This window comes from Falco biarmicus, chromosome 13, assembly GCF_023638135.1.
Source record: "Falco biarmicus isolate bFalBia1 chromosome 13, bFalBia1.pri, whole genome shotgun sequence".
Taxonomy (NCBI): domain Eukaryota; kingdom Metazoa; phylum Chordata; class Aves; order Falconiformes; family Falconidae; genus Falco; species Falco biarmicus.
The window spans coordinates 3,227,864-3,299,952 of record NC_079300.1 but is presented as its reverse complement, the minus strand read 5'-3'; the positions used below and the strand labels follow the sequence as shown (position 1 = coordinate 3,299,952).

Genomic DNA, 72,089 nt, shown 5'->3' with positions numbered 1-72,089 from the left:
TATACAGTGACTAGCCTGTAGAGCTTTGCAGATCACACTTAGGGGCATCTTTCTTGGTTTTAGACTATTAATATTACACTATTTCTAAAAAGTCACCATGCAACCAGTGGCTGATGTGAAACATTTTAAGGACAAATTAAACAGAATCATATAAACAGATTTAATTCAGCCATAAGCCCTGTTATGCCTGATGGCACCAGTGGAATTGCAGCTAGGCATTCTTCCCCTTCGGTGGGACACAGGTTATGTAGGTCACCAGGCACAAAATGTGCTCAGAGCTTTGCTAAGTAAAGGAATAAGCAGAATCTTAATTGGAACCCAAGAGGATTGAGCATGTCCTTACTGTTGTTTGACCAAGCTTTGCAGAGCACGCCCACGCTGCTGAAACCTGATGTTCCTTAATCAGTCCCGACCAGTCTAAGTAAATTTTCCACAATTGCTATGGAAGCCATTGAGACAACATCTGTGCTAGAACCAGTGCGGGAAATCAAACTGCAGTTTGGGGTGGGTGGTGAAAAAATCATAGGAGTACATTTCTCCTAGTACAGTGTCTCATCTTCCAATTTACATCTATGTATATATAAGATTATAAATAACTATAAAAATGTATTAGAATGGTAATAATTATGTTGTGCATTAGGAATATGTAAAGGACACAGACAAACTCTTCTAAAACACACGGCTAAAGTAGCCACATGTCTTTAAAACAGGATTATCACTCAGATTTAATTCCTGCTTTGCTTATTTTGAAACATTAGGGGTTTTTTCATTGTATGTAATATAGCAGAGACTGTGTCACCATGGTTCTTTCAATGGGGCAAATGGATGAGCTGCAGGGAGGACCGCCCGGGCAGATGCCCCGACAGGGACGCTGCACATAACCTGGCTGCAGGTGAATTGCTCAGATCTCACTGAACAAGACTGAACCATTTCTAGAGTTTGTGTTGCAGAAGCATGAATACAAGGTACACTGCTTTACACAGGCAGCTTGCCGCCTGACTGTCCCCCTGGGTTCAGCCATCCCAGTTCAACTCAGACTACATTTAAAGTCCTGTTAAACCCTTACTGTTAATTACCCCCTATACACTCAGATAACATGAAAGGAAACTACCCAAAGGGGATTTTGTTGGCCCTATTGGCACAAATCACTCCCAGGGAGCTCTCTGCCCTTCCAGCATCCCTTTGAGGAGGATAAACTCCTCCTCCTCCCCTTTTTTATCCTTCCCACTAAGATGGAGCAGCAGGTAAGAAACTAATACCTCCTCTTTCAGTATTAACTGAGGACAAGAACATTGTCCTCTTCATTTGTTTCATATTCTTATCCTTCATTTCTACTTTTTAAGAAATCCAGTATTATTTTTGCCTGACTTCTCCTTAAGCCTTTTCCTTGCAGGCTAACCAGCTTCTGCCATCACATAGATCGGCCTTGGTAGAGCTGCACTGATGCCTGTGCTTTTGCCAGTATCAGCTACATCCTAGGCAAATCTAAGTAAAAGTTAAAACTGTTAACCCCTTTTTCCCCAGCAACATGCAAGACTAAGACAATTTATTTAAAGACTTTGCTCTCTTTGTCGTTGTACTGATGGAATCTGAAGAAGTAGTAAAGTAAATACACAGGGTTGGGGGGATTCGGTTTTTGGGAGGGTTGTTGGGGTTTTTTTTGGGGGGGTGCTTTTTTTGGTTTGTTTGGTTTTGGGGTTTTGGGGGGGGGCTGGTTTTTTGGTTGTTTTGTGGGTTTTTGGTGGTTTGTTTGGGGGGGTGTTTTTGTTTGGTTTTTTGGTTTTGGGGGTTTTTTTTACAGGATGTCATTCTACATCTTACTGGGAATTTCTCACAAACTGGATCTGCAAGTTCAGTCTTTTACCACCAAATAACCCCCGTTTACAAGTCTGAACATCCAAACACTGTGTCTGTCCGTAGCCTGGATGACCAGCAGGGCACACATCCTTGCTAATCCAGACGCAATAAATCCAGTAGCTCTTAAGTAGCAAACAGAAAGACATGCTAACCAGTTGTCTAACACCAAGCCATCAAAAACTCCAAAAGCCCTGTTGCAGAGTATTTATTACCCTAGTCACAGATATAAGAGGCATAAAATAATACCAACATGGCTTACTCGAGGACAGCTTTGACTTTACGCCAGTTATTTTTATTGAAAGCTATACACAAATTGTGCAGCAGTGCCATGATACGTTCAGATAACAAGTCATGCAATGACAGTAAACTTCTTTAGCCTTTGTTTACACTATGTGGAAGATTTTTCTATGAATTACACATGGAAAAGTTGCTATGAAGTCTCAGGAAAGCACGGGTACTGTGCATTATGCAAATTAACCATAAAATGCTAGAAGAGTCAACGTTATGTCACCATCTTGATGGATAGGAATGTGTTCAGGGCTGACAGGCAATCTGAAAATTACCATTACATCTCATTTCCTCTTCTGAGAGTTTTTGTTCTTACCGAACGAGGAGGATCTTGAATATCCTGATCAAACAGCAGAAATTGGCTGCCATCTTCTGACACTTCACAGATAATGTACTGTAATTTTGCTGAAGTAATTATCCTGATTCTGTTGTAGAAAAGCCCTTTCTAACTTCCACAGGAGAATGAAATATTAGTCAGGACATGGGATGTGATTGGTAACGGCCTTAAGAAAATTACAGCACAAAAATCCTTCAGGACCCACAAAAATCACCTGAAGTTTTCAAAGTGAAGAGACCCACTAAAAACAAAGTAAAAGATGCAGGAACAGCTGTGACATTGAAATCTCAAGAGTGCAAGGAGACCAGATTAAAATTTTGTGGCATTTTGTACACTGAAAAAAATAAACTGTTAGATTTTTTTTTTATATATATCTAATACAGTCCACAATAAATGCTGTGCTGTCTTGTGTCCACTCTTCCCATATAGTTTTGAAAATAATTTAATGCCCTGGCCATGAATTTGCCCGTGTAAATGTAGATATAACGTTAGAAGGGTCTTGCTATTGTCTCAGCATCCATCTTTCATGCCTTGAAACACAGGTGCACAGCACCACAACCTGCCAACACAGCACCACAACATTGCCACACAGAACCAGAACTATAAAACTAGGATAAACTTAAGCCTAGAGTTTCTCTTTGCTTAATTCTGCATTAGGGAAAATTAAGCAGCACACATACTAATAGATTGAGCATCCCTGAGGATGAAATTAAAGAGTCACTTAAACATTAAGTAGGGAAAGATCTATATTATTGTAAAGACTAATCCTGCAGTTACAGGACAGCAGGCAGCTTAGAGTGACTTGTTCTTCTGCCGTTGACATCTATCAGTGATCGAGGAACTCGATGCCCGGCACACCTCCAGGTAGCTAGATTATTGGGTGTGCAGATACACAAGAGAGAACATTATTTGCTGATCACAGGAGAGCAAAAACAGCAGGATGAGCTGCAAGTATTTGCTATACATGGACCAGATATTTGGTCAGAATTTTATCTGTGATTTTATCCCATTGACTTAAATTTTCAGGGTGTCTTTTTTTTAAATTAAGATTATGTTACTGCGATGAGCAAGAGTGCAATTACAGCCATATGCGTGTTAAAAAGGCAGATATTTCATTGCAAATATTGCTTCAGCCACCAGTCAGGTAGGAGTGCCATTCCATATCAACACCTTTCATTCACTGTGTAAGCTCAGCTGCAATAGCAAGTATTGATAAACCCCTTAAATCTTTTTATGTATCATCCCTTTCCCTGCTGACCATAACAGAGCAAACTGTTCCACTCACCATCTTCTACTCTCACCTACACAATCTGTTGCACGTGGACTGAGAAACAGACCTTCTATTCCAGATACTAATCTAAGACAAAGAGAAACATATTGAAAAGAAAATAGTTGTTGAAATAGAAGATTTCTTATGGTATTGGAGAAATAACTTTTAGTTGTGGCAGTGGAATTTGCAGGGCGGGGGGATTAACCTTTTGGGGGAATGGGGCTTAATAGTAGAAAATAATAATTTCAAAATTAATCAAGGTTAAGGTCACATTAAGACAAGCAAATTGTGTCTGCTTATTCTGATTTTCCCTTTCTTTTTCATTAAAACAAAGTATTGAGACTATAAATTCACTGTATGCCATGTTTATTCACACATTTCAAGTCTGACACATGGGATTATTAAGCTCTTTTATTGTCTCGTGAAAAATATAATTAAAAGTATATCCTAAATACAACTTGCACTGACACAAAGTAGAAAGATCCAACATACTTTAAATAAATTAAACCCCAGGTCTTATGGAGCATTAACTTGTGTCAGGAGGTGCACACACACACACAAATAAAATAAGACAGATACCTTTATGGGGTATTAACCAGCTCCAGGAAGGTGTGAAATGAAGAGACTTGACATGAAATGATTTACATAGTTAACCCATATGAAGTAGAGACAAACAACCCACGGAGGTTAAAACCTAGAGAAATGGGGTGAGATATTTTGAGTGAATGAACCCATAACAAAGAGGACATAGGAGATGTTAACTCACACTAGAAGGTCAGGAATATTTTATTTTAAAAAAAAAAAAAAAGATTTTTAGATCTTTTAGAAGCTGTTGTTATGCTTTACAAAAAAAAAAAAAACAAAACACCACACCCCCACAAAACAATCAAAAAAAAAATCAAAGGAAAATAAACAAAAAAAGAGGAACGATCACACAACCCAGCTGCTGTTCACAACAAAATTAACTGGCCTTGCAAAATCATCTGGGTACGGGGCACACAGTTATTATCTGACTTTTATTTAAAGTTAACTGTAAGAGTTTATTCTTTTCCACATCAATAACTTGTTTTCAAGAGAAAGCAGCGCAGGAAAACCTGGATGTAAGTGTGCCCCCAGCATCGGGTGGGAAGGGGACGGAGGCTTGCCCTGCACTGCCCTGAGCGCAGGAGTCCGGGTGCTGCCGGCACCAGCAAAGCACACACGGCGGGGACAACAAACAGGGGGTACCACAACTGCCATCATCATCAACCAAAACAGCAATTCATGCAACAGAAAAGCAGCATCGGTCCTGCTTTGAAAAACAGCTGGGTGCTTTGAAACAGCAGCTCATGGATAGCACAGACCTTGGAAGAAAATCTGGGAAGTTTTGCTTCTCACCCATACTTTATCATCTTTCCCCACACACACACCAACTCATCATCTTAAAAGGTACTTTTTAAGCAGGCAGATGTGTTCCCAGCTATTTTGTATACAGTGGCCTTTCCGCAGCAGTTAATTACTTAGTTAATCTAAATCCCTCTAAGTGTCACTATGCAAATAGTTGGTGAGATAAGAGGATCACTTGTGTACTTGGAGAAGACTATTTGCAGCCTTTGTCGCCAGCACAGCCAGGCTACAGTTCTGTTTCTCACGTTTCCATGGACCCTCTAGACACCTCTCTGGCCAACTTCAAGCTTACTTCAGCCTATCAGGAAGCCAAGAGGCACTGAATAAAGACACATTCTTCAGAAACTTAAGGAATAATGTTATACTAAAGCGCTAATTCATGAAGCCAGACAGGCATCGCTGGAAAACCTTTGCTGTTTAAAAATCTTTCACAATATAATTATACATTTTTAAATACACTGATAGTATTCACAGAAAATATCTTGTTTACATCTATACCATCCACACTTCTGTAGATGTGGCAACATTAATTTAACTTGTCAGAACATTCAATATGACACTTTTTTTCTAAAGTTTACAAGTTGGATTGTTCATCCAAGTCATACATGGTTGAACAGTGTTAGCCATAACTTGACATGCAACAGTAGACAGGCCAAAAAATACTGTAGTATCATTAGCCAGCTGACTAGAACCTTCTCAAACAGTAAGACACTACTAGGACACATAGAAAATATTGTGTAGATATAGAAATAGAGATGCTGAAAACCTGTAACACACACACCCTTGACTTTGACCGTAATTTGGTGACACTGCACTGCTTAAAAAAACCTAGAAACAATACACCACCAAAAAAAAAAAAAAACCAACCACAACAACAACAAAAAAAACCAAAAACCAAAAAACACAAAAAACACGCATACCCCACAAAACCACCAAGCACTACCAAAAAAAGTCAAGATCAACAGCAAAACCAAGAACTGCCAGGCAGGCTGTCATATCGGAAAGGCTAGAAACCAAGTACTCGAACAGCATCCCCAACTATCTGTAAAACACTGAGGACTTCGCACAGTGTTATCACACATGGAAAAATTCAATTGTCTTTCGGCACATGTCAAGAATGAGAAGTTTAACTTGGAGAGCATCAACGCAAGTGTCTTTTAATCCTTCGTGAGTAATTGTTGCAAACAAAAAGACAACATGAAATACATACTTTGCAGTGAAAATTTAGATGCTGGTAAACTACCAGAGGTTAATACTGCAAGGTGGGCAAGGGTTGTTCGTTCACCCCTGCCTTTTTTCCTTTGTGGAAAGAATTATATCAAATATCGAAGGCAAAAGCCTGCTCTGATCACCACTAGAGCTCACTATCGCTCACTCTGCATGCGGAAAGCTCCCCAGCACCAGCGGGCACTGCCTGCAGGGAAGGGGGCAGAGTACGAGGCAGAGACCTGCAGCGAGGGCAGAGGAGCAGTTTGCAGCAACAGAAGACACATTTATGAAAGCTGGGAGAATCTGTCCGGTCTTGGCATGCTCTGGGGGAACAAGTGCGTATTCCCTGCGCATTTGGTGGAAGTGAGTTCACAACCACAAAAATCAAACTTTGGGGTGAGGAGGAAGGAAAAAAAAAAAATGTATTTAAGGGGCTCACATATATAAGATGGTCATCACAAGCCAAAAGCCTCCTGAGTAACTTACACCACATCTTTTTATATTTTTAGGAAAAAAAAAAAGAAAAAAAAAACCCAAAATACTACAACCATCAGGAACCTCTTCATGTGTCCAGCAACATACAACTTCTGACTCACTAGAAATGCAACTCCAGCCTTTTTTTGTCTCTATTTTTCATGGGTTTTTTTAAATAAATTAATTTTTAGGATGGTTGCCACATGGTCTGACCCTTGAACCGAAATATCTCAAAATACCTGTGAACGTCTCAAATGACTTGCAACATTTCCAAACACAGAATTATTAGACACATTTCTGGACACACCTAGATGACTTTATAAAACAGAAACCAGTTACCAGCACTGCTGGTGGTGTCCTGTTTGTTTAGAGGATTAATAGGTCACCAGGACTGTTCTTTAATTTCTTACACAGCTCTCCAGGTAGTGTCTTATTCCACTTGGATTACTCAAAGTTAATCACACTTACCTGATCAATTAAGTTGCTTTTTGGTGTTGGCTTTTTTGGGGGTTTTATGGGTTTGTGGTTTGGTGGGGTTTTTTGGGGGGTGTTTTTTTTGTGAGGTTTTGTTTGTTTGTTGGGGGGAGGGGGTTGGGGTTTTTTTGTTTTAATTTATAAAACATTCAATAAATGAAATCTGGGTTGTTTCTACATTTACCCCCACAACCAGCATTCAGATGCTGAGGAGACACAGAATGAACAGGACATCTCTTCGTGACTAGCTTGCAGCAATCTGCAAAAATACAGTCTTATAATTTATACTAAAACCTTAACATCTGGGTTTTGAGTCAAAGACAGTGCAGACTCCTTTGACTATGTAGCAAAGCCAATACCAACCAGCCAACTCAAAGTCTGAGGGGCACAAGTCTATTTCTCACAATATCGACACTACAAAACTAAAGCACCAACAAGTTCTGAAGATGACAGATCCAGTAGAGTTTCAGGCAAGATTATGTTCTCCAGAAGGTCAGAAAGCTGCAGGGAAGCCAGCCAGCAAACCTGCGTAGAAGTCTGCAGTTGTGACCACCTAATCACGTCAAATTGGTTGGGGTATTTTGGTCAGGTTTTGTATCTTGGAAGTTTTTTGGTTGGGAGTTGTTGTGGTTTTTTTGGTTTGGGTTTGGGGTTTTTTTTGTTTTTGTTTTTTGTTAGTTGGTTGGGTTTTTTTCAAGTATTCATACGGTTGAGTAAGGAGCAAGTGAGATGCTACTCCAGGGACCAAGGAGCATCCCACACTGTTCTCTGGTGTTGTAAAGTACTCTTCTCCCCAGTGCTGGCAGGAGGCTTTGAAGATGTGGTAGGGCTGCAAGGTTTGACATTGCTGAAGAGCTACCAAGGAGTGAGGGCAGCAAGAAACCTCACCCATCTATAGAGTCCTAATAACAGAAACCTGAAACCACAGTCTAATGTTACTAACACTTCTCAGAGGTATCACTTACTGCCTCACTGTTTCATTATTTAAATCTTTACTATGCTGCTGTATGGCTTTACTTACTCAAAAATTACCACTATAAAGGAGATGCTTTCAGACTCCAGATACACATTAATTTTTGAAGGCTTTATATTAGAAGCTTCAGTGCAGAACCCCACTCATGTTACCCAAGTAGTCCCAAAGGGTTCCTAACACAAGTCAAACGAGTGGGTGAGAAAGTGCCTGTTATTTTTCCTCTTTTAAGAACACAAAATTTAGGCTGATTTGGCAGGGCTAGGATTTGAGCTAAGAGAAATCTCAAGACCAGGGTCTTAGTCTTGCTATTTTCTGCTCCAAAGCTCTCCTCAGCTGAGCAGACAGCATTCAAGAATGGAGACACATTGATTTAGAATTCAACAGAATTTAATTTTAAAGATGATTTTTGCGTGTCATGCCCCCCCCTTTTTTTTTTCCCCAAAATCAGCTTACTTTGAAGGCCAATGCAAATATCCTAGATGTATGCTCATGTATCTGTCCTACTTCTGCAACCTATTTTAAGCATTAAGCAATTCTAAACAGTCTGTGATTCATCTCAGGTTACTAAGGAGAGCAAGCTGGGAACAAGAGAAAAGAAGAATTGTCTCTAACATCTGATTTAATTCTGAAAATAAATCTTTGTTTTATATATTTAATAACGAGTAGTTACAATACTGTGACAATTCCGAGAAGAATCATTCAGGTTGCAGATTCACATAATTTAAATGCTGTATGATGATTAAGACAGGTTTTCCAATTTATTTCCCCAAGTGTCTGTGTGTGTCCTTTCTTTTTATGCAAATTATTCAGGACTACTCAGTACTGTTCTTTTTACATTACCACTTTTCCCAAAATAAAACACTTCAGGTACCCACAACGGCATTCAAGTCTTACCTGCGCTTTCGCATCTGTCTAAACAGTTGGCTTTAGCTGTAGTCTAACCACCATTTTTTCACAACAATTTATTCTTCATATAAATGAAGATGAAGAAAATAGAAATTAAAGTATCCACAAAACCACAGTGGTCAATTTGTCAAGTCTGATAAATGTAGTGCCTGCATCTAAAGTAAGTGCCTCACTGCTTTGTGCCCTTGCATCAATTAACATTTAATTTGACTTTTTACAACCTCACTTATCACCAGTTTTCATTCCTTGAAAAGCTAACATTTGCTGGCTTCAAAGTCTGTCAGTTTATGATTACTTATAACCAACGCAATTTTGGTTGCACATAAGAGATTAACGTAACCCAAGCACAATGCTCCCACAGTATTTGTAAAACAAAAAGAAGAAACTCAAAGCTTAAAAAAAAGACTTTATGATCCTGCTGGCAGTTTTTTAACAAATAAATATACCTGATGACAAACTAAAGCAAAAGCAGCTGCAGAAACACATTGTGTCTTTATCGGTTTAAACATTATCTGTGCCTTTTGGGGAAAAATGGACTCTCACTTTCCTGTTGACACTGCAACAGATCACAGTAGTAGCTAATTAAATTGCAGGACAATTTTAAAGAATTGCAGTACCCATTTGCACTGCCCACCAGTCTGTAACTGTTCTGTGAAATTTTGACACCAGATCTGCGGAAATAAGCCAGTGACGCTACTGTGGTTCTATCAGAATTAGAAAAGGAGATTACATGAAAACTTGTAAAAGGGCACAAAGATAACCCCTCTCCCAGGGGGCACCAGCTAACCACCAACTGCTGGCGGCACAGAGGGGGTGTGAACACATATGGTTCCACGTTGTCCACCTTGGCGTTTCTTCTCTCTTCAGGTTCCTTGAAATGCTGCTCTTGGGAGATTCACAGCCTACCTACAAAGAGTCACCTTCTCACCTAGAGACAGGCTCGTGTAGAAGGTGCCAGTCAACAGCATTCTCAGTAAATATCAATTGCTCTATTCCATCTGGGTGGTTAAATAACCCCCCAAAAAATCCCAGGTTCCTACTACTTTAAACAAGAGGTTTCAGATGAGGAGAGCCAACATGGCACAGCTGTCCATCTCCCACATACGTGCAGATGCTCAAACAGCACTGGCTGTAAACAGAGTCCCTGTTTTCTCAGCTCAGTACCCATTCTTGCCAAAAAAATCAAGATTTTCCCTAAGGGACTGCATGCAAATAAACTCATTTACATCCACATCTTCAGAACTAAACCCCAGGAGGCCAAAACCAGGCTCCTGAGATGAATCTGGCTTAGGAGGCTCCAAGCCACTGAACTTCCTTCCACCTTAATTTTGTGTTTTAGCCAGGGGAAAGGACCAGGTGAGGCCCTACAGCGAGGGAAGGGAAGCCACATACCACATGCGATGCCATGGGAAGTAAGAGATGCAGTTATAGATCTGGGACAGATGTTTCCTAGGGACAAAGACCAAAAACACGCCCGTACCTGTGGCCCTGCATCCTCCTGCCCAGCCAGGACACGGGGATAGGAGAGCCCAGAGGGAACCGCAGCAGCACAGCATACCAGGGAAAAACACCCATTCCATGCAGTTCAGCTACTAAGTCTTTTTTTTAGATAGTAAAAAAAAAAGTCCTACTTATGGAAAACTAATGTTTCCTCATAAACAGCATCTTACTAAAAGGAATGAGCATCCTCCCAATTCTTTAATTCCTTTGATGTTACGGAAAGACCACCTGCACCCATCTTTCTTTTGCCTTCTGACATCTTAGCAGCCTCCAATGCCAAGCAAAATTGCTCCACAGATGAGAAAGCTGCAACAGAAAGAGCAAGAGATTCCACCTCCATCCTCTGCCCAGGGATTTGCTTGATAAGGTACATCAATTAAGAGAAAGAACATACAAATCTCTAGTTAGCTGTTCTGATGAAGTAAGTAAAATGATCTCAGTTAAGCAGCTGGTTCTGAACTACAAATAATTTTTTCCTCCCCCCAAGTGGTGTGTCAGGCTTCTCCCCGGGGAGCTGGCTACATCTTGGCTGCCAGCAGGACAGATGACAACTAAAACATGCAAGAGATTGCTTAGGAGGTAACCAAGTCCCAAGGGACACCCCTGACTGTGGAGTAGCGTTCCCGGAGAGTTGGTTGCCAATTAAAGATTCATTTCATCTTCAAAAACTATATCCGAATAAACAAGACCTCTCTAAACTCTCTTTCTTCTGCTTTCCTTGGGGCACTTTGCTCTTCTCTGGCTGTCTGGAGGTGTCCCTGAAGATTTCCATGAAAATCTAATGTGACAAAGAAATTTAAGCACATTAACAACTGGAAATTCAGTGAGATACTCAGAGATGCCAAAATTAAATTACCACAGCACTATAGTGCTCTTGAATCATCTTTGCTTTCCAGCCGCATTCTACATTAATTGAAATACCTGTTTTAAAGACAGCAACAGGAAGAAATGGAGGAGAATGCTTTGATCTATAAAAACATTGAAAGGAACATGTTACAGTGTCAGAAGGAAGAAAGAAAAAGAGAAAGGAGACCTAGGAGAACTGACGATAAATCAAGCATAATACAGCATTAAATGTCAGAGAAAATTGGTGAAAGGAAGCCTCAAGAATAACTTCATGTAACTCCTTTTCATCTTGGAAAATTTCAACACCTATGAGAGAAAATCTGAAGCATCAAAACTGCCACCGAGACAAAAATAAATGAATTCCCATGCTTGAAAAAAGTGGCAGGCTTGTTGTGCCAGGCAGAGTTTATCACACTCCAAGTTTTCCTGGGGAAGATGTGCATTTTCAGCAATTAAGTTACTCTAAACTTGGCCAACTCCAGCCACAGCATTCAGCTCCTACTTTTTATAATATACAATCCCTGTGTTCACTCCAAATACAGGCATTCTGCAAGTTAAAAACAAGTAGATAAATAAAAATGTCTATGACCCTCTGGACAAGAAGCATTTCCATGAACAGAATTTTCTTCCCATATTTATATTTGGTGCTTCTCACTGCAATGGCATCAGCTCTTATTTATAGCAATGTTTTCACCAGGCAGAATTATGCCCCATTCATCCATGAAAGCCCCAGTGTTTTCATGAAAACAGATTAATCTAGGGACACTTTAATACAAATCACTTACAAAGCATCCAGCAAGATGTAAAGGAGGAAGCTCTACTACTCTTTTAAGCTTCAAAAGCTGGGAAAACAATATTGCAGCAAACTCCATAACATTATGAAAACTAACTTTAGGGAAATAAATACAGGCTTCTAGCAGAGGCACGTAATAAACTATTTCAAAAGGATCTTCTCATTTTTCAGAAGTGAAATTAATAGATGAGCCAAGCCAACAATTATCATTTGGTCAGGACTCCAACCAAAAATGCACAGAAGTCAATTCAAAGCTTTTCAAGGACAGAAGATCTGATCCTTTTTGTCTGATGACCCAAATCCCACACAGAGCCAGTAAGATCGCTTTGCTGGCAAGAGACAACACAAAAGAAGAAACACTCGCTGGGATATAAAAGAGTTCTATAAACCAGGAATAAACATGTCAGTGTTTTTCTCTTCATCTACCTTTGTACCGATTTCCTGATGTCTGCACTCAGCCCAAGCACAAAGCCAGCCTCCATCTGTTCTCCCAGGCAAGGAAGTAAAACAGAGATTGCCAAGTGACCCCGCGAGCTCCCGCGGATGCTGGGCTGGCTTAAGAGAAGAAAAGAAATGTCTCAAAATTCTTGAATACAAATATACTGCTTGACCCCAGGCTGCAGTACACTAAAGGGTACCCAGTTATTGCATTTTCTTGAGTAGGTAGAATCCCTTGTGTCTCCTACCAGGGGGAGCACAAGTTTTCTCATTTCTCTGCGTTGCTCATCCCGTTTGGGCGTACGGCTCACAGGTGCCGGCAGAGCATCGCACAGCTCCCTAGCAGCCCCTAGACCAAAAAATGGGTTAATGGGTAAATAGCTAAATTAACTAAAAGTCACTGAAAACTGTTTTGCCTTCTCCTGTACAAAGAACAACATTCCTTCAGCCTGCCTCTGCAACATAAAACATCGCAACCTGCTCTTACCTCAGCTGTATCAGAGCTACCGACAGAGATTTGCGTCAGCCCTGCTTCGTGGGAGCTGTCAAGGAAGGGGACATTTGTCTAAATGGGATAAGTGACACAAGAACGGGACACAAGCCACCGGCTGGGCAACCTGGGGCCAGGACAGGCGAGGCAAGGTCAGCCCCAGGCAAGATCTTGGCAGCAGAAAAATGTATGTGTCTTTGCTTTACAGTTTAATTGCAACAGTTCCTGTAAAAGCACCAGCACAACCATATGTGAGGAAGGGGCTGTTTTGCTTCGCCAAAAATACTGGGTGGGAAAATTTGATTACTTAAACCCAAAACGGTTCACACAATATTACCATGATTAACACACACTTTATTTAGTACATTCCATGCCTCAATTCATTAAAAATTATCCCCCATGTTTCCCAAACCATAAATTATATTTAACTGAGATGTTGGGCTCTGCTGTTCAAATTACTCAGCCGGCCATCAGGCTGGGGTTGTAGATGAATTCCCACCCTAGGTAGATGTTACCAGTTCAGAGCACTTGGAAATAGGAAGCTCTTCAACGCAGTTATTCCCATTAATAAAGTTCTCCTTAAGGAAATAAGAGATGGAACAAAAGGCTTAGTTGAAGAAGCTTAAAAGTTCACACATATGCTGCTGGAGCTATCAAAAGGTGCATTAAACAACTTCCAACAGGAACGCACCCATCTGTTTTACACTGTCTTGCAGACAGTTAGTCTAATTAAGCCTCCCAGGCAGGGTACAGTTCCCCAGTGGGGTCTGAACCCTGCAGAAATTTAGAATAATCTCATAATCTTTGAGCCTTTGATTGATGTCCCAGTTACTTTGTGACCATTCAAGGGATTCCTCTGCTTGCCATTACTTTAGTCATCTGACTAATCACTGCATGGTCCGTACCAATTAAGCTCTGATGTTAGCAGTTAAAACTGTTAGTGTTAACTACTTCTGAAATGCAATCACACTTCAGGCTTGATCATAAAGGGGAGAGAAAAAAAGAAAAAGGGAAAGCTATATTAGTGTTACCTATTCCTTAACGGAAAACTATTCTGAATTTCTGCACACAAATCCTAAATAAGAAAAACAATCATATGCAGGTCTTCATATGCGTTTACGCCCAATAAATACAAGGAGGAGGTGTTGCATTTATGAAGCTCTCAGTCTTTGTTTAAAAATTTGACCCAAACATCCTGAACAGACATAAAAATACATCTAATTCTCCTGAATATAGCCTCCAAAATTTAATATGTTCTCTTTAATATACTCAGTTAAATGAACATCTGACAAAAACATATATCCTCAACAATTCCATTCCAGAAAAGCAAATGGTTTTTAAACTAGATGCAGAGTTACATCTCAAGCACAAACACGCCCGTGCCCCGCACCCCGAGGCCAGCTCACCGCTGGTACCGATTTCTGAAGGCTGTGGATCTACAGGCATTTTAGCCAAACATGGAAGTTGTTGAACTTGTCTCAATATCTATATGTGGTTCACGAGATCCACACTACACTGACCCTTTTTTACACATAGAGCTCTATCTCATGCCTTTCAGTTAAATATGCATCATTTATTTAAACAAACCTGTATTAAGAAAAAAAAATAAAAAACACCTCAACCTCTTAAAAATCAATGTGAGCACAAAGGTATTTTTCTTCCTTGCTCTGTGTTGAAATAGACAGTTGGGGACCTAAATCTAAGGAAGCAGGAAAAATGAAGCGATCAAAGAGCAAGTACATTTTTAATTCTTTAGGAAGGAATCTGCAAAGGCTTCCAGCACTGCCCTCCATCATTCCCACCAAAGGTTTCTGGTAGCCTTTGTGCTGGCTTAGGAGGCTCCGAGCTGCAATCCCCTATTTGCACCGGGGTGAGCATCACACTTAGGTGTAAAAAACCCACACGGGTATAATCTTGGCAATATATAAGTTGTTTAATAGAACTAGGGTTATCAGTCAGGTGTTCTGGTTTCAATTAAACTGATTTACAATAAAAATTCATCTTTTTATTTACAACTCTTCCACAGCAAACAAGTTGTCCACTAGGATCCACTGAGAAACAACGGTTGAGGTGAGAAGAAGTTTTTATATAAGCACTGAAGTTTTTATACCTGAAGTAATATGAACAACCCTCAACTACTGAGCCACACAGAGTCAGTATTTTCAGTACCAATACAGAAAAAGACAAAGCCAATATTTTCCCCTATGAAGATTTTGAAATGACTGTCTTGAAGTGTCAAACAGCACAACAGTATTTTCATGGACTAGATGTTACCAAGTACCAGCTTATCCTCAACAGAATATGCGCTTGCTGCAACTGCAGAAATATTCTCAGAGCCAGAAGAGTTTTCTGCTGATCAGAATGTATTTTCTTTCTGCTCTGTCCATCAAAATAAAAGGTTTTAAAGGGGATATTCTTTCCCTTAATCTGCTGGAGAGTAGACAGCAGTAACTGGGACCAGGACCGGGCTTTCCAGCTGAAGCTGTTCACTCCCCGCCACCAGACAGACCCCAAACACCCAAGAAGATCATGTCTTAAAAGCAGTATTTATTACAGTTTTTGTAATCCTCCTTGTAAGTGATCCATTATCTGTCAAACAGCATCTTTCTGTTTCACATGCACAACAGAATATTAGGATATTTGGTTAAAACTAAAGTCACATCACTTAACTCAGATGGCTAGTAAAGCAATTGACCTCCAGAAGAAAAAAATATCTCATTCCCATCTCAGAAAAGAGCAGCAGCAAAAACCACACTCCACAGGAAAATGAAGAAAATCACAGTTTCATGAGACTAAATCACATTATGGGAGAAAAAAAAAAATATTTACCATTATTAGTTGCCATATAAATAAGGAACGCACAATTATTTCTTACAGCTCTCTGCATGTTCTGAAATATTTTTTTGTCAGAAGTATAATTGAAATGACTCTCCTTGACACTTGGGTTTCATTAAATATGAATTCATAGCTTTTACTAAAGGATATCTAAAAATATTAGACACTTTGCATGCTATCATTAGGCATCCGGGAACATGTTGCTATTACAGACAAGGATGGCGGTGAGCTACGGAGATGAACAATGAAGGAATGTCATCCTACTCAGGCAGGTAGTTATGGATAACAAGATTATTTCACAATAGTTGACCTAAATTAAAGATAAAGGATTAAAAAAAGCCGTCACTCTGGATATTGGTATCCTCTAGCTTTTTCCCCCTTGCAGCTCTTCTGAAATATTGACTTTGCAAGAACAACACCAGCATTTTTTTCAAGCTAAATTGATTGGATTTGAGCCCACATAAATAAAGCAGAGACTCAAGTCGCAGACATCCCCAAGCAAATATCAATTATTTCTTTGAAAGGCAAAGCAGGACCGTGGTCATTATACCTGTTCAGAGACAGGCACCTGAGCCACAAGAAGACAGATTTACATACATTGCTACCAAGTTCTATGGCATTTTCGTGAGACTCCCAGTGCAAATTGTAGTGCTGGTTCATACTCTGTGGAGCAGGGGTGCACAAGCAGCACGCTGCGCCCCAGAGAAGAGGATGAGCAGAGCATGGGGAGCCCGAGGGAGCCCACAGCTTGGGCAAAGGAGCTGGACGAAGACGTGGCTGGGGCTCATCTACCTTCGGTTGGTCTACACGGTGCTGGTGGGACACCAGAGGGGTAAGAACACTGCAGATTGCAGAAGCAAAGGGATCAGCCCTGCCACAGCCAAGTCACTTGTTGCAGCAACTCAAAACAAAGCTTTTGGAAAGTCAGGCTGGAAGCTCTGCTGGTGACCTTCAATTCCCATCAGGTTTCTTGGCTCCTCTTTTGCAAGGGGACACTCACAACAGAAACCAGAGTTTGCTGCCTGTCCTGGCTGTAAGCTTTCATTGCTTTTGTCTTTTTACACTTTATACTTTTTTTTTTTTTTTTAAGCCTCCTACTTATAAAAGGGCCAGTAGAAATTCTTGGACAGAAAGCTAAGAAAGGGCACAAGGGGAATGTCGTGCTTCCCCGCTTTTGGACAGAGCATTGCTTGACAAAGGGATGGGAATTGCTACAGCAAAGCAGCTTCTCCAGCCTGGCCTCCAGACCAGGAGGGAAACAGAGGAGCACAGCAGGAGAGGAGGCTGACAGAAACCCCCAAGTCCGATGGGGTGTCTGCATCCAGGACAGCACATGGATGAGAACAAAAGGGCTCAAGGTGCCCAGCAGAGCCCCAGCTCTGTGCAGACGGGTGGGCTCTGCAGCCCTGTGCGGATCGGCACAAACCACGGCATCCATAAGGCAGGAGCTACTTGATATCCAGCAAGGAGAAGCTTCAGAAAAACAGCAAGAAACCATTGGTAACCGAAAACTGACAGTTTTGGTTTAGACCTTTAGTGAAAAAGAAAAGCAAACAAAAAACAACTTGCTGCTATCATATTGATTTGCACGTGGAAGCTAGTCTGTGATATGAAATACAGAGCCCAGAACCCAGGTGACACAGAAGATCTGACAGTCAGCAACAGGTCTGATGGCACATCATGGACCTGGTCCGTTGCCAAGCCCTGCATCCATCAGCACACATCCAGCAGCTCCAGGTGGGAGGAGACAAAAAATACAGTAATTTCCATTCCCTGGTTCATTGTGGGCCAGTTCAACAGGAGAAGCTCTGTTCCCTAACCTGCTAATTAGCTGAGGGATCAAAGGCGCCCATCAAGCACCTTCTTAATTGGGGCACAGAAATTTCATGAAAAAAGATGGATTAATTTCAGCAATATCATTACACTGAGTAAAGGAAAAATCAGAAGCTCTCTCATCACCAGGCTTTGATCAGACAAGTGGCCAAGGCTGAGGAACCAACAGCAGCAGAGCTCAGATTAATTCCTTTTTGAACAGGAGATAACAACAATGTTTTGCTATCAAACGCCAAGGTGAAGGGACAGTAACGGCAAAAGACCACCAAAACACTGATTGAGGTAATGGTTTCTTTAACATTTCAATGAGAAATATTTTCCCTTTTGTGACAGCAGAAGGCAGAAACAGAGATAAGGTTTTGTTACAAAAATTGCAGTTAGAATTACACTTGGGATTTTAAATACCCTGTGTTTAAGAACAGTTGATTCCTTTGGTGCAAAGTGTGTTCAGAGGGCCTGCTACACACTTTAGATTTGGTGTGAAATTTGAGTGTCCTCACAAGTTCCATGACAGAGACTCAAGCTTCCTCTCAAGGTCATGATTTAAATGTATGAAACTGTATTGGAAGCCTACATGAGGATATTTACAGTAATATAGGAATAGAACCAAAGAATCATTTTGGTTGGAAAAGACCTTTGAGATCATCCAGTCCAGTCATTAACCCAGCACTGCCCAGCGCACCACTGAACCATGTCACCACATCTATGCATTTCCTAAACACCTCCAGGGATGCTGACTCCACCACCTCCCCGGGCCGCCTGTTCCGATACTTGACCACTCTTCAGTGAAGGAATTTTTCCTAACATACAACCTAAACCTCCCCTGACGCAGTTGGAGGCTGTTGCCTCTTATCCTGTTGCTAGTCATCTGGGAAAAGAGACTGACCCCACCTTGTTTCAGTCTCCTTCCAGGTAGTTGCAAAGAGTGACCAGGTCCCCCCAAGCCCCTTTTCTCCAGGCTGAACCCCCCCAGCTGCCCCTCATCAGACCAGTGCCCCAGCCCCTGCCCCAGCTCCATCGCCCATCTCTGAACATGCTCCAGCCCCTCAGGGTCCCTCTTGTAGTGAGGGGTCCAACGCTGAATACAGTGTTCTATCATAACAAAAAATACTTCATTAGTCTAGTTTGCAAAACACCAAGAAGTTAAGAAGAGTGATAACCATAAGATCATACAGATGCAAGATTTTAATTATTTATGTTTAAATATGAAGTTATACTAGCAGAAGTTTTCAAGGGAGTTTAAAGGAAACTGGCTACAAAGTTGCTTTAAAAATCAGGATCTTTTGAAAGGCTACCCGTTATCAATATCAGTTCCTCCTGCTGGCCAGAAATACTCTGGAAATAAATATGCAGTGTGTCAAGAACAACCAAAGAGAAGTAATCAGATAAATACCTGCTTCCCACACTATGCTTCTAGCCTCCTACTCAAGAAGGAACTCAACTTTGGGGTTAATTACTAGCCAGAAGATAAGAGCATCTTCCCTGTTTGATGCACAGCGCACGTACTGTCCTTGGCAGCCATGAGCAGCAAGCGTCAGGCAGCGCGAGCACAAACGGGGGCTGTACCCACCCCCTCCGCGAACATTATCAGGTTTGCGATCGCCACACATTTTGACTCTTCTACCTTCCCCACACAGGGGAGCATAAGTTTGTTGCATTTACCAGATTTCAGTGTTTCTTGTTTTGTCTTTCACTATCAACCGTTAACTTGGTTTTCGACTGTAAAAGAAGGGATATTCTGTAAGGGTGTTCCATGGGCTATGCCATCAAAGGTAGGGGAAAAGAAAAAACTCAGTACCCTCATGAACTTGGAGGTCCACCCCCCACAGAACCTGCTGGCTATAATGCATCGGGTACAACTGCATAGCTGAGACCTTTCTAAGTCTGTGTACCATAAAGGCACACAGGAACACAACATTTTGCCTCTCGTTTGTAAATATAGTCACTATAATTTCAGAATAAACTTTAGCAGGAAGAGGTATAAACACAAAAAAAAAACGAAAAAAAAACCAAAAAACACCCACAAACAAAAGCAGCAACCTACCCTGGTTTTAAGGTTTAAGGTCAGGATCAAAGCAGCCCCATTGTTCCAGGTTACTGCCCAGCTTCCACTGTCAGCTCCTGCTCAGCCATGAAAGGCAAGTTATGACCAGAAAACAGACCCATTAAGAGAGTATTAATCCAGCCATGTCTTCTTGGCCATGACTAAATTTCACCATAAAAAAACTAAAACAAACTAAAACAGTAGACTAACCATTGAAAACAAGATGCCTGCAAACGTCATGAAAATAGGACGCAATATTGCATAACAGAAGGGCATCTTAAACCCCTTGGCAACATTTCCTGATCCTGTCCTTGAACTAAATCAGCACCCTAGATAAGTTTGCAATGTTGCACACATGTCCATATAAACACATATTCCTAACTGAAGCAAAAGCGGACCTTTACAAAAAGCAAGTTATTTCTGTTGCTGCAAAAAGTTCAGGGTCAACAGAGCTCTGCTGGTGTATAAGCAGTGACCTGACAATCCAAAGGTTGATATTTACTTTCCTTCTGGGAAGAGTTCCATGAATCATTTCCCCAGGAATACAACATCCCCTGTGTGAAAGAGCACCAGGTATGCATAATGATTCAGTTCCACTGTTTGTACCAACACAAAATACATCACGTGTGTCTCTGGGGAGGGGGGGAAACCAGCACAACCACTTTGCTGAACAGGGAAAAAAAATATCCCTTAATTGAGGAGAAAAGTTACTTTCAACACAAAAATGTAAGTGACAGTAATTTTAAGAGAACAGGGGACAGAACCAGCTGTTTGCAGCAGAGTAGGAGATTCTAATGTCCATTTGCTTAGCTATGCATACACGCACACCCCACCGCACCGGGCAAGGGAAGCTCAGATGCCCTACCCACAGGGCACAGGCTCGTTCTGTCTGCGATACCAGCTCACATCAGGGTGGACTCACAGGTCTATCGCAGCACCGGTCCTACCCAGTCCGGACCTCAGGGTGCCGAGCGCTGCCGGCTGGGAATGCTGTGGGAGCACCCAAGGAGCCGCACACACACGGGGCTGTGGCTGCCTAGGACGGGGCACTGCCCTAAGCCATGCAAAAGGAGGGAGTGTGCTGCTACTCCAGGGTAGCTTTATCACATCTCTTTCTTTGTCCATGGTTTAAAATAATAATAATAATAAAATAAAAAAAGTAAAACAAATTTAGGTAAGTTTGGCCATAGATGCTATAACATCAAAAAGTATCTCAAAGTACAATACACACATTTCTCACTGAGAGTAGCCTACATTGAAAAAGAGCGTTAGATAAATGTTATAGCAGTCTGATATGCCGAGCCAGTCCTAGGAGTAACCCCAACCTAATTGGCATGTGACAGCAGAGGATGGAGAGTCAGCAAGCAGCGGTGAAGGCTGAAGAGCAGGGCAGGCTTCAGAGGGAGGTCACCAGAAAACAGGTTCCCAGTCACGCAGCGGGGAAAGAGGTGCTTGTAATGGGAAATCAAAACAAGAGCAACATGGATCACAGAGGAAAATCCTACATGCACACACACAAAAAAAAAATAAAAGGAAGAAGTCTAAACGAGAAAGAGCATGTCCTAAAGAGCATCAAGAAAGCGCCATGAAGCGCCTGCCCATTGAAGGCGCTGCCACGGGGAGCTCTGGGAGCGATGCTGGCAGCTGGCTGCATCCAGAAGGGCCAGCTTGCTCTGCCAGGTGTCCCCAGCACAGAAACCACCTCACCAAGCAGTAGCAACTTTTTCTTTCTTGGGGCATTTTACCCTGATCTGATCCTTGCTAGTGGTGCCTTAAAGCAAGAGAAAACTTTACCCAGGTAGATAGAGCTTACCCTTCAGGGTCAGGCAGCCCAGTCCCCAGGCTCAAGCTGAGCCTTTAGCACGAGGGACATTCTGAGGCAGGTCATGTAGAGCAGACAGCTACGTGCAGCAGATCATCCTCCTCCCAACATTTAGACCCCTACACTCGGTGTTAGGTAGTAGGTTAGATTTACTGCATGGGTAAGGGAGTCAGTGCAAGCTTAATTCCTGAGCTCCCAGATTCTTCCTGTCCCACGCGCTGCTTCAGAGCAACTGCTAATTTCAAGCCCAAACGCAACCCAATACTGGGTGAGAGACCAAGAGAAGCAAAAAACACCACACTTACACCAGATTAAATTAGATATTGCAGATTAAGTTACGCATTGCAGTATTTTTTATAACATGGTTTAAAATACTTATTTTTCCTCAGAGAAGACACTGACAGATTTCATCATTTAAAGAAATTTAGCCTGTAAAATAGAATTTGTTAACAAACACTGCTGCTTTGAGTCTTGCTTTAAAAAAAAAAAAATTGTCTAGAAAGCACTTTGCTCAAAAAGTTCATGTCCATGAGCCTGAACTCACTTGTATGGAGACCCAGCACAGCTGGGAAAGAGGGATATCACTTTGCTCCTCTCTTGTACCACACAAACCTCTTACCTATGACCCTTCTCCAGGGACCACAGGATGAGAGCCGCCCCCCCCAGAACAGAAGACTGGTGTAAACAATTAATCCAAAAGTCAGGCACCTCCCCTGCTGGCAGATCAGGCTCCCCTGCTAAAATAACTCCCTGGCTCCTGCAAAGGACAGGGAGAAAAAAATGAGTTTGGGATGGAGGGATGCTGGTTCCACTGAAGCACACAGATCCGCTTCAAAGTCTTCTTGGGCTGGAGCTGAATTTCATTTTTCTGAGGAACTGCTAGAGACTTCCAAGGCCCTGCAGCCTAGCTGCAGTACTGCAGGGTGCAATAGTGAACACTAGATCCATGTCTCAGGTTTCCAGCCATTTTTCAATAAAAATAGTGGGGTGAAAAAAAATAAGTTACTGTTGTGTTCAGAACAGGAATGGGTCTAACTGCACCCCATTGCGATTCTCCAGGGGTCGCTTACTGAGAAAAGCAAAGGGCTTTTGAATTCTCTCGTCTTCCACATTGCTGAATATCTAACAATTTGAAAAAAATGAAGTTGTGTCCATTTTAGTGCGTTTTAAGGGTGGAGGCTGAGACTGAGTGCCCAGTGCCCGCCCTTTCTTCCTTCATATTTGCAGCTGGAATGCACCATATCCAGTGCTCCTTGGTTTAATGATGGAACTGGTACACACAAGAACAGTAGCGTGTTAAAGGCATGAAGAACTGAAAGCCAGCACTACTATGCTTGGGGATTTTTTTCTTTATATCTATCAGAGTTTTGTTTCAGTGATTCACCAGCACCCACACCTTGTGCCTGTGTGCAAAACATATTTATGAGAATGAGTTTCCACCTGGGATGTCCATCTTCACTTGATCTAGGAGAACAGATTTAATAAGCTGTTAAACACTTTTTTGATTCTGCTTTTAATGTAACATGGACTGAGATTTAAGAGTCCTGTTGATAAACTAGATGTGAGAGGCAGAATGGAGTTTCTTTTTCAAACTGCTTTTCAAATATCTTGTAAGTATTGATAGCCAAAGTGAGGAGAATTTATGAAAACATAAAATAAATCCACCCTTCCTATAAAACTTGATTAGATGTATTTATTTTATGGTAAAAGCCTACAGTTTGGTTTTAATAAGCCACAAGTAAGTCCAAATTGAGGAGCAACTTCTTTACAGTTGCTGGAGAGGACGCAACATCCTCCCCTTCTGAAGTCTTTGTAACCCCATTCAAGCCAATGGGATTGATAAGTAAAATCCAAGTCAGACCTTTAACATACTTTGTTTTTCTAGTGATTAATGATATTGGAAGAACTCTCACCAGTTACAGCTGGCTTTGGGCCATGCCCCAAGCAGGGCTCAAGGATAAATCCATACCAGTGATTAAAGAAAGAGGCATTACCTGTATTTCAAATACTTGCAACAAATTGTCTACAAGAAATCCATCCACAGGCTAGGATGTGTTGCAGAATTTATTAAAAGCTAACACTGACTTTCAAATGAGCTCAAGAAAAATCTTGTGCTGTTCTCAGACAATATGGAAAAAGTTACATTTCCTGGATAACTTCTTCACGGTGATTATGCATTCATCTCAAGTGGCATTTTAGATACAGATACACTTAGGCTATAAGATAAAGCAGACATGTGCTTATACTGTGAGTACATCTGCAGCATCTCAGGAAAAAAAAAAAAAAAATCCACCTTGGACCAGCCTGGAGTCCATTGAGACTGAATATCCAGCACATGATTTTTCATGAGACAGTGCAAGATATCAAGAAAAAAAGTAGACATAGGAACTGTGATAAGACCAGAATAGCAAGGAAGTCACCTACAAGTGACAAGTTGTTTATAGCCCTGCAACCTTGTCTGCTCAGTGTTCTTGGGTTTACGTGCAATTATAACAACTCCGGACACACTTAATGAAAACACTAAAAAAATTTTCAGATCAGCAACACCGCTGTACAGCAATTGCTGGTGGGTACATTTCCCTAAACAAGCAGTTTTGAGTCATAGGCACTAATTAGCATTCTAGCAAGAACAAAACCAGGAAACAATAAGCAAGGCTTGGGAGGACAGATCGCATGAATATTTTAAGGAGACTAAGTATCTCTACATTTGTTATGCTAACACTTCAAAAATGGGAGATCTTCAAGAAGGTGGAAATTTGGCCAAGATGAAACAGCACATGGGGAGAAGAGCTAGCAAGAGAGAAGCTATGAAAAGGGAATTCCAGAAAGAATTGGGAGAGGAATAAAGAAAGACATTTGAATACTGAAGTCTAAAACATTTTACCACTTAATGAAACAAAATAGAACTGTAGAAGATATCCTGGCTTTAGGCTGAGTTTACAAACAACTGAATTCACCTTGGACTAATCAAGGTGGTCTGATCAATTAGTCTATTGTCTAACAGTGAAGCCCTTGGAGAGAGATTACCCCCCTCCCATTTAGTTGCTGGTCCATTACCTGGTTAAACAGACCATCTGATCTTTCCTGCTTTGCCATGCATTGTATGATCTTGGGGTTGTATGATGCTTGTGTGTAAAATATTTAAGATGTGCAAGATTTAAGCACCACTTGTAAGTGCTTTGCAATACTAATATTAATCATGTTCGATGCTAGAATATTCTGTTACTGGCTCAGGAAGAAAAATATAAGAAAAAAAAGATCTCATGATCAGAACATGGGTTCAACTTAACAGAACTCACTGAAGGCTGATCCACAGCCTGAAGGGACACAGGAACAGGATACACAGTGAGAGCTCTTACTTAACTACTTCATTATTTTTAATCACTTTATTGAATGAAATAAGAAATCAAAAATTTTATTTGCAGATGGCTCTAGCTGGATGTCTGATAGTTCTACTCAGGAGCATAAGGAAAACTTTAATGGCAGAGAGAATCAATCATTGCCGCATCCCGACACTGACATTGCACTGAACGGAAGAACTGACAAAATGTAAATCTTCCCCTCGTCAAAAATGTCATCCTTTGCATTTTGTTTCCCCTCAGACTTTCCCGGTATTAAAAGGCTGACTCTGCTTGAGAAGCAGCAAATGGCACGAAGACACCCCCATTCACGGGAGCGTGAAGGGTTGTCAGTGGTGGGAAGTGAAATAATCAGGAAGAGCAGAAAAAACCCATCCTGTGGCAAGTTCCTGCCACACAGCCGTAAAAAGCCCCTGTAATAGAAGACTGGAACCTCAGAAAGAAAAGTGCCGGGCTGAGAAATACTTTGACAAAGATAATGCACAAATAAAAGGTAGAATGTTTGGGGGAAGGCAGCGGTGGAAAGGAAAAATAAGAACAATTTACACATAGCAGAAGCTTCAGTAAGTGCTCAAAGTATGCAGGAGACTATGCAAAGTTTCAAAAGTGCTGCTAGAATGAGAATTCACAACCTAGCAATGCAGCTACTTCAGATGCCAGATCCGCATCCTCTCTACTTCACTCAAACCTCCATTTCATGTCTGTAAGTTGCCTCTTCAGACAAAAAACCCACAAATAAAAAAAAAAAAAGTGGAATTAGAATGCTCTCGCTTTTGTAACATTTCCTCCAAGAGCAAGAAAAATTAATTTGCCGATAACTTTAAACTTGGTTGCCATGTCCATGCCACAGGGCAAACATTCAGAGCCGCTTCCAGGCCTGTGGTACATCACTTGGGCCTGGATGCCACCCACTGGCTAGGTCCAGGAAAAGATAGCCATGGGTAACAATATTTCTCATTCTGCACACCTTTGGGGGATCACTGGCACTTGTCATTATCGGCTGAGTACTTCAGAAGGAACAACTTGTCCCACACCAAATCGCTCAAGGTTTGTACCAGGCTTCAACCTGGGTGCACTAACACACGGAGCCAGGCACGAGTTTGCTCAGCTGCCCGCCCGTGCCATTGCCAACGTGCCCACGGAGCTTGCAGTAGACGGAAATTACAGATTTTACTCAGCTTATTTAGATATTGCCGTTAGCAACCCACTCCCAGCCCAATCCAGAGCGGCACATCAGCACACCGCGGTTTGACACGGCGTGCGCAGCGAACGACTGGCAGTGCTCCCGGCAGACAAGCCATCCTCAGCGCCTCGTCCAGAGCAGCCATCGGATAGCTGCGGAAATCGCTGAAGGGGCTAATTCAGGGTCCCACCAGTTCACATCCCACGTCTCCAAAAGCCCTAACCAGCAATAACCCGGAGCTGCCCATCATAAATGAGGTCTCACCTCCCCACTCCATGATACAAACCTGCACCGAGACCCTCCAGGAAAGCTCTCCTCGAAGGGCAGGTTCTCCATCCAAAGACAGATCTTATTTTCCTTTTGCATCCCAAGTTCATTCACACTGATAGTAAAACCTCCCACAGGCTTCGGAGACCTCCGATAACACGTGACACCTATGGAGAGGCTCTAAAGAACAATTCAAGCTACACCTGAATGAGACAGCTCAATTTGGCTGTAAATGGCTCCTTATTACCCAAGGCGTGGAATTGCAGATTTCTGTTCAATTGCATTTTTTACCACACACTCCCCAGAAGTCAGAGAGTTGCTTTACAGCTTTCTGCTGGAGAGAAAAATGGTTTTATTTATTTTGATTAATAAAGACTTGCTCAGATAATGGCATTCCTAGCATTTGCAAATTCGAAAACTCTGTAAATCCCCAAAGCTTCCCTGCTCTAAGTCTTTTAAATCTCAGGCAGATTTGAAGCCGCTTTAAATCTCATGGAAAGTGATTCGCCATAAATCCCAGCGCAGCCAGGGTGCGTTGAGCACATTTTGGCTGATAAGAATACCTTGTGAAGGAACACACAGCTACCCTAGCGGGCCCAGCACACCAATTCCGCTCACGTCTGCCACAGACTTCAGAGGAGGGGCCGGCTCTAGCAAAACAGCGAAGTGCTCCTGAAACGTTATAGAAAGAAAAACTCTCATTTTCTGAAAGTATAATTTTCTTCTGCCCCACTAAACTTTTTAATGTTTTCAGCAGTGCTGATTTGTTAGGATTGCTTTGGGAGACCACCCTCGCAAGCATCTTTTGCTGTAAAATCCTGATGACAGAAAATAACTTTCACATCTCTCAAAATCTGTCCACTGTGAAAGATTTTTTTCATTAGGATGAAAGCGTTTGGGGATTTTTGGTGTGATATGGAATGACAACCTCTCCAAGAGCACACCTGGGCTTGCTCAGAAGCCCACAAACTACGGAGTACTCCTGGATGGACAAGTTACTCTCTCAGCAGCAGTCTCTGTTTAAATTAACTAAGCGCTAGTGAAGAAATCCTGCAACTCACTGTGTAAAACTCACCAGGATTTCTTTCCTTGAACCGGGATCTGTAAGAGCCAGCAATGAGACAATGAAAGGATGGAAAACTAATTAGCACATGCAAACAGCATTTGCCATACCACACATTGGACTCTTAAGGCAGAAAAGCTCCCACTGGAGCACAGAAATACAAGCACAGGGACTGCACCGCAACACCCCATCCCTGTGCCCCGCCACCTGAGGGCAATTTTACATTTGCTTTCTTGGAAAGCACATATGTGCCAGGAAAACCCGGACAGGCAGCTGGCTCTGGCAAGGGGAACGTCACCCTTTGACCTGCATCCGACAGCCCCCTGCCCCAGCACACAGAGCTGGTATAGCACGTTATTCTTTATGAAAGAATAGCTATACCTTCTGCACCAACTTGAAACTTTTTGCCTCATGCATATTTAGCTTTCTGTATAAAGAAGCAAAAATCCACTATTTTTCTATTGAAACCATACACAGAACAGGCCAGGACATTTTCTTCCCCCTATATTGCTAAAAAGTATTTCTGTATCCATTACATATTTCGTTAACACATAAATGACAACAGAAAATATTTATTATCTTCATCAAAGCCCTGCCGGTGGTATTAAGCAACTGCTTTGACAAACAAAGGCTCCACCAGGAGCCCGCCCAAGGGGGAGCGCACATCTGGAGCACCACAGGTTTGCAGCTGGCACATATGCTGCAGCCCCCAGCTTACCTGCCTCAGGCTGCGCACCTCTCCACAAACTCTGGAGTACCCAAGACATTAATAAGCACATTATTATCTGGGGATGAAAGTGTTGCCTCCTGAATAACTTCACATGTAAACAAGAGGTGGGCATATGGCGTTGAAATCCAAGTGCTATTTTCTGCACTGAATTCCTACAGTTTCAGGTACCGGTGTCTGTGGGCTCGCTTTAGATACTGGAGCCATTGAGAATCTTGTACTTTCAATTATAACTTGTTTACTCTGAATAAGACAGAGATGCGGCTATAACTCTTAACTTGATATATAGTTTGACCAAGCTGACAGTTTGTTACTAAAATTGGGTTTATCATGAGTTACTTTTTCACTCAAGTGCTTTATTTTGGTTTTTAAAATAACTTTCCAGTGCCTGAGATCTTTTAGGTTTTACTTCTTGATTACTCTTTTTGGCTGCCAAGAGATGCTATAACTCTAATCACGTTGCAGATTAATTTAGTCTCCTTTGGGAACAGCAGCTCGTATATGGGATTTATTTTTGTTTAGTTTTAGGGAAGGTTTTATGAACCTCTGAAAGAATGTATTGAGCCACGTTTAAGTTATTTTCCTTAAAGTGACTGAGTCAATTGCAACCAATTGAGTGGAAACATTTATATTAGAGTTAAACATGGATAAAAACAGTGAATAAAAAATGGGAAGATATATTTGGAAGTAGCCAAAGAGACTATGGCATGGCTGTTTATAACCGATTACCGTTTTAATAGCTTGGTGTTCTTCTTCATTATTGTTATTCAACTGAAAGTTAAGTTGTGCTCAGTTTCAACCTATCCAATCTAATTCAGGAGTAACAACCCCACTGTGGCCGCACCAAGCCCGAGCCTCAGCACCCCATGGAGGTGTCCTGCCCATGGCCCCTGGGCTGGGCTGACCTCGCAGGCTGGGTCCGGAGCAAAATTCCTGCTTCTTTTAAAGGGCATTGGAGCAAATCTCAAGGGAGAGGTCCGAAATTCACTAGCACTCAGCAGCCTTGCTGGCATGGAGTGAAGAGAGGAGTTAAGGCAGAGTACAAAAGCTGCGCTCAAAAGCCACACGTAGAAGCTAATGGCATTGAGAGCAGAGTGCCTGCTAGCTGGGAGTCTTCTTTTTGTGTGTGAACGCTGAACAAAAATCAATCCATTTCAATTATTCTTTACGTTGTCTCAAGTGCAGGAAGCTAAGCTGAAATTCTCATTTAGCCACTGGGGTCACACATTCAACAGGACTGTAAAGCACTGCTACATGGGAAGTTATTGGTCCCAGTTCCGTTTGATCGATAATATTCCAGATTAACAGTGAAAGCATGAGCTAGGACACACCTGCTGAGAGGTAAATACAGAAGGAGCTGGGCTGACCCCCTCCATCAGGCAGCAACGCAGCCGTGCCACTTCCAGCTTGCAAGTAGCTTAGTGGCAGCCAGCGCTGATGCCCCCCCATGTCGTGTTTCGCACATCTCCACAGGTGTGCCTCTAGCCTGCAAAAATAAGCGCTCAAGCTGGAGAAGGACCTTCTGGAGTCAGCGATTTAAAGCCCACGAGGAACAGAGCAGAAGCTGCACAAACGCAGAAGCACAGGATCAGCATCTAGCGTCAATACCATCACCTTTAGTCAAACCCACAAATCAGAGTCTGCTCCCTTCCAAAAAGCTATTTAGCCCTCCTGCCAAGGAGCAGTTACCCTTAATCTCAATACCAAAAATAGCACTAAAAAGGCCCAAGGAGAAAACCATGCTCGTACACATAGATCATTGAGTTATATTATCAAGATGCACAGCAGATTCTCCCAAAAGAAAGTACCTCACAATTTACCATCCGTTGCAAGCCTGTGTTCATCCAGTTTTCCAGAGCTTTATCAATGCAGTTTGGAAGCATAAGTTTGAAGTCTGATACTTAGCACTGGCTTAGAAGACAAGTTCAGCAAGAGAGAGTTCCTAGTTAATACACTCCTCAGTGACCTCCTCCCAGTACACAAGAGATTTTTTTTTGAAAAAAGTTTTAGATACCTGAATATTGTGTTATATCATAGAACATGCACTGCTCTCATGGGCCACAGCTGGATCTGGAGCATCCAACCTGTTCATAAATACCATGGCTGCAATGTTAGGTCCAAAGATCCCCTGCAACGGCTGTAAACAGCAAGGTGATCTTGCAAGTACGCTCATTTCAATTCACCTCACACAGTTAAATGTCATTTCCAAACTACAGCCAGCAGAGGAGTGCTTTTAAATAAATTCTTCATAAACCCAAAGTTGCAGAGCCTACCAAGCAAGTTCCTTTATCCTCAGCGCTTCCACCCAGATTCCTCTCATCTGGAGTCACCAGTAGATAAACCTTACAGAAAAGCCTTTAATGCTGAATATACAATGCACTAAAGATGGCAAATACCATTTTAGCTTCATGAAACTCTCGTATTCCAGAGCTCTGAGCTTTCAAACACCATTTCTTGCACCTTGGTATCTTTACACAGTAGCAGTGCAAGTAATGCTACAGCCAGTAGAGCCTGGGACTACTTCTCACATGCTAAATCCACACGAATAAATCTTATTAAGCTTAAAGGCAAGCAGTTACTGCACCTGTTTGATAGATTTATTATCACCCAGACCTAGTGCACCGGTGGGAACTGCAGGGACGAACTGAATAGTTACACTGTACAAACAGCCAGCTATTAGTTATATTATGGAAACAAGAAGAATGTTGATAAGGTACTCCATCGGGATATTTAACAAGTGTCAAAGACTAGATTGAAAGAGGCAGTCATCTCTGACAGCCCATGAAGACATAAGTCCTTGTACCACAGCTAAACTTCACTCATATAGCATACAGGAAAGCAAAGGAGGGAAAAAAAAAAAAAGGGGGGGATGGGGGGGATGGGAGCTGTCCCCCTGCTTCTATGATGTTAATCAACTTTCCGTAGATAGCACTACAGCACCCTGATGAAGCTACTATGGCTTCAAGGTTGACCCTGCCATGGCTGGTGGTGGAGTAAAGGCCTCCAGAGGGGTCTTCCAACCTAAATCACACTACAGCCGTGCTCCCAGCCAAGCCACACGCCAGCCCCACCAGCCCACCATGAGCTGCCGCTCGCCACAAGTCCTCACCAAAGCGTCTGACAAGGTGGGGGCAGAGGTTTGGCGGGACATGCCGGGCACCCCGCACCTGCGGGGAAAGTCCTCACTTAAACACATAGGAATTTTCTAGGAATACTAGAGTGCAGAGTTACAGCACATCATAAAGTTTCAGTTTTCAAGAATTTAAGTGACACACACCACTTCTCCCCCCTTAAAATTGTCTGACCTTTGAGAGCCCGTGATTAAGTACTGTAAAACAACCACCTGAGGGATGAAGAAAACCCAGCTGCCTTGCAGAGGCGGTCCCGCGCTAAAGGTCACGCTGTTATGCTACACGTACTTTAAAGCCTCGCTTGGCATAAGCAATCCTTACATCTGGCTCCAGTCTATTCTACACGACTTCATTTCTTTCCTCAGTGATGTTAACAACACTTTTGTCTTCTCTTCTATGCCGACACTATTTATGTTCTGTCTCATAACAAGACATTTTGCTGCAGTTACTCATTCGGGTGTCCTGATAAGACAGGATTTGTTCTTTCATACATATAAACTGTGTGAAAATCAGCTTTAAACCATTTGACTTTAAAGGCTACTTCCATTAAGCTCTACAAATTCAAAAACAAGATGTTCATCTCTTTTTACTCCCATCTGCTTCAGTACATTTCAGAGAACATTACCATATTAGAGATTTCTAGCAAAAAAAAAATAATTATTGCTATTCTAAAATAGCTTAGGCTGGTGTGTTACTGGCACTGTTTAAGAAATCATTGCATTGCAGCCTAATGAGAAAAGACGTCTGTAGTATAAGAGGTACTTTTAAAAGAAATATCATTTTATGCTTGTATGAAGCTTGGCAGTGCAGTAGGAATTAAAACCCCAGTATAGAGCTCTTCAGGGGCCACAGTCCAGCCCAGATCCAAACCCTGCATTTCTACAGCATCTGTACCGGGCTGTTATTCCTGTGGTCAGCATGCACTTGCCGGCTGTAAAGCCATACAAGACGTGGAAAGAACAAATTCAGGAAACATCATGAATTTTTAAATTAATAATCATTTTGTCCATGAGAATTTCTGAAGGCCAACTTATGGCTGAAAAGAAAAAGTAGAGTGGATACCCAATTTCAATCCTCTTTCACTATGAGGTTTTTTTTAAAAAAAAAAAAAAAAAGTGTGTGATTATTTAAGCCGACAGACACGTGGCGTCCATGGCATAGGAACAGGAGGGGACACAGGCAGGGCTCACACCCAGCTCTGGGGTTTGGGAAGCTGGATGACAGACCCATCTCTGCGGGTCGGTGACTTCAGGTGCTCAGAAGCAGATACTGCGTGAGCTACAAGCAGACAGAAAAAAACAAAAACACAGATGTTTTCCGAGCACACATGGGGCTTGGGGAAGGGAGGGCAGGAACAAGTGCTATTTCTCTTCCCCACCCCAGAGTCTCAGAGCATAAGAATAGCTTATTGATTAACCTCACACCATCCAAACCCTGTTCGCCTCTGCCCAGCTACACCAGGGGAAATACCTTGTGAAAAATGAGATTTTTAGTGACTGGGAAAGCTCCAAGGCAGAGCCTTTAAAGGAGACTTATGTCATCCTTCACAGTGGAGGCAGTGGTTAGGGACACAAGACTATAGCAGATTAAAATCCTGGCTCATTCAAAAATTGGAAAAGATCTTCCAAATTAAGAGCATGAAATTAAAAAGAGCTAATATATCCATTGAGTTAATCATTTATAGTGCTTGCAAGCTCTTCCTGAAGAATGGAAAGCACAATTATTTCATAGTGCATCTTCCTGAAAAGCCTTCACACTGTGCTGCAAACAAGATCTCTGCTGGCTTACCCCTATTTTCTCAGCTGTCAGTCACCAGATGGGTCATGACTGCCATCCAGTTATTGTTTTCTGCTCTTCACTCAATAACTTCTGCTAGTATCTCTGGGTCCAGGCAGGTTGCTCAGAGAAGATCCATTTGCAGTCCAGGTGCTTGGCCCCTGTATTCATAGACCGGTTTGTGTTGGAAGGGACCTTAAAGATCACCAAGTTCCAGCCCCCTCCATGGGCAGGGACACCTCCCACTAGCCCAGGCTGCTCAAAGGCCCGCATGCCCTTGCTGCTCACATCATCTGTTTCTTCAGCTGCGTGAGAAAGCAAAGACTTCAACACTAGGAAATGCTAGTGGGTCCTTTAGTCCACAAAGCACAAAGTTAAATTCTGATAATCCTTTGGTTCATTAGTTAGACCAAAAATTAAGCAAGGGGAAAATATATTTTTTTTATATATATATATAACTTTCCATAATCTCCAGTGCTTTGAGCATGCATTAGTTCTACAATAGAGGTAACAGCTCCTCAGTGCCATACAAGTGTATTTGAGGGCATCCAGAACATTGGCCCTGCCATGGTTTCACTTGCTTGGTAACCATAACCCTGCTCTTCAGAGTAACACCCACATTGCCCTTCTCCCTGCTTTTCCATCCAAAATGAGCTCCAGTGCAAATGAGGCACCTGGGAAGTATCAGTACTTGAAAAAAAACTGAGAACGTCTTTTCCTTGTTCCCCAGGAAGCAAAAGGGAAAACAGAAACATCTCACGCATTGAAAACCCACTGGATTTATTTATGCTTTGGGCTCCAGAAAGGCTAATTAAGTTGTTTGTTTGTTTTTTTTAAAGACCACCTCTAATAATGTACCAGTAATTTGCCATCCAAAAATCAATTGCAGGTGCAGATAACAGCATTTGGATGTCTAAATAAATGATAAGTCTCACAAATCAAGTAGATGTCCAAGTGCTGCACTTACAGCTTTTCCACCTCATAATTTTGTGCATATAGAGACACCAAAAATGAGAAGGTTTAGGTTTTGGTTCATTTAACACAGGCCTTACCTGCAAAAAATCCCCACAGTCCCCTACATGGTCACACACTTTATAGAGTCTGGACTGGAATGGCTGGGGAATAACACGCATATTACACACGGAGATTTGCACTCCAGCTCTCTGCAGCCAGAGCTCTCACCATGGATGTCTCCCCTGTGGTAAAACAATGTTTAATTCCAAATCTTGAAAAACAAAGTGAAGTTCAGTGATTTGATCAGCATTTATCCCTCTTGAAGATACCTGCACGCTTTTGCAGCCCATCTATAGATCTTCAGTGTGACATGTGATGATGATGTGTCATATAGTTTATTATAGGGCTCCCAAACAGCAAGGCTGAGAGCAAGGAAGAGGCTGGGAGGAAGAAACAAGCAGGCACAGAGGTTGGTAGCAGCAAAGGCATCAGGAAAACCCATTCTTTGTGTGCATGCCAGCCGTAAAATATACACGGAGAGCCACTGACAAGCACGAACCACCCCACTCACGGACTCAAGCTTGGCCTTTCATGCAGTTTCTAGGGCATAAAGTCCTAAACTGACCTTCCCTAAGTGGAAGGGGCACCCTGGTCACATCGCACCACCACAACTGCCCCGAGCCCAGCGCCCTCCAGCCCAGCCCAAACATCTGCAAGTGGCAACAAGGACGCAGCAAGTAGGACGCCGGACAAAGCAGCGCGCTGCGCCGAGCCTCGCCGTTACGGGAAGCCTGCAGACAGGTTCCTCATCAGAGCAGCCCGCACGCCACGTCTAGTAACCTAATTGCGCTGGGGACCAGAACCGACCGCACAGCCCCAACCCCAGCACAAAGCCCCTCTCTGCGCCCACCCCATCACGCCAAGGTCACAACCGGCAGTGGGTCCTCCACGCTAGCAGCTGCCGTCGTCTTTCAGGGGTTTCGTGGGCCGGAGCGGAGCTGGCGCGCGCCGCGGGCCCGCTCGCGGCACCACACTGCCATCTGCTGTCCCCGGCCGCCGCGCAGCATCACCAGCCGCCCGGTGAAATACAGCGGCACAGCCGGCGCAGTCTAAACAAAGCTGTTCAAAATGCAAATAGAGCCGCAATCCATCACTTAAATAAGTGGATTTTAACATTTTAATTAACTATTTAAGAAATAGAAGAGACAAGCTCTTGCAGCGCGTTGACCCTGGCTGGAAGCCATGTGCCCACCAAAGCTGCTCCAGCACGGTGTGCAGCAAGAGGCTGCCGGGGCAGGACAGGCACAGATCGCTCACCGTCTACCGTCATGGGCAAAACAGACCTGACTTGGGGAAATTAATTTATTATCCTACTTTAATTTGATTGGTAATGATAAATAAAAGCAATTCTCAAAACACCTTCCTCACACCCCTCCCTTCTTGCCAGGCTCAACCTCACTCCCTGCTCCCCGCCAGCAGCGCCGAGGCCAGGGCATGGCGGTTATGGTCAGTCCATCACACGCTGCCTCGGCTGCTCCTTTCTGCTGCCGCTCTGTCCTGCCCCAGCGTGGGTCCCCCCCGGGGCTGGGCCCGGTGGCACCGGCTGGCACGGGCTCCACTGGGCAGCACGGGGGCAGCTTTGGGCACCTTCGCACAGCAGCCAGCCGGCACCCCCCAGCACCAAACCCTGGCCGGGCAAACCCAATACAGTTTGCAAGGACACAGGCAGATTAAGTGGCACAAATAAAAAGTAGTGTACAACAGCAACAAAATCTTGACACATTAGGATGATAGTATGCATGGGTGTATCGCTTCTAAAACAGCTTTCAATACTCCAGCAGTTCAGCCATCCAAGAATAAATCATGCCTTTTCAGCTAATAATGTCTTGTTTTTATCATCCAAGCATACAACAGTATTTTTTTAACTGGTTCCTGAAATGATACGACAAGCTATTTGCAACAGATACAACCTTCTATGTAAATCCTGCAAGCAGGCAGGCGAGCACCCCTCAGCTGCCTGCTTTTGCAAACAACCTTCATGGCTTGCCCATGGTCCTGTCCTTTTATTATTATTTTTTTTTCCTAAAGAACTTGCAGAAAGGTCTCTATTAAACACACGTTTAAGCGATGGCTTTGGGACAAACCTAACCAGACTCAGGGGATGGAGCCTGGGTCTTAATTATGGTGGGAAATTGGAAGAATATTCTTTTTCAGAAAGTTACCTGAGCATGAAAAGTGAGAAACGTAAGTCTAGTACAAAAGACTCCTTCCTCAGCAGGCAGGAATACTGACACAAACACAGAAAGAACAAGGCATGAGGCTGTTCCTTACTAATTCCAACTACCCTAACTTGCATGTCTGCTGTATATATACATTAATCCTTTTAGCAGCTCACAGTGCAAGCTCAGAGAGAGCAAACAGATGGACAATGACTTATCATTGGAGAGACTTGGATCAGCAACTTGGAAATTCAGATTTATACAGGAAAAGCAAGTTAGTCATCCAAACAAATAGATATGCCCTGGGGAGAAGAAAAATCTGGATAGCAATAGAACTAAAAAAAAACACCTTAAGAAAAACAAAGGCTCTGAGTATGCAGGAGACAGAAACAAATAAAAAGTGAATATTAAAAGAGCCACAGCAACACAAAGCAGGCACAAACAACTCTGCTAAATGCTCATTTCTTGTGTGACTGCATCTGTAACAGTGAAAGAAAGGCCGAGATCTTAAAAGCACTGAATACACTAGCCTTTGCAACATACAGGTCCATCCATATATTTGTGTTTTCTCAAACACTTCAGTATTTCCTGGGCCCAGGTTTTACAGAGGGAGATGGAGGCCCCAGCCGTGCCCACACAGATCCCCTGCAGCACACCTGGGGGGGAGCCTCCCCCGCACTGCAGGAGCCATACGCTCCCCGTGCCTGGCCACACCACCTACGGTCTGACATTGCAGAGTCATTTTGGCACATTCTGCAAGTCTTGGTAGCCCGGGCACGGGGTCACCCAGGAGCATACATGTGATGCACCCAGCACTTGCCAGCAGCCTCAGACTCCCAGCACTGGCACTGTGCAATGCATATTCACCTTCTGTGCATCAGCAGCTAGAGGTGATAGGATATTCAGGATACATTAAGATTCAGGATTTAATTTTTTTTTTTTTTTTTTTTTTGGGGGGGGGGGAAGGTCACAAAGCAGGATCTCTTCAGCAATAAATAGCTTTTCTGAAGTAATTTCTCTTAGAAATATTCTAAAGCAAGCAACCTTGCCAAGACAGAAGATGGTCTGGATGATCTAATCATCTCTCATGTCAGGGCTGTGTTGTTACCTTCAGTTTGCATTACAGATTACGTGTAATACACAGCATCTAGAAATAGCATATGCACAGCAGGTTATTCTCCTGGACCCTATTGCTTTCCACCTGTCCAGAAATTGTTTGCCAGATCCACAGATGCAAATTCTGGTAAGTCAGAGGCTATCTCTTGTTCAGCAAGAGGACACAGGGATAAAGAGCTGAGATACTGTTTGTATTTACCCTTTGCAGAAGGCAGGGTAAAAGAACAAAAAAGAAAAAAAAAAAAGAGAAAGAAAAAAAACCCAACAGAGCAACAGGGGTATTAAGTATTCTCTTGAGGAGCATGTCAGACATCTGGATTGCACTTGGCAGTGAAAGACAGTTACACTAGTCCCTGCCCTGTTTCCATCTCCTTGGTAAATTAACAAGGATGAGCTACTTATTACTCTGGCTGCTATTTCCCACTTCTCTGCGGAGCGATCGCATGGGAACAGCGGGCAGGCTTTCCCTGGAACCAAACCCAAGGAGAGGCCCAAACCAAAACCCACATTAGTGTCATTCACTTAGAGCAGAAGTCTAAAGGCTTTGTCTTCAAACATTTCCAGATGGAAGGGGAAATTATTATTAAAGTAAATTTATTGTTTTGGTAAACATGTCATTGATGTTCAGTGCCTCAAAGAAAATTAGTCAAAAAAGCATATTTAAAATAAAAATAAAAATACAACCCACAGCCTGTTTTGACCAGGCTGGACTTCAGCCTTCCTCCATCCATAAGAAACCTTGTGTTTTTCTTTCAACTCACATAGAGTTGGCTACCTAAGGGTTTCAGGCGCTCAAACAACAGAAACGAGAAGCGAGGCAGGTTGCACAGGCAAGGGAACCCCACACTTCTGTCCTGAACACGGGCAGAAAGACCCCCACATTCCAGCCTGCCTCCACCAGCACTGTCTCCTCTTGATGCCAGGAGCTGTGCAGGAGCAGAGGCATCACAGAACAGCCAAAGAATAAGAGCACCGAAACATGAAAAATATTTCAGGTTTGAAATAGCTTCCAGCCCAAGCACCACTACTTGGTGCCAAACATTTTTGTATTCAAGAACACGTAACATTACAGCCATTAAATTTACCTCAAAGAAATTGATTTTCAATACGTGAATAGTTTGAGCAGAAACATTTGAAATCTTCTCATCACCAAGAGTCTACAAAACCCCCACCTATTTCATACAGTTAGTGAAAGCCCCCAGCACTCAGTGACAACCCTTAACTCACCGAAAGCTGTTAAAGAACAGAGCAATCTAAAGATGCAGTTTGCTTATCAGAGATGCGAGACACACCTGCCCACCTCTCAGGTATATTTAGCACTGCAGAGAGGTGGGAACCCCCAGTTACAGCTGTGTCAGTCGTAGCAAAACTGTTGGGGAATTAATAGCTGCTGACTCTTTCTCTCTAGTCATTGTTACAGGCAGAAGTTAAGTAACATATGCAACGACTCCCTTCTCCCCATTTATTATCCAGGAGAAGCAGAACTAATTAAATATCAGCCTCAAAACAGCTAATTCTTTCAGCACGAGGGAGATTGTGAAAAATCACATTCTCCCATTAACTTCCCATGCAGTACCAGAAGAGCTAAGTTAGAAACCCACCAGCCTGAAGACATTTTCTCCTCCAATTTACATTTTAATGGGAGAGCAGAGGACTTATTGCTAAGTGCCAGGAGCTGATAGAGCTGTGCACATTCTGAGGGTCTAATAAATGCACTGACCCATATTTTTCACATTTTATGGGACAGTGGGGAAAACTGCTGAAAGAGCTCGTTTGCAGCTATGTTAATTACACTTTCTATGGGAAATTCGAGGAACATGCCACAAAGAGCTACTTGCAGCTGCATTTGTGGGACAGTTTAATCTACTGTTTAGAGCAGGTAATTGCACACTGGAAGGATCCCAAGGTCTTGTGACAGCTGGGCCACCGGGCTCTGTGGTGGCCACGGTCAGACCTTGACCTTTCTGGGCCATTCAGACCACTTACAGAAGCTATAAAGGCAGTAGAGCTTTACTAGGTGAAAAAATGCATTTGAATTGAGCTTTCTGGTGTAATTAGGTCCTCCCAAGTAACCGTAACAAACTACGGAGGAGTTCATACAGAGTTCTCACCTGTGGCACTCGCTTGCCCTGACGGAGCCCCAGCACCCACTGTGGCTCTGGGATCAGGGTTTCTCCTCCTCTTGCGGCAGCGCCAGCAAGACCCCCACACTGCCCTCCTGCGCATCACCGCCGCAAGCAGGGCGGCCGTGCAAGCTAAGAAACATCACCTTTCATCACATACAGAGCCCCTCAGTCTGTGTCCCGTGGCAGAGCAGAGAGGCTAAGATGACATCGGTACATGTAACATAGGTAGGAAAACCAGCTATGGAGCAGACAACAGAATTGCTTAAAGATAACGCTTCAGCAGAGAGGAAAAGGGTTGGTCACAGGAGAGTCAGGTTTGCCCTGTCTTCCACGCAGCATGTGTGGCTCTACCAGAGCTCACCAGCTAACCCAGCCCTGCAGAGACCTTCCAAAATCTAGGAACAAGGAACAAACCCCTACAAGACGCTCTGTGCAACCCTGCATGTCCGTGGTGACGGATTCAAGGTACCTGCTGAGCGAGGTGGTAACTGGGACATGGGGTTTCTCAGCAGCTCCCTTACACGGCTCAGGTCCCCTCCGTGTCCCCACCCTAACACCCGGCACCCTAAACACCCCACACTGTTGCACTGGAAGCAGGTGAATCCCCAAATTATTTCATTATTTAATTTTGGGGATCTTGAGGGGGAAACAACCACCACCCGGGCTGTTGTAACTGATCCCAGAAAAACACTTGGGGCGGTCACCATTAACTACATTTTAGTAATACCCATTTTCAAAACCTGGGATTTACCTGCCATAGAGCTACTGAAAGCTTCAAGATGACTTGTCAGGTTTAACAAGAATTTTTATCTGGTTTTGATACCAAGAAGCTTACTGAGGACTTGAAAACTTGTAAATTTTTGGGTTTGTTTCTTCACATTCTCAAGATCCCCTGCAGTTTCAGCTGTACTTTCCGCAGCTCTGAGCTGCTCCACTCACTAAAGAGAAAAATATTCTGAACAGGCTGATAACAGTTTTATCCAGCAGAAGATGTTCTCTAGGGTCATAACTGCTTTGAATCTAAATTATTACAGTTTGTGTTTATAAAGCTATCCTCCATAACCCCAATCGTACACCCTTAAAGCCAATTTACTGGCCTGTGTTACGCGCTGAATACCAAAAGGAAAAGGGCAAGAGTCAAAGTGAAAAAATAACAATTTAGCTCACACAGCGATTGTATTATACTGACATTTTATCGACTCTTTAAAATGAAAGAAACACCGAGACAGATATCTTTATTGACTAGGTTGGTGCCCTTTCAATACCAAACTGATGAACAATCATATTAAGCTAGCCACATATTTATGAATACCATATGGCTTAATAAATTGCTATGGAGCAATGAAAGTTTACATAGATAACTAGAAATGTCAGAATAATATTACACAGGCACCATAAAATACAGTAGTACTCATTTGAATCACAATCCAACTAAAAGAAAACCCAGCGCTTGTTTTATGACTTTACCCTCATAGCAAACCAGTTTTCCAGCCCTTTCTCACTGCTTGGTGACTCAGCACAGCAAGACATGCCACAGACATAATTTTTACTTACTGATAATTGATTTTCATTGGAGAGCAGTAGGTTTAATTTTAAGGTATAGAAAGAAAAAGTGCATAGAGAAAGCTGGGCAAGAAGCAACCACAGAGAGAGTTTAACAATAAAGCAATAACAGATGCTTCCTCTGCCAGGAGAGAGGGTGCGCCAGCAATTTCCCCACTGCCTCGTGGCTCCTTCGAAGAGAGGAGCCATGAAGTGTTACGCTGTCTAGAAGAGACATATTTACATTGATCTCTTACCAGAAGAGCGTAAGAGAAAGGAAAAGCAGCTCTGCCTGGTTATCTCCTCTCCCAGGCATCTACCTGGCTTCCTAAGAGAGGCAGAGCTGGGCCAAAACAGACCACACGCACCAGCCCCTTTGCAAAAAAAAAAAAAATAAAAAAATCTCATTTCAGATGATCCATCTCCCATCAAACAAACTGAAAGCTCCTTGGAGCATGAATGGGAGTCTTAAACATTTATATTATCTTGCCAAAACAATTAATCATCTGTTTCACACATCATCCACCAGAAACACATGAAGGGAAACTGAAAATAAGTTTTCAAGCTGTACCCGGCTGCTCTACTGCAGTCTTGAGTAAGGAGCAGTCACCTTTAGGGACTAAAACTCCAGTTTTCATCCAAATGGACGCAGGCTTTTCAGCACTGGTGGGAGAAGCAAAAGCCGGTTCCCCCAGAAGCAGCAGCAGAGGTTTGCTGGCTGCAACAACACACAGCGAGAGGAGACGGGTCCCAAACCCTGCACTAAATTATGCAGGGCAAGAGTTGGAGCTCTTCTCTAAAGCTGTGCCTAAACAAGTACAATTTCACCAAGAAACACAACTCTGGAAGCTGCTCTGTTATCAGAACGTAGCACTCTTGGACAAAAACCTTCTCCAAAAATCATCCCTGGAAAAAAAAGATGCAGAGGCACAGGTAGGGAAACAGAATTAAAACAGACTCCCTAAGTATTTTGGTCACACTGTGACTCCGAGTTAGATGTACTCAGCTGTTACATACCCAACTCCAGCTGGGGAGGACATATGAAACAGCCAAGGACCAGCAAGGGGCCAAGAGTAAATACGTTTTCTAGTCCCTACTATAAATGAACTCGTGTCCACCACTATCACCCAAAACAAGATCCGTAGCCTTCTCAGATGGTACTACACTCTTCCCTGTAAACACTCCTAGGTCAGCTTCGTTCCTGATGATTATTTCCAGCAACAGCAAAGGCTTTGCAACAACTAAGTTCTCCCTTGCCATGACCGCCCTGGAGATGCAATGGGGATTTGGTGCTCAGCTCTGAATTTCCATTGCCGAGCGGAGCTCACCAGAGCACTCCTTAATGCCACTCACCCCTCCACCTTTCTTTTCCTAACATTTTCCCTGTATTGTTTTACTAGGACACAAACCCCCCACCCAGCTCAGTTAGCCATGCTCCCTTAAGCAGGACACGCTGTGGCTTGTAACCGAATTCATTAGCATCGGCCCATTGACTTCAAGCAGAACAAACCGCAGGCTCCCCAAAAGCTCCCCGCTCCCGTCATCTGCTCTTTCCAACACACACAGGGCCAGACTCCACAGGAGTATGAACCACAGCAACCCCACGGAATCCAATCAAACACCTGGGGGGGAGCCCAGACCACCTTGTTTACATCCAGAAAATACAAAGCCATTAGGACAGAGCTGTCATATTTTAAAAAAAAATGTTACATTTTCAAAATAAGACATTCCAACCTCTTTTTGTATTCCCTTCGTCTCCCACTACCTTTGCACCTTTAGATCAAACGTTCTATTTTCTCCCCTGTTTACATTTATTTCTTTAGTATTAATAACTGCATTGGCCACACCAAGGAACGGAACAGGCATTGCTGATAGCCAGTACGTGTGACTCAGTGCACAGAACAGCCCCAGCACCCAGAGACACCCACCAGCATGTCAGTCCCCATTTAGATACCCTGAAAATAAGCAAAGCAATGCCTTCCTCCCATGCATGACCCCACAGCAAATACGCAGACACATCACAACATCCATCCGCATTGGCATGTGCAAGCATAAAGCTGCACACACAGGCACAAGCCTTTAAGGCCAAAGTGAACCATTTATTTATTTTTTTTTAAATTTAAATACTCATAGACATAGTCCCATAAGTAATTTCAAATCCCTTGACCATAAAAAGGATTTATAGCAAAACAAGATTTAAATGCTGTGGAACCAGCTGTGTGGGGCTTTTTGACTGAATACCAGAAAACTCAATCACCATAATTTATTAGTTTAATCACTCAGTGTGCATGGTTTTTTGCTTGATTTCATGGCCCTAATGTCACAATCTGATACCAGCCCTTCAGCTTGGTGCGTCACTCACTCACCCCCCAGTGTCCCATGAACAAATACCCGTTTCATGAAAAAAATTCAGAGACATCTCAGTTCTAACATGACTTACTCCTTTTTTTTTTTAATTTGAGTCAAAGTCTGGAGCATCTCAAACTTAAAAGATAGGCTTGAAGGTTGCAAAACCAAGCTTAAAATGAGAAAGATTAGCTAAAACAGAGCCAGGGCATTTTCTATCCACTCTCAATTTTATCTCACTGAAGTCAGAGATTGCCTATAAAAGGAAAAAAGTATGAAAGTTTGGGCTACAGTGAGGAGAATTTCACCCAGAAAGTCTTTTCATCAAAATGGAAAATCCCTGCTTGAAAAACAGGATTCATCTACAAAAAGCTAAAGCAATTCAAAGAAGTCATTAACACACACAAAGTGATTCAAATCTACCCAAAAATTGACTTCGCAACTTTTAATATGTGCATCTCCATTTAGGCACCTCTACAGAAGACTATAGATGTTGTTAAACCAGACCTTGTAACACCATGCAAGAGCAAACCCTTTTCATTTTGAAATTAAATCATTGCACGGTGCAGTGCTCTGCCATTCTGAAACAATTTCAAGTAATATTTCTGAAACTCCAGCCTCAGAGGTACAGCTTTGCAGACAAGGCACATAAAACTGTGACAGAGCTCTTACTGTGAATAAATAATGGTGGCTATATCTAGAAAACAACGCCAGCCCACACACCACTTGATAAATATCCCCTATTAAGCAGCTCCAGCATTTTACAAGCGTACTGGATAACCGGCAGTGATCACACTATAATCCATTTTAATTCACGTTGAAAGGTGGGGTTTCTCCTTTCAACAGAGAAAGTCTTTCTGCAGCCAAGTGGTTGCAAGCAAACTTATGGATCTCTGAAAAAGCAAGACATATTTCAGCTGAAATACCTGAATTTGGGCTATTATACTGTGTTTTCAAACCTGTTACACATTCCTCTCTCAAAGTCAGTGTGCCTTCACCAAAACACATCCATTTTCATCCAAACCAGTCTATAACAGCACATGCTTGCTTACCTGGCCACTGCCTGAGACACAGCATATTGATCCAGGAGGGAAGGAGGAAGATCTCACCACGGCTGGCTACCTTCCACCAGCCAAGACCACCAAGGCATGGTTTCTGCTCCTAAAAAACCAAAGCACTCCCAGCTAGGGTGATATTATCCCCTTTTACTAGCCAACCTGTAGCCCTCAAGCTTTGCAGGTGGGCTTCGTTCTGGGGCAAGCTCAGCCAGGCTGGTGAGCAAGATGAGATGTCTGAAAGCAAGTGGTGGCTCTCAGGAGCACAGGGCATCTGGAAAGCCACAACACAAGAGCAAGAAGCATGGGAGATCCAAGGTACTTGGTGTAGGAGAGTGCCTCTGATACCCCTCTGGGCAAAACCCACAGCCCTACCAAAAAATTATGAAAATAAGTGATAATACCATGGCACCTGGGTAACGTCTGAGACAGGGATGAAAAGGCATGAAAAATACCAGAAGACAGGTGTTTTTCTGTGGAAATCAGAACAGATTTGTAATCTCATTAGAGCTGATTGCAACATGATTTGTGCCAGGCAAGCACGAGTTCAGCACTGCCCTGACACCACTCCAGGTGCTTTATTTACTTTGAGATGAAAGTGGTGGCACAAAGCAAAGCTGTATCAGATAGGGGCTTTATCAAAGTACGAAGAATTATTTTCCTTCCTACAAGCACGCTCTGTTTTCTGAGGTCAGGAAGAGCGTTTGCAGCAAGGAGTCGTGACTGCTCAGGATCCATCCATCCGATACCCCTCACTCTCCCCTGGTTTTATACAGAGAACTTAGTTGCCTAACTCAGGGCTCCAGTATGTTTGTGCTAGCAAGGCACCCAAATCCTTCTGTAGATTTAGCCCTCAACATCCTAATTAAAGAAGCAGCTGCTTTTTATAGCCTTATGTCAGCTTGGAATAATTTTTCTTAGTTATTGAAAACAGCTGCTCTTCTGATTAGTACACTGAGCATTTATTTTCTCTTATACCAGTGTCAAACTGCTTCATTGCAGCACAGAAAGAAGACACTTAGTTTCACAAAATAAATCTGTGCTAAGTAGAAGCAGAAGCAAAATGGAACAAATATTTTGGCATTTTTTAGCATAAATAATGCTACATAATGAGAAAAAGCACATCCTCAATCAATTCATTCACTGTTTTTCTGACACAGCATGCAAAATGGGGAAAGCCATACAAAAATGAGGGCTTTTTTTAATACTTTGAAACTTTCCACAGAACAGTTTGCTTCAGTTAAAAGCTGTTGCAGCAGAACACTTCACCAAAGTGCCCCACAGCAGCGAGACTCCAAATAGCATCACAAAAAAAAAAAAATATTTAATGACCTTTTAAAATGGAAAATGGCTTGGATTCAAGTTTTCTAGCTGAGTGGTCTCGGGCAGGCAACCTGGGAGCAGGCAGGAAAGGGTAAAGCCGGGGCTGTGCCATGCAGGCAGAGCTGGCAAGACCCTCCACAGCAGCATCACACCCAGCTGGGCAGCAGCTCTGCCCTTCTCCTTCATTTCAGCCCTCCTGTAGATCTGCTGTGTTTAAAGCTCTGAAACCCTTTGAGCAGGGAGGTTTCAAATAACCTTTAAAAGACAGAAAAAGCCTACAAAGGCACCAGCTCTGTAAGGGTCTACTTGTAAAAGGAGGAGGCGTGTACGTTCACTTGTGTTGAAAATTTCAACTCATTTGGGGCAATTTTTGAGCCCAGCTGCGGACTGATCTGATTAAAGGTGCCTGGTTAACAAACAACACATGCTTTGGCCAAGATACCAAAGTAGAAAAAATTAGTAATGTAGGGAAACAACATTTTCTAGGTATTATTGTTAATTCAATTTGATACTAGATAACAATAGCTCCCTCTCTACAAAGATCCAGATTTATCCAAACCACCCCTCACTGTGCTTAACTTTCCAAGATACTTGTTTAGTGTATTTTAATTTAAAAAAAACCCACTGTTTTCAAAACAAACATCAACACTTTAAATTAAACTAGAAGTACCACTGGCACAGCTAGCAACCCTAAGAAATTTATGAATATGAAGGAGCTGTGTGTTTTCTCAGTGATTTGTATGCATGTTCCTTGCCTTCTCAGTCAGGGTTTCAGGCAGAAATCCCTTCTACTGGTATTTGGTTAATGACAAAATACATTCTTAGCACAGAAACCAGCACAAACCGCTATCACAGCCTTCGCACATCCATTACGGAGGTTTAGAAAATCAGAGAGACTGTGTTAAGCACATCCCATCTCTTTCCCCAGGATCTGCAAGTCTGGACATTTGCACAGCCTGAATGGTCTCCAGCTGCTCCTATTAACCTGCTCTCAGAGCACCTTTGCAGGATTTAAGCAGCTCAAAATCTCCTAATCTAGCTGCCTCCCCCATGGGTATATTTTAGGCAGAAAGATTTAGAAGCAAGCAGCTACTCTTCTAGCCTGTATGGTGTTGCTAGCTCCTTTTTTCTCTAGAGGACCAGGTAATTAATTTATGAAGAGGATGAGACCTAAGCAGATTCTTGAGAGACCCTAAATTTTTGCATTGCATTCTTAAAGGCATTTGTAGAGGTTATTTAGATAAAAAGCACAAGAAACTTAAGCAGAAGAAGAGGAAATTTCTAGTCGGGTGTCCATATACCACCATCTGTTACAGGGGCTATATGGGAAGCAGCATGAAGGCACAACAAAAGAATGGAAGGTATTGTGACAGCAGGAATCCAAAATTATTATTACAGCTTCTTGGTTTTGTTCAATATTTAACAGCTGCCAGAGAATTCATAAACTGAAATCTGCATCTTTTATATACTTAGTGCTCTGGATTTGAACCACATAGGAACTCAGATTAAGCACCAAATGAAGTACCAACTTTTTGACAAAGCCAGTACATCTCCCATTTGAATTGTTGATATTAAAAGAGGGTTGCAAAGCTGATGAGCTGAAGGACCCTTCACTGGATCAGCCTTTCAAAACTGCCTTGTTTTTATCTTAAAATTTAACAGCAATTCTCTGCTGTTAATTTTCTCACTGGATTGAAAAAAAACCCTCAGGAACTCTTCATCTTGGTGCTGTGTAAAAAGAAGACACTAGGGACAGGGACATGATTTATGATGGTATTTAAATATGGTCTGGAAAGCACCATGGCATTTTAAGCAAGGAAACCAGGACCAACGGGAACAGCAGCCTAATTCACCCCATCTGTGTTGGGGTCAGACCCAGCATTCCTTGGCTCACCGGGAAAGTGTCCCAGGCTGGCCATTGCCCGAGAAGACAAGTTAAACCCAGTGCCACTGAAGGCTAACTATGAGACTTGAGTGTTAGTTCAAAAAAAGAAAGAGTGATTGGAACAATTCTGTGTGCCTTAGTTAATATGACAAAGGTGGCGTAAAGTTAACTACGATGGGAGAAGGTGCATTAATAAGGAAATATATCCAATCTGACATCCAGAGATTATTTCATGCCATACTTTTATTTCACAAGATTCAGTTCCATTGTGGTAAACCAGCTTTTTAAAACCATGCCCAGACATCCACTGGGCCCTGCCATGGCTGAGGACTCACATAAGTGCCAAAGCCTGCTCCTGGCCGCTGCCACCGCCTCCTCCTCCTCCGCGCAGCAGAGGGTCACCGCACAGCATCAGCCGAACCCTCAGCCGCTCAGACCGGGGGGTCTGAGTAGACTAATAAAGTGGATTTGCATCTCACAGTTACTTTAGAAAGTTGCAAGATATATTTTTGCCTAAGGACAATAAAGGTTTTTTTTACACTTATCAAATAGCTCTAATACTCTTAGACAAACCTTTATATAATTCATGACCAAGTCTAAAGTACTACATAATACTGATTCAACGATAAAGTAACTTTAAATCTTTTCATGTGATTTCAAGAAACCTACTGTTCATGTTCCTGTCTGATTAAGCTCTATAAATCAAACTCTGCGATCTCTCCCAAAAACCAATGGTTATCAGTACTGATTTCCAGAGGAGTTTTGACCACGCAAGGATTGCAGGAACTGGTTGCGTTAAAATTGCAGTTGGACAATGAGTTTCATTACATAATTTGAATAGGCTAATTACAAACCTGACATCTGTGATGTGAAATCCCCTACCCATGCTGGTCCTGCATTTGGACGATGGTTTCTCTTAGCTATCACCCACCTGTGCAAAGGACATGCTGCATCTTGGGGCTGCTAGATAAAACTAATCCACATACTGCAAATATAAATATTTTTGTTAAAAGATCACAAAACCTAGCAACTAACCAAACGATGCTAAACTGATGCTCATTTCTGCTCCCTCAGGCAGAGGGAAAGGCATGTTTCTCAGTACCATCTTTGCCCTTTAAACCTATAGCAGGATCTCAAAAACATCTGGATACAGAAGAAAGCCTGTAAAGACACTGTCGTCCTCAGCGCTGACATAGACCCCGTTCCAGTCCCGCGCCACCTCCAGCCACACCTGGTCGCCCGCACTCAGCTTCAGGACGGTCAGAAAGGATGCCTGGTCGATCTCCTGGCCATAGAGCGTCTCACGGGCTTTGGCCACCTTCCTGCTGCGGGCGACGAGGCTGACGCGGGCTGGGCGCCCTCTCACCGTCAGGTGGTAGGCGAAGACGTACGCCCCAGGCACGCTGCAGTTGAATTTCCCCGTGGAAGGGTTGTAATCTTCCTGGTCATTGTACAAGATCTTATCAAATCTAATGGGGACGTTGGGTGGAGGGAAGGGCTTGGACAGGCCAGCGCTGAATGCTGATCGCAGGAGCTTTGCAGTGTCCCCTCGGGCACCCTTTGCCCCACGGGAGCCTTTCTTTCCCGGGGCCCCTCGGCCCCCCTTGCTGCCGGCAATCCCCTTGGGCCCAGAAGGTCCCATCACACCAGCGGGTCCCAGGTCCCCTTTTTCACCCTTAGTGCCTTGCTCGCCCTTTTCTCCCTGTTTCCCATCCACTCCCTGAACACCCTCAACCCCCATCTCCCCCTTGCTCCCTTTTTCTCCCTTTGCCCCCCCTTCCCCTCTTTCTCCTTTCGCACCTTTTCCCCCTGGCTCCCCACAGTACCCCTTCTGCCCTGTGTCTCCCTTTTCCCCTTTGTCCCCCTGTTCTCCATCCACTCCCGGGTGTCCAGCATCCCCCCTATCTCCCTTGTCTCCTTTGGTCCCATTCTCACAAGTGTCCCCTTTGGACCCCTTTTGTCCCTTCAGTCCAGGGAAGCCGTAGTTGCCCTTATTGCCTTTTACTCCAGCTTCACCTAAGAAAGAGTGGGGGCAAAGAGGGGGGGAAAAAAATAATTAAATCCATTAGTATTGGATTGCTTTGGAGACAGAGGGGCATCACCGACAGCAAAGGCAAAGGTCAACGCTATATTCCTGGGTCTCCCAGCCCGTGTTACGTACCTTGCAGCCCAGGTTTGCCTGGATAACCGGGGTTTCCACTTACTCCTCGCTCGCCTTGCTCCCCTTTGCCTCCTAGGACATTTCACCATTAATATACTGTTGGTGTGTTGTGTCTGCAGCACAGCAATCATTACATAGAAGATGACTGGTACCATTTTGCATCTCCCCCTCACTTCATTAAATAAACCAAACATGAGCAATGTGTGTTGTCAAGAAATGCTTTCAGAAACCTTGGCTGAATCTCACAGCTCCAAGCACCATCACACAGACAACCGCATCGACTCAGATGTTTAATCAGCGCCTCACTGGGAGGCAGTTGCTACTGTTTAATGGCGAGATGGAGAAGATGACAGCTCTGCCTTTCGCACTCCACAGTTGCCAAAAGCCTTGTTCAAGAAAGCCTAAAAGACTGTGCTAGCTGAACTGCGCAGCACGGCGCTGCTGGTAACCCCATTAACAGCTTTGCTGTGTGTTTCTCCATAACCAAAGGCAGCCGCAGGATCCTACCAGCAGCGAGTGGCAGCAGGACAGAGCTGCTCCGAGCCTGAAAGGAAGGGCAGGGTTTCCTTTTGGTTACTACTGATGGATAGTAATTGCTCTCCATCTTAGCTGAAATAATTCTGCCTGAGATACCTACACTGAAATGCAGTATCTATACCTGCGTGTAGCTTCCACAGTGGTTTTTTCCTACTTGTGTCCCTTATCCAAAGCAAATTCAAACTCCCATTAAAATCCCATTTTGAACACCCATGCAGAACAAGGAGTTTCGAGTGAGATCTTTATGAGCAGCTATTCCTATACTGCCTGCGCATACGCTACCACTGAGTTATTGTCCCTGCACTAACGCCAGCTAAAACTCCTGAGGTGTCAATCTGTATCAGTATACTCCATTTCCTTTTAAAAATATGTTTTCATATAATTTTGTCATATTTGATGAGGACAACAACATCTGTTTTCGAAATGAGCGCTTAGTCTGCTTTACCTCTTTCTCCTTTAGAACCTTTTGGACCTTGAGGACCTGGGGCTCCCTGCAGACCTTGCAGACCAGCATCTCCCTTTTCCCCCTTGGGACCTGTAACATAATCACATCAACAGTATTATCTTAGTAACTCAAAGGTTTACCTTTATAAAGAAAAATTGCAGTAACACCTAAGCAGCCTTGAGGAGTGCGTGTAAGGCAAACTCCGTTTCCACCACCCTGGCAAGAGCTGGCCATTTTCTTTGACATTATACAACCAATGCAAAGAAAGCGTGAGACAGACGGGTTTGGCCCGAGCCCCGCTCCCCAACACCTTGCAAACACTGCAGCCGAGACCTTACAGCGGGGCGAAAGGTGCGGGGTGGCCCGGGCAATGCCGCCCTGCTCGTGCTGAAATTAGTGGGGTGCATGCTCACGGGTCCCCTGGTCAGGCACGCAGCTCCCCAGCCTCTTCCTTTCAGCTACTGTAATCCCCAAACCTTACAGTTTTGCATTTCACTCTTGGCTGTAGGTAGACTTTTTAAAACCAACTTTCAGCTGCCTCAGAGTCACAGGAGCTCAGACATTCATAAAACATCAGAAGTAATCTGTGTTTAATATTTGAGTGCATCTAAAGAGCTCCCATAGCTTCATAATTGCCCCTCTCCCTAAAAAGAATTAAGTCTGCAAATATAAAAGTGGAACCTGGCAGACAGCTCCACGCTGCATAAAGGATAGGTTGAAAGGCAAGCAAGCTGGCTTCAATCTTTTTTTTATATACTTTTTCATCCACTTGGGAATCTAAAGACTCCAAGTGCATGTCTGGGAGCAGGCTGTGGCAGCTTCAGTCATCACAACACACCCATTTGACACAAGGGCTTTTCCATCAACACTCAGGAGACGTATGAATGCAAACTCCCTCTGCAGCCACTATAATTTCCATTAGCCAATCCCTCCCGAGCTATGGGAAGTGAAAATCCCTCGAGTACATTGTATTGAAAGAAAATTATTTCATGATTTTACCACCTTTCCTCAGATGAATAGTTTCTGTCTCCAGTATTAGTGCTATTGAAGTGAACATTTGCAGACTAATGCACTATTCGTTATAGCAGTAGTAGAATTACTTGCTCTATAGAGATGTATTTTAGCAGTAGAAAAAAAAAGACAAAGTATATTATAAAATATTTAGGTGCTCTATACAGAGCTGTGTCTTGTGAGAGCAAGTATTTAATTTAAAATTTGAACCCAAAATTCTTTTTGTATTTAGCTTTCTCTTCTCCGGGGGGTTTGGAAATCCAAGAAAAAGAGGGGTTTATCATAAACCTTCAGCAAAGATACAAAACTGTTTGCAGGTAGTTTTGAGGGCCACAAAACCATGGTTGAAGTGAATGTGAAATTAAATCTGTGACTCCCAGGGGATCAGACACAAGGGACAGAGAATCAAAGAGTGCAGCCGGCAGCAACGCGGTATGGGGCCAGCTCTGCATGCGCTCCCACACCAGTGCGGTCCCCAAACTCCCTTTTGGGGGGCTTTCCCACTCATATTGGCATTGTATAACATCTGGGATGTAGTTAGCATGCACTTTTTTTGCTCTGGCTTTACGTGAGGAATAGTCACATTTGGCGTTTGCCGCACAAGTCTTGCCAACTCATTTCTTGAAGGAAAAGCAGGAGATTCTTTGATAAATTCTTTGGTTTATGTGCTTTAGCTGAGAGTGGGGAGGCAGGTACCACCATACCTGGGGGTCCCTGCTCTCCTGGCTTCCCCCGGGGCCCCGCGACAGGTGGGCAGCAGTCACAGCAGTTGAAGAAGAAATCGGCTGCATCGAGTGTGTAGTTCTCAAAGGGGAAGAGCGTGGTGGCCCCTCGGGCCATGGGGCTCAGGGTGGGTAAGTCGGCTCTGCCCGCTGCTGCTGGGAATGAGCTTTTCCCCACGACAGGGGTGAGGGGCGGGTGGGAGGCACCATTGCCCACCAGCTGTAAGGGCTTCGGCTTCGTGTACTTCACAGCTGGGGTCACCTTCACTCCCGCGTGCACAGCAGTAACAACCAGCATCACAAACGCCGAGACGGAGCCCGGTGAGCTCCTCATGTTGGCAGCTGTAGGAAGAGATGAACACAATAACAAATTGCTGCACAACACCCTTCCCATTTGCATGTTCCCACAAAGCCAGAAGACCTGCACGAGTAGTGTCAGGCACATGGGGGCATCTGCCTAGAGGAGTACATTACAAAGCCTCACTTTTTATGGGGAGAGTAAAGCAAACTTAGCAAAACCTCCTGCCTGCTCACCCCAGCTGACCATCACCCTACAGAGCACTTGCTGTCCAGCTGCTCCTGTTAGCTGTGGTTGGAAGTGCTGCCACAGCTACCAACAGCAGTTCAAGGGACTGACTGCGAGTTACACTGGGATACATGATGCCTCTCTTCTGAGTGTATGATTAGGATTAATCCAATAATGATTTCAGAGTCCAACACAACTGCACATCACAAAAAGCATTGCTCTAAAAGAATAAATGGAAACAAAATGAAATATCAAGTATTCCAAAATTTTTAAGTCAATTTTTTCCTTGTTACTGGCTGATTTTCTGGACTTGCATATTCTTCTAGTGTAAACTTTCAGATTTGTTCTTTTTATTTTTAAAGTGTTGATTTAGCTGAACCAGGAAGAAAGAACAAGGCAAGAAGCACACATGTTTTGCTATAGGACAGATGATGCCTCTCAGATGACTTGTCATATAAAGCATCTTTGTTTCTTTTTTAAACCAGTGTACTGACCTGTAAACACAAACGGAACAGACTCCCTTTCTTGCTGAACCTGTAATCTAACCTTCCTTAGCAGCTAAGGCCCTTCATTACAGGAAAAAAGTCACCAGGAGAGATGCTGACTACCCTTGCCACCCAGAGGGCAAAAGGAGATCCAACTCAAAGTCAGGTATTTGGGAGCTAGTTTATAACATCTCTATCTTTAAGAATTCAGTTTTAGAGGAAAGGGTCAATATTTTTTCCTTTTTCACAAAAAACCCAATCATTTAATGGAAAATGGATTATCCACACAAAATCCTCAGGGATCACTGTTGCCATTGCTGTCATTCAACCCCTTCTTCACCCCATCAGCTCCAGTAAAGGATAAATTATCCCTTCTCCATGCATGTGTCAGGCCAGGACAGGATGCCAGGCACTGATTTTTGTCATAGGCGCACATTTGGTCAACCATACCATGAAGCGTGTAACTCCGGGGCGGTTGGCGCGGGAGGGCAGGGCTCAGCACAGGCAGGCAGAGAGCAGCCAGACCTCACAGCCGGCAGCAGGGACGCAGCCGCAGTCGCAGAGAAGGAGGGTCATCTGCCACCTAGGAAGAGAGAAAAAAGCACCAAATTCTCCTTTTGAAGAATATACTCATGCAGGAGTGTTTTGCCACGGCTGGAGGTAACTAAATAAACCCCTAACTTCCACACACCTAAAGCCGGCAGCAGAAAGAAGCTGCAACTTTAGAGACTCAGTAACTTTATGGGGCGATGGTAAATCAGTTTTCAAATCAAAACCTTTTCTATGTTTTACCGTCACAAACCACTTCTGCAACAAGCTCTAAAACCAGACAGTCTCCAATCACGTAACCAGATTGATGGATTGCTGTCAAATACTGGAAAAACATAATTAATAAAAAAATTACACCTTATGCGTCTGTTTAGAAAATAAATTGCTCAGAGCAGGGAATCTTTAAACAGAATATCATTATAATGGACAGGACTGTTCCTAAAATAATTATTCCTAAATATATAAATGATTTTTAATAAAGCTGAAATTTGGGATTTTTCCTTACATTAGCTTACTACCACTGATTCTAAAATCATTCATTTGAATCTCCCTGCTAGGAAAAATTATGATTCGCAGTGGACACAAAATATGAAGAATTAAACTTCGTTGCAGTGACATCTTGTTCAATACACTTGTATTTAATTGGATCCAAATATCTATTCATTGTTAGCATGTGTCCCGTAATTGCATTGTGATAATATATTTGCACTTTTGTTTGGTCCCTAAAATTATAGTATTTAGATATTCCAGTTCCCAACATGTATTTAACCCCAGTCTCCCAGATTTAAATATCAGGGAAATGATTGTATTTTCTATTATTCAATTATTTCAAGAGGAAAAACAGTAGTCCTCATGCAGCTATATATTCATTACAGACAGTAAAACTTCTTGAGACAAATTATATTGCCACTGCATCTTAAATTCTATGACTTCATTGCAAATATCCTGCTTGAAGGCTAAACAACCAGTGCATGCTACCTCCTACCTTATAAACGGTCCTGCTCCCAGGACGATCACCCCTCAATGGCACTTTGAAAAAGGCAATCTTATTTTCGGACAATCAGTTTTATTTGTGTAACAGCTGCTCCCATGGCCAATGAGAGCCTGCATGGTGCAGGGAGAAGGGGGGATTGGCAAAGTCCCCTGAAAGGAGCAAGGTGACCTTGAAATCCGAGGAAATTCAAACACTTTCCCCAGGCTGGGATGCTGCTCTTCACATGGGACTTTTTGGGCTCTTCCCCCAACACCATTTTTCAGGGCTTTAGGGACACTCCTCTTTCAACACACAGCATCAGGTTTTGGTACCATCAGACTCAGCATGAATTTGCCCATTTGCGTCAGCAGGGTCCAGGTTTCTCTCCCGGTATTTAGTGCAATATGGCATCGTGGTCCCCTCCTTGTGGTGGGAGTTCAGAAAGAGTGAAGGAGAAATGACAGAAATAGCTGTATGGCGTCATGAGTGCACGTGTGCATGTGCCTGCATGGAAATGCACCAAAAAGAGGAATTCAGCCTCAAATCTGGGCTGTCCCAGGTAAATGCAGAGATGGAACAAGCAAACATTTTCTTCTCTCTCCATCTCCAGCGCAGATCATGGTACCTGCGGGCGGCTGTGCTGCACAGTGCGGTGGCAGAACACAGCCCTGCTGGGAAAAGGAACAAATCCATCCGAGGAGGGTTGCTACAACGTTGTTCTTATTGGAACCGATAGCCCCTCTGGATTTCACAGGCTAATTGATTTTCCTCACTCTTTCCCAGCAATCATAGCACTCATTTCCTTCCCCAGTGGCCTTAAAATGGGCCAGTTTTTATTCTTGGATTTCCCAACCCAGTTCAGAGTGCAGTGCAAAACACAGGAACGTAAAGGTTCCCTTTCATCGCCTTGTCTTGGTGAAATATGAGCAAGGAAACCACCTCATTCAGTCAGTCTGAATTTACTACATACCAGTACACTCAAAGCTCAGCTGCCAGACAATAAAGGCTGCTTGTTTCAGGTGGGCTTGAGAAAACAATCAATTGTCCTTTAATGTAAGTGGAGAGAATCATAATCCTCCGTGATTTATGTGTGACCACCCTTTCCTGCACAATAGTCTACAGCTTTCAGCAATAAAAAGTTGATTAAGGAGAGTCTATTACTAAGAATACGAGGCCAGATTGATTCACCAGCTTCTCAGGCTATTCCAAAGAAATCAGTTAGGAGTTTTGCAGTGAGATACTCTAACCTAACTCTAAGTGTAGGACATGGGCTTGTCACATCTCCTGCAATGGAACCTGCACCAGCACTCAGTGATGCTCATTCATACAGCTGAAAACAGAGCTGGGTCCTGAATTCAAACAGTTTTTTATAAAAACACTAATAATCATTTTCAATACTGTAATTGGACTCATTGTTTTAAACTGAAGTTAAAAATACTTGTCTTCAGCAGTTGTAATTCTGACAAGATCATGGACGCATAAATTGCAGATAAAAGGTAATCAAACCAATTATAATTAAAACCTTATTTTGATCAAGACTTTTCATTAGCCACAAAAGTTACTGAACAGAAGATTAAGCATTTTTAACAAAGATTACTGCATTTTGCAGTGTTGCCTCCACACTCACTGAAGCTGCTACTCCATATATTTCAATTTAATGCTATATTTGCTGCACACTAAAGCTAAAGCAAGAAACACGCTTTAATCCTAGGTTAGTTTATTTTCCTGAATAGCATGAATAATAGTAGTCTAGGATAGTATTATTAGATTATGTGACAATTGCAGCTTTTTAAATTATACAGTGCTTACCGAGTTACTGAAGCAGTCTGGAAAACTCATGGGCTGAGATTATAAATTAAGATTTAGCACTAGATTAGATTAATCACTTTGTTTATTCAGAGGATCTGGATCTCCATTTTACTGATATAAATGATGCATGTGGGCTGTTAAAATTCCTTAAAAGTATGTTTGAAACACACTCCTAGCCTTGCATATTTGTAGATAACTGGTCTTGATTTGCAAAGTTCAGTGTCCTGGTTTTAGCTGGGACAGCGTTAATTTTCTGCCCAGCAGCCGGTACGGGCTGTGGTTTGGGTGCAGGGTGAGAATCCTGTTGATGACACACCGATGGGTTAGCTGGGGCTGAGCCGGGCTCACTCGAAGCCAAGGGCTTCCCAGTTTCCCCAGCACGAGGAGCTGGGAGGGGACACAGCCGGGACAGCTGACCCCAGCTAGCCCAGGGGCTGTTCCATACCATAGGGCGTCACGCTCGGTATATAAGCGGGGGGAGGTGGCCGGGAGGGGCCGATCGCTGCTGGGGGCTGGCTGGGCATCGCTCAGCGGGGGGAGCAGCTGGTGGTGCATCGCTGGTCGGTCTTGGGTTTTATTCCTCTCTCTCAACCCCCTTTTCATTACAATTGTTGTTGTCAATATTTAACTTTATTTTAATTATTAAATTGTTCTTATCTCAACCCACAAGTTCTACCTTTTTCCCAATTCTCCTCCTCATCCCTCCAGGGAGTGGGGAGTGAGTGAGCAGCTACGCAGTACTTAGCTGCTGGCTGGGGTTAAACCATGACATTAAGTTAAAAATAGCTGTGTCCATGCTACTGATTTCTACCAGCACGTCCACCAGCCATGGGCAGGAAGGGCTGTGATCTTCTGCTAACTGCTGGGTCACTAAAACCTCATCCTGGGGCTTGGCAAAAGCAAACATGAAATCCAATGCATCCTGGAGGAAGCTTTAACCAGCATAAAGCAATTCCCCCAGGAAGCAGCATCCTTGCAACCCCAATGTCAGCTCCCCATCACGATCAGAGATGGGGGGGAACAGAAGGACCTCACCAGAGACCCTCACCTTTCCTGTCCTCTGCAGCCTGTTGCTCCTGGGACACAATGGCGTCCTGAACCTGGATGCCGCAGAAACCTTGTCCTTATGGGATCTTCTCCTTGGCTGCCACTGAAACACAGAGGGACACAGCAAACTGTGTAAATGTATTTTTTATTAAATTAATGGAGTATTTCTTAAACAAGATCAGCAACAGAGATTCAAAAAGCACTTCTCAAAGGGTTCCACTTCCAATTATTTGCAAATGAAAATAGAAAATTTAGACCTGCAGGTGCAAGGTAGACTGATAAATTAAAAAAATCTGGTTTGGAAATACAATAAAGGAGGAAACAGTGAAAACCAAAGCAGCAGAGAAAATAGGCTAGGTTTGTGATAATAAGTAATTTAAAATCTTAATGCTCAACTATCAAGAAGGAAAACTGGAAAAGAGAATATTCACATAGAATAGGAAGTGGGTAAAAATGGAATTAAATTATATTTGAGCTGAATAAAAAGTGTTAAAAGGAAATTAACATTTCTGTGTGAAAAAAATAGTTAGCGCTTCTCACAAGATTTCCCACAACAATTTAGCAGGCTTCCTAGAAAAGGCCCTTCCCCCCGCCCCGTAATTTTATTTTCTGAAACACTGAAATGTGTTTTGGTTTCCTTTATTCATTATCACAAAGCAACTGAGCTAAACAGAAAACAGACTGAAATGAAAATTGTCTGCAATGTTGTTAATTAGGGGAGGGAATATTTCCATAGCAGACAGTAAAACAGATAAGTTTATCAAGTCAAGATACAACTTTTTTCCCCCTCTCTCATGTACTCAATATGCTGTACCCTCCTAAATGTCGCTTAGAGGCAGCACTAAATGGTCAGCAGGAATTCACCCTTGCTGGGTGAAAGAAAAATGGAAGGCTGCATTATTTTTTTTTTTAAGACCTGCTGGAAAAGCTATGGTTTAATTTTCTCCCCCATTTTCCTTCTGTCCCTTCTCTTCTTTTCAAGCTGGAAATCCAGCCAGCCCATGTTTTCCAGGCTGACCTCTTTCCCCAGGGACATCAGGGTGCCCTTTGGGCACCAGCACTCCTTGAACACCAGGTGACCCCATGTGTCTCTGCCAGCCCTTCCCACCCCCTTGTCCTTTGTCCTCCTTGGACCTCTTTTCTCCCCACTTACCTCCCAGTTCCATGTCATCCTGGGACCCAGTTGCCCTTTGTAGCCTGCAGTTCCTGGAGGTCTTCCAGGACCAGTTTGTCCCCTCCAGGAAGGAAGTCCTACTTCACCACTGAGCTCCTGATACCTCTTTTCTCCTGGTCCTCACTGTCCAGGTCCTCCTGGGGGTCCTTGTATTCCTCTCTTCCCAATGTATCCTGGTTTACCCAGAAAAGGGAAGAAATCGTTAACTTCCCTTTACTGAGAGCAACCTGTCAGAATAGACAGAATACAGCTCTGTAGGAAAGCCTTCACTGGTCATCAGATTACATTTTCACCCAAATAATGTCAATTTTTTGCTATGCAACATACAACTACTGAGAACTAAGCTCTAAGCGTAAAAACACCACAATAAAGCAAGGAATATCTTACAAGATCAAAATCTTTTTCCATCTGGGGATACTTCTCTTCAGATGCCACGGAGAACTTCCCGCTCCAGGGACACTGCAGCCGTCCTGGAAACCAGGAGGTCATGTGTGGTCTGTCCATGTGCAGAGCACTTGGGATGGTAGTTTGCATTTTTCTGCAAAAGAATTATGAACTAAATGCTTGAGAGAAATAAAACATAAAACTAATAACAACAAATTTTCTTTGGATTTTGCCTTTACAGTTGTTCTGTTTTCAGCTCAAAATTTGGGGGGGGGGCTTTCATTCATGACAAAAACTTTAAATACTGTGTCATGTAAAAATTAAACAAGTCATTGATGTAGAAAATGGAGCTACTGCTCATGTAGGATTTCTAAATGATTGACTTCAGAAAAATACTGCCATAGGGATTTTCATTAGATGCAAAGGAATAAAATAATATCCCTGTAAAATCAGTATAATTGCATTTAGAGTTATTAAGATTCAGATATCAAGGGGAAAATGAGATCAGACTGCAGCAGTCTATGCCAGTATATCCCACAAACCCTACGCCATATGTTGTTTTAAATTTCCTAGGTCTGCAGGATGGCAGGGCAGTTACACCTAAATAGAGATTTATTGCATTTTAAAGTATAATGGCTAGAAGGATCCAAAAGCTACCGTTTCACATAAATAAGCATTTGGGGAGTTATTTAAGGACTATAAGAACTTCATGATACCTATTACATTCTATTGAGTCAATCACCCTAAGAGTCCCTAAATGCATATTTAAAACACCAGTAACATGTACTTATTTATGTGAGAGACCAGAATTACAGCACACAAGTTCTAGCTTGTCGGGCTGAAAACCTACACTGGTGCTGATTTTTGAAGCCCTTTTAGGAGTGTGAAACGGCCCTGCAAACAAATGCGCTGCCCCATGTGCCGCACCACCCACCGCAGCGGGAGCAGAGTGCGGCACCACTCCAAGCCCTGCTCCGGGGCACGGATCTCCTTTGTCAGGATCTACAGGTGCCTCTGGTCTTGACTGAGAAACACATCCATTGTGCTCCTTGGAAACTCTAGACGGCCAAAGGTAAAAAGTGATAAAATTACCTGGCTCCCCTTTTTCACCCTGGTCTCCCTTTGTGTGCTGGGCTCGGGGATGTCACAGAAACCCTGCTTTTCTGGTGTACTGTTGTTTTCCTTCAGTGTGCTTAAGAAACACAATAGTCCTCAATAGCGGTGCCTTTGCTAATAGCAAGTGGTGGGATAGTTTCCCTCCTCTCCTCGTCTCCAGTACCGTCTTTCATGGAAGACGATATTTGCTGGGGTGGGTCTGAAATGCCAGGCTGGCTGGTGACAGCAGCTAGTCCCTTTGGGGTGAGGGTTCTCAGCCCCTCCACCAGCTGCATGCTGCAGCTGAGGATGCCAAAGCAGCCCAGGAGCCCCCCCAGAAGCCACCCTCTGGGACCACTTCTGTGGCATGTGTCCCCAGCCGGGGACAGCGGGGACAGCAGGTGGCCATGGCAGGTCCCTGGTTCTTGGTCCCTGTCCCCTGCTGTTCCTGGTATCAACGGGAAGCAGCTGAATGCACCACCAGCAAGCGCTTTCCCAGCAAAATGATAACTTCTACAAGAAGCAGAGAAGCAATATGCAAGTGCAAGTATCTCACCTGAAGAATATCTACCAAAGCAGAAGCTTCCTTCCCATCCACAAGTACAGAGATTGTTGTATGCAGAGGACTGGATCCAAAAATAAAGAAGAAAAACTGCATATATTGCACAGTCCTAAAAGAAGCACAAAAAGATCTCCACTGTCACTATTTGCAAGACACAGAGAGCAACAGCTGTCTTATTGCAGCTTCCTGGAAATTATATTTTCTTGTTGAAAACTCTTTTTTCATGTTTAATATATGAAACCCATGAGACAGACCCAGTACCTACTGCCTATGAGGTAATGTGCTGCCTTCACGTTCCTTCATGAGCAAATTCTGCAGCTTAAAGTGGCCACTCAACACTTCATGATGTATATCCCCGTTTTTAATTATTCTGAGATCAAAATAATCCCAAAGGAGGTACATCATGCCTATGGCATATTACAAACCAGCAGTTTTATGTATCCAAATTTATAACTGATTATATTTAAATAGATACCTAAACGATTCAAAATATTTCTTTCTCTCAGGCTGTATATTTGTTTGTGAATAATCTGGGAGAAATCAGTGACCTCTATAAACAGCTGTAAGCTGTAATTTATCTATTTATCTTTAAAACTACTCACACTGTGGACTACAGAACTGTATTTTGGCTAATATCTTAGGAAAGAGATGAACTGTCAGAGTGATTTTATATGAACATCCAACTTTAACTGCATTTTCTGAACAATTTAAAGAGGTGACGGCCCTTTCTGCCTTCTGGTGGGTGCAAGTCGGAATCCAAAGTGCATTTATGTGCCAAAGTAAGAAGGAGAGAGGATCAGTGAGCTGGCAACAGCCCACCTGGAGAAAGATGCGCTGGAGTAGTCAAGAGGCTGTTTGGACCACCCTGAGCACAGAAGTTTCTGCATCTAAGCACTATAGTGTGTGGGGATATACATATATATATATATAAACATATATACACACACACACATGCACATATGTGTAAAAGGGAGTATTTCTAGGAGATTTTCCTGTTGCATATGGTTGAACTCAAAGAATGAAGAGTGCACCATAAAGTTTTAGATTGTCTCTAATTTTTTGTATGCTTGGTTGTACTGCTTCACTTGCTTGTTGTCTCACTCATCCCACATATCTGCCTTCCCCACTTTTATGAGCACATCATGCCAAGGCCTCCTCCTGCAGTGCACACCCCTATACCACCCTCACTCCAATGCCAGACCTGGCAGATGCAGCACAGGCGTTAGTATTTGGGGCTCTTTCAGGAAATAGGCAGCTTCTCGCTTTTCCTTTGCAAAGACCCTACAGGCTATAAAGGCCAAACACTTATAGTTCAAAACTTGGTCAAAAATAGCGAACCAGTATTGTTTCAAAATTCATACTCTAATATTCAAAATTTTAAAAATTTTGTTTGTTTGTTTCTTTGTTTTTTTGTGTTTGGAGGGGTTTTTTGGTTTGTTAGCCTTTTATTTTACCAATAAGGAGAGATTTGGCCATACAGCTGCTGCTGTATTTGGATCAGGTGCAATTATTCTCATGTATGTAAAGTTCCCATAAAGTTCCACAGACAAATAAAATTGACTTGGCTAGCTGCCAAGTTTTAGGATATTTTATTTTTTTTTTACTATTACAACAGGCAACATTTACCGAAGGTGTATGCTGGGATCACTAACACAGCAGCAGCCTATTAACCAGCAAAGGCCAGGTGTTGTTTTCTAAGAACCTTCATGCCAGCACTGTGGATTAAGCCAAATATTATCAGTTTTCATCTAGTTATTTCGCAGAGGGTCTCTCTAGCTCCATAACCTGCCACATTCCCTTCTGAAAGAAAAAAAATAATTAAAATCAGGAGCTTATGCCCACAAACCTTCTTTCTAAAAAGGGAGATGTAGTATCAAGCAGCAAGTCAGGCAACAGTACTGCCAACCCTCATAGTTTTGCCATGAGACTTAGGATATTTAGTACTCTTAAACCTTAATCTCTTAAAACCCTGTGATTGCAGAAAACTGCAGATTTTATTTTAGAAAGTCAGTTCTGAGCCTTGTGTAAAAAAGGCTCAGTCTCTAGAAGGCAAATGACAAAAATCCCAAATGTAGTTATATTTAAATTTTTCCAGTCTCATAACTTGAGAAGAAATTACTCACAGCTTGTAATATTTAAGGGACTTCAACCTGGTAGCTACAATTTTTGCACAAAGAGATAAGCCATGTTTCTGATTTCTGAGTTGGATTGTGCCCTTGCCAGTATTAAGATGTACACATATGAACAGCATCAACTAAAATACCAGGATGGTGGACTCAGTGACAGACTCAGCCTCTCCCTAGTCCTCAGCTACACTACCAGGCTTTTAATTATTGTAGGTTTTAAACAAAGTCTACGCTCAAGCTGCACCTGCCCAAGAGATGGCAATGTCTCACTGTCACACAGCCTGTCCAAGGCAAAGTGCTTTGCATTAGCAAAAGGTTTTGTCTTCAGCTTATTATTCCACCCTAAACACTGCAATCATTACCTATTTTAATACTGTGAAACCCAGTCAGCCTGAAACTACCCAAGTTAATAGCATCTTAAGAAACAAAGGGCTTCTAGATCTCCACAACAGCAAATTTTATTTAGCAGAGAATCTTGTCCTGCTCCTCTGTGGCACAACGTCAACACACAGTGATGCATACGCCTTTGCAGGCTCTTTTGCATCAGGAGGTGTTGCAACACCCCTTGGAAATAAGGAAATGGAAATATCCGTTTTCCTTTAACCCAAATTCTTCTTTGCTCTGGCAAATGTATGCTTTGTAATAAAGAAAAGTTACAGCACAGGTCACGGTGTTTTAAAGAATCATGTGCTGCAACCTTAAAATCATGACAGAAAGCAAGAAATCTGGGAACAAAACCATGTCTGTGTGCTGGACTCAAAATTCGTTGGGAGTTTATAGTGTTTACAAAATTAAAAAGCAACAGAGGAGAGGGAGAGAATTGTTTTTATACAAACGAGATTCAGGGGACTTTGGATCAACACTAAAGTCATGGGAAATATTTCCACTGATTTATTCAGAATAAATGCCTAATTACTCACGCAAGGTGAAAATTAACTATCCTAGAAGCACAACTCCCCATGTAACAACTGGCGAAAGGCAGTGTGAGAAGAACATCGTGGTCTGGGGCTCGTTTCACACCTCAGCATGCTCAGAGATGAGCTGCAGAGGCAGCGAGGTGCACGTCGAGGTTGTTACACCCGTGGTCTCCTGTGCGGTGGCCGCAGTCACCAGTGTGGGGCTGGAAGAGCATCTGCTGGCTCCACCACAGCTCTGTTACAGGACTTCCATACATAGGAGTATCTCATGCTCTGTGGGGTTACACTCCCACCCACCAAAGTACCATCCATCTTTCTCCCACATATATCTATCCCAATTTTCCCTGAAGACCTCCTGAAAGGAACCACTGTGGAAACCTCGCCCCCTCCTCTGCACCTCACCCAGCAGCAGCAGAGGCAGCAAAAGAATAATACAGGGGAATATATAATAATAATAATAAATTATAAATATAAATAAACCAGAAGATACATAGTATTCTTTAGATCTTCTGCTTAGAGCAGGAGCAGAGTAACCTCCTTTCTGTCTCTCATGGCAGGCCTTGGAAAGGGAGAAAAAGCAAAATGTGCCTCAGCGGTTAGGATTTCTACAGCAGAAGCTGCTGTTTGCAAGGAGGCAACAGAGCCCGGTTTGGACTGCAAATGTAGTGACGAGCTTTGCCATATGCCAGAACTTGTGATGAAATGTAGCATATTTTTACAAGCAGAGCTGAAAGACAAAGGAGGAGGTTTCCACACTGGCAGGTGCAGCTGTAAATAAACAAGGATGAGGAGGCAGAAGGTGGGATGGAGAAGGATAACACAGGAAGTTTCAGAAAATGTGGAGGACAGCTGCTTCAGCCAGAGGCTTAGCACAAGAGGGCACTCAAAGTGCTCCCAACAGCCCTGCCAAGGATGGTTTTACATCCCGCACCATCCAAAAATGAAGCACAAACACCCCAGCCCAAAACCTTAATCATCCCCACAGACCCTGGATGTCACGCTCCACATCCTGAGCATCCTGCTCCATCCAGAACAAGCGCAGCAGGATACAACAAACATTTTCCTGGAATAACTTATCAACAGCTTCTAGACCAAAATGGAATTTTTGAACACTGAATAGATGTGATCAATAGATAAAACACAAAATATCAGGTACCTGTGAGACCTACATTTTTTCAAACTTGTTTCCATTGAGAGCAGTAATAAAGGCTGAATCTGTATGGTCAAAGTATACAGGTGGAAAAAAAAAAATAAAACCAACTCACCTATTGGTAGGAAGTGCTCATTATAAGAACATTTCCCATAGCAAACTGGTATCAGAATGAGTAGGATTAATCACAAGGCTGGCTGTACTCATGCAGCATTGTGAAAGAGCATGAGGAGATCAAACAGATAGTGGATGGAATTGCGTGTTTTTAAAATGAAGATGAAAGCCTTCTCCAGCAACTGGGTGCAACCCAGAGCAGCTGCCAAACTGGCTGGCACTGCTGTCCAATGGGCGATTCCTTCCAGACCACCACCAAACACAGCCGCCTTCTCTAAACTCCTAAGCCAACTTCATTACTCTCTAAAACGCTCAAGAAGCAGTTATAGCAACAAACCATGCATTCACTACCACAGTAGCTACTGATGAAGGTAGGTGATAGTGCAGGTCACCCAGCAGATAGGGAAAGAGGACTGGCTTGTATCTTGAAGGTATGAACATCCCTGGCTAAAGCTCACAGCAGCTTTGCCTATCAGAAATCAAGATCTTGTAGATGAGCCACTCTTTGAAGAAGAAAGAAAGAAAGAATTCTGCAGTAACTAAACCTACTTGTGAATATTCATCCAAACCCATTCTGAACTGATTTTCGTTCGCCCTTCTTCCTGTTTTGTCTTTATGATTATTCAGAAAAATAAGCTTTGTAGCAAGTATGTCAATGAAACAATAAATTTTCCGGTAACACTTTTTTAGTCCACAAGCACCAATATTCACACCTGATATCTGAGTGAGGATGTGACTATGGACATGTTCAGATCTTCTAGAGGCCATCAACAAGATTACAATTACAGCAAGAGATCACACACTTGCTTATACAGACTATTAAACTGGCTGTAGCAATTTAATATTGTCAAGGGACACACCAAGAGCAGAATGATGTGAAGATCTGACTCATGCAAGACTGTAGAACACACCCAGCCCTTGTTGATTAATCCTTTACCTTCTAATTACTTGTTGTACCTGATCTCAGAATGCCACCCAGCCTCTCCTCTGGCAGAGTTACCCCAGCTGGAATTTACCCAGAACACCAGTTAGTTCTGATATTTATGAGGACAGGTGACAGGCTGCTTATAAATAATCACAAACTCGCTGTATGCTACATATAAGCAGTTTCCCATGCAACGTAATTTCTCACACCAGACAATGGATCTTACCCTGCACAAAATTCCAAAAGAAATTGCATCACAAGGCAGGATCTCATAACCGTCCTGCCAGCCAGCATCTGCCTGGTGCCCTGCACAGCCTCTCCCGCTTTACAGGCACCTTTGCACTAACACTAATTTCCAAAATAGAAGCTATAAACCAATCTATAGCAAGTTCATCTAAAAAAAGTGGAGAGATAATCACCCAACCAAATGGTTGTCATACACACCCCACATAGGTGATTGCTTTATCCAATCAGCCCTATAATTAGATAAAAGGTTGTTCTCCAATTTGTCAGGTTGACTTTAACTGCAGTTTTGTCGGGAGATCGGTCTGTGACTTTCAACAGGACCACAAGAGAAGAGTAACACCTAATTAGGACAATAATCAAAGGTTTAGCCAGAGCATCACCTCTGCCTAGCATCCCAGCCTAGGGATGTTTCACAGGTATATTCTGCAAACTCAGACAAAACGAAACCTTGCACTTAGTCCAGAAGTTTTCTTTCCACTAAGTGACCAGCTAGGCAAGATCTGAAAAAATACACCCAGATATCTCACTATTGCAAAAAGAAAATTGCTCAGGACTGTTGTTTTGCTAGGTTTGCAGGAACATCCTCAGGTCTGCTCCGGTAACCAGACCTGCAGAGGACCCTGCAGTTAATTTCCTCCTGCACTTAAAATATACTTATCCAAAATAAAACTACATGAAAGAAAGTGAAATTTCAGACTTGCTTGCGAGACAGAATATCTACCATATGTAGAAGACAGGTGCAGACTACGTAGTAGAGATAATAAAAGCATCACCGTGGCAATTGGACATGACTTAGTAAATACTTGACATTCAAAGCTTGCATACAAATACCCAACGCACACGTTGACTATGACACAAACGCAGACAGCTAACAAATGAAGGTCTTTATTTTTAGAACATTCATCCCTTTCTGCCCTCAGAGTCGACTTAATCCCTAACAAGCGGCCTCACAGCCCGGTGGTTTACCTTCTAGGATGGATGAAGCCTGCACGTGCGAGTGAAATCACCAGCAGCAGACAAGGGGCAGGGACACTGCAGAAACCCCTGTGCCCACGGGCAGCAGCAATGCGGCTGTAACATGCAGCGACACGGTCCGTTTGCAAAATGGTGCTCCCTGGCAAGAAAGCAACTGCTATCAAAGTCATGGCATCACAGAATCACAGACTGGTTTGTGTTGGCGGGGCCCTTAAAGCCCATCTAACTCCAGCTCCTGCCCCGGGCAGGGCCACCTCCCCCCAGCCCAGGTTGCCCAGAGCCCCGTCCAGCCTGGCCTTGAGCCCTGCCAGGGACGGGGCACCCACAGCTGCTCTGGGCAGCCTGGGCCAAAATTTCTTCCTAATGTCTAACCTAAATCTACCTCTTTCAGCTTAAAGCCATTCCCCCTTGTCCTATCACTACACACCCTGGTAAAAAGCCCCTCTCCAGCTTTCCTGTCAGCTCCTTTAGGCACTGGAAGGCCACTACAGGGTCTCCCCAGAGCCTTCACTTCTCCCAGCTGAACAACCCCAACTCTCTCAGCCTGTACCCATAGGAGAGATGCTCCAGCCCACTGATCATCTTCACAGCAGTGTCACCTAAGCTCCTGCCCAAATTCAACATCCATGTGTTGTATCCAAGTCCTGTGGGCAAAGGCAAGCTGCAGGAGCTAGCAGAAGGCAATGGGATGGAAATGAGCCTGGACAGCCAAGCCTGCCCCGGTGTGCAATCCAGCCAGCCACTGACCCAAGCTGAAAAGAAACTTGCCTCTCGGCAAGTATTTCTGCAGCAGGGTGTAACAGAGCCTAAAGACTCATGAAATATTCAAAAACTGTAGTTTTGACTTTCTAAATGTTATTGTTAGCCTTTACGGCAGGTAAGTGATCTTATTCTGGCCTCAAGGGGGTAATTTGTGTATTTCCTGCAGGAATCCAACATTCAAATCCCCAGTAATAATTAACACAAATCCACAGATATAAAACAAGGAAGGGAGCAGAGCACTAACTCCCAGGGAGACAAGGAAACAAACTCCCTTCTTTTTATATCCTTTATACCAGTAACAACTGTGGTGTGATTTTTACCATGGCAAGCACAAAACTCAGAGAAGCCTGAGGTTCAAGCAGGTTTGGGGCAAGAGGCTGGCAACCCCAAGGAAGGTGACGGCTAGTACTTCTTTATCAGTGTTACTCATCTTTTATTGTATAGGCCTGTTTTTAAGGCATTGGGAGGCTTTTTGACTCCTTTGCTCAGGGTGGAAGGGCCTCCACAGCCCTGGGAGCACCCACAGCAGGGGCTGTGCTGGTAAATGTGAGGGATGAGGGACATGGGGATGCACATCTCAGGGCAGCCGAGCAAACCCAGGCACCACCACAGCTCCTGCAGAGAGGGGCGAACAGTGGGGGAGGGAGACCCCAAACCGGGCAGATCCGCACCTGCCTCGGGGCTCACCACGCACTGCTGGGAAGGGGGTTAGATGGGCTTTTTACATGCATTTATGTGACCACACGAAGTGTCTCCCTTTCAAACCCCGGCTGCTCCAGCTGGTCTAGTAGAAAAGTTAACTTTTTGTTTCCTGGTTTTTGCTCACTTTCTTTTTGTTCTTGTGTCATTGCTTTGCTTTGCATTTCTTCCAAGGTGCGAGCCAGCAGGCTTCTCCTGGGTCAGCTGAGTGGAGGAGACCCACAGGAGCAGGTAGCTCAGGGAGAAACAGCAGGTGAAGGGAAAGACCCTTCCCTCTCTCAGCAGCAACACATGACAGATCACAACACAGCCTCCTTTAGATTAAATCCTGTCCCACTCCTCACCAGAGTTATTAATCCTGAATTCAGTCAGGAGGCAGTTCTGCCCATCCTCCTCGGTGAGGTTCCTCCCTCTGGAAATACTAGCCCTTGAAACACCAGCAGGGCTTGGCAGGGCCCCTGTCTGGTCTTAAGGCAAACAAGACTTGATTATCAGCAAACCTGGCATTCACTGTAAGGCAAATCCTCCTCCATTTGATAAGATCGTGTGTGTGTGTGTCTGTGTGTGTGTGTCTGTGTGTGCGTGCGTGCGTGCGTGCGTGTGTGTGTGTGTGTGAAAAGACAAGTGTGAAGCATTTGTATACACACTGAACCTTCATCTTGGAAAAATTGGCAAGTGCATCTAATGGGTGAATGGGCTGGGACACAAGCCCTGTGAGGAGCGGCTGGGGGAGCTGGGGGGAGTCAACCTGGAGAAAAGGGGCTCAGGGGGGGCCTGGTCACTCTCTGCAGCTACCTGGAAGGAGCCTGTAGGCAGGTGGAGATCAGCCTCTTCTCCCAGATAACTAGCAACAGGACAAGGGGGAACAGCCTCAAGCTGTGCCAGGGGAGGTTTAGGAAAAATGTCTTCATTGCAAGGGTGGTCAGGCATGGGAACAGGCTGCCCAGGGACATGGTGGAGTCACCATCCCTGGAGGCGTTTAAAAGACATGTAGATGTGGTGCTGAGGGACACGGTTTAGTGGTGGGCTTGGCAGCGCTGGGTTAACAGTTGGACTCGATTATCTTAAAGTTCTTTTCCAGCATAAACAATTCTATGATTCTAATGCAACCATCAGTGGAACCCAGTGAATCAGGACAGTAACAGATCATCAGGATGATGATGAGACTGTGGGAAAGTTATTTGTAAACTCCCCTTCAAAAAATGCCCTAACAACAGTTAAAGCTGTTGCATGGAGCAAGCACTCTGATAACCGAGAATGTTTTTGCAAGTATTTGTATAGGATTGCTGTAAGTGATATCTACCTGCTGCTATATCAACTGCATAAACACTCTGACCATTTCATGTACTGTCCACTCAGCCACCAGGTATTTTACCAAGCTAAGCTACGTGCACAGACACAAGGCAGGCTTCCACAGTACTCCAGGACCGATGGGAGCTCTGCTTTGAGCTAGAAAGGGGTACAACTGTTTCTAAGTCTAAAACAAAGCCTCTGCATAAGTATTTTTTAAGATCAAAGATAAGCAAGCATCAGTTCTGCAGTCAACATCCATAAAAATAGCAGCAGAAGAAAGAGGCACTGTTCTCACTGTATGAGCTGGGAATGAAAGCGTCACATCCTTATTGCCCCTCTGCTGCCTGGGCAGCTTTGTTTGTGTAAGTGCCTTTTAAAGATATTAATTGAGGAAAGAGCATTTTTAAAGGACCATTAAAATGTGTTCAAATATTAAAAGAATAACTTAAATAACAGCAGTTACATCTGGCCCTTGAAACAGTTTGCATTCCTTTATGGCTGTCTGTGGTTCAGAAGACACCAGCCAGTGCCAGAACAGCAATACAGTGGCCCCACTGAGCTGGAGGTGACCCCAGCTCCCACAGCCACCCGCTCAGGGACGAGCCACCCCTCTCTGCAGGGAGGTCCCCACTGGGGGTGCAGCCATGACTCTGCATGCAGAGCCGTGGTGACAGTCACCTCTGGCAAGGTGAAGCCATGATCTAAACAAACTAGACTGCACAGCTGCAGAGAACGGGCAAACTTCACCTCACCTGCAGAGGCACATCTTTAAGAGGCAGCTTGTCGCACAGAAAACTACACAATTTACCAACACCACGTCTTTGTCTTACAGTTCCCACCTCACTGTAAAAAGCAGCTCTAATTGTGAGAACAACAAGCCAGCTCCAGCCTCTGGGCTCACTGCAGTACCTGCTGCCTTTGGAATGGGTGTGCGTGTGGCTGCTTCTGCAGCGTGAGCACAACCACAAGCCAAACAGACCACGGTGCCTACAGCCAAACAGCCTGTGGCCAAACCCTCAGAGTGCCCTTTTCCCCAGGCTAAACAACACTTCACCTGCCACATCCCTGTGCTGCCCCCGGCCATTTGCTCTTGCCTCTGTGGCATGGAGAGACACCGGCAAAATAAACTTATTTTTCAGCTGATGACTCCCTCAGCCCAGCTCACCCCCCTGCCACAGAAGGGCATGTGCCCCCAAAGGGGCAGGCAGGGAGAGGGGCAGGGCTGGGTGGCTCTGTGCCACAGCTGAGGACAGGCACACGATGCTACAGCCATGAGTTCCCACACTCTTTGGGAATGGTCCTTCCTAACAGCACTTGAGTGACTTCAGGCAATCTTTGGCTGTGGGAGCTGCCTGCTGCCCAGCAAGGCAAGGGCCTGGCACTAGAGACAGCCCGGCTCCTACCCACGCTCGGACCACACTCGCAACACCCTCATTCTCACACCTAGGGGGCTGAAGTTAAGGATTTTTGCTCTGAAAGGCAACGGGAGTTTCTCTGTACCTCCTGCTGCATATATAAAACACAGCATGTCCCAATGCCCAGGTGTGGCTGGCTT

The 72,089-nt window shown here is 43.5% G+C and overlaps 1 protein-coding gene across 2 annotated transcripts; it reads right to left on the bottom strand.

Moving 5' to 3' along the window:
• Positions 1-48,084: 48,084 nt before the first annotated feature.
• OTOL1 (otolin 1) lies at positions 48,085-61,402 on the bottom strand. 2 transcript variants are annotated; one of them, XM_056359202.1, is made up of 9 exons: positions 61,322-61,402; positions 59,674-59,824; positions 59,266-59,459; positions 58,114-58,215; positions 54,185-54,317; positions 52,706-53,065; positions 50,991-51,080; positions 50,009-50,080; positions 48,085-49,863 (listed from the first exon to the last, which is right to left on the bottom strand). In XM_056359202.1, exons 6-9 carry the CDS (start codon positions 53,055-53,057, stop codon positions 48,968-48,970), a joined length of 1,410 nt encoding a protein of 469 aa, XP_056215177.1. In that variant the 5' UTR covers positions 53,058-53,065; positions 54,185-54,317; positions 58,114-58,215; positions 59,266-59,459; positions 59,674-59,824; positions 61,322-61,402; the 3' UTR covers positions 48,085-48,967. The 2 variants fall into 2 exon arrangements, with proteins under 2 accessions (XP_056215177.1, XP_056215178.1); XM_056359203.1 differs by lacking the exons at positions 58,114-58,215; positions 59,266-59,459; positions 59,674-59,824; positions 61,322-61,402 and adding an exon at positions 55,269-55,372.
• Between the last annotated feature and the right edge of the window lie 10,687 nt (positions 61,403-72,089).

Excerpts from the sequence above, each read along its gene's own strand:
- OTOL1 (XM_056359202.1), bottom strand. The coding sequence starts at position 53,057 with ATGAGGAGCTCACCGGGCTCCGTCTCGGCGTTTGTGATGCTGGTTGTT. Across the intron at positions 50,081-50,990 it reads AGGTTCTAAAGGAGAAAGAG|GAGGCAAAGGGGAGCAAGGC; the intron begins GTAAAGCAGACT and ends GAAATGTCCTAG. Across the intron at positions 49,864-50,008 it reads AGGCAAACCTGGGCTGCAAG|GTGAAGCTGGAGTAAAAGGC; the intron begins GTACGTAACACG and ends ACTCTTTCTTAG.